General features: G+C 41.7%; 3 protein-coding genes across 3 annotated transcripts; 1 reads left to right on the top strand and 2 right to left on the bottom strand.

Moving 5' to 3' along the window:
• Window positions 1–38: 38 nt before the first annotated feature.
• LOC308382802 (claudin-18-like) lies at window positions 39–2,774 on the top strand (the record flags this gene model as incomplete). Its single annotated transcript, XM_080860324.1, has 5 exons — window positions 39–258; window positions 1,644–1,808; window positions 1,916–2,066; window positions 2,172–2,285; window positions 2,642–2,774. 5 exons carry the CDS (start codon window positions 39–41, stop codon window positions 2,772–2,774), a joined length of 783 nt encoding a protein of 260 aa, XP_080716450.1.
• Window positions 2,775–4,907: 2,133 nt separating this feature from the next.
• Window positions 4,908–20,203, bottom strand: dzip1l (DAZ interacting zinc finger protein 1-like; the record flags this gene model as incomplete). The annotated part of the gene is made up of 16 exons (XM_080833299.1): window positions 4,908–5,066; window positions 5,307–5,446; window positions 6,317–6,531; window positions 6,754–6,913; window positions 7,071–7,260; window positions 7,844–7,983; window positions 8,159–8,233; window positions 8,349–8,382; window positions 8,812–8,952; window positions 9,745–9,807; window positions 9,994–10,119; window positions 17,926–18,087; window positions 18,455–18,579; window positions 18,835–18,919; window positions 19,101–19,670; window positions 20,189–20,203. 16 exons carry the CDS (start codon window positions 20,201–20,203, stop codon window positions 4,908–4,910), a joined length of 2,400 nt encoding a protein of 799 aa, XP_080689425.1.
• A 7,970-nt stretch (window positions 20,204–28,173) lies between these two features.
• On the bottom strand, window positions 28,174–71,217 carry tsc22d2 (TSC22 domain family 2). Its single transcript, XM_080832499.1, has 3 exons — window positions 69,095–71,217; window positions 30,959–31,010; window positions 28,174–30,563 (listed from the first exon to the last, which is right to left on the bottom strand). The coding sequence occupies exons 1-3, from the start codon at window positions 70,603–70,605 to the stop codon at window positions 30,279–30,281; spliced, it is 1,848 nt and encodes a 615-aa protein (XP_080688625.1). The 5' UTR covers window positions 70,606–71,217; the 3' UTR covers window positions 28,174–30,278.
• Between the last annotated feature and the right edge of the window lie 872 nt (window positions 71,218–72,089).

Genomic DNA, 72,089 nt, shown 5'->3' with positions numbered 1-72,089 from the left:
GGCACGCGAGGAACGAAGGACAACAACCAAGACGCACCATGGCGGTCACCATGTGCCAGGTTATGGGCTTTGTGCTCGGAGTGCTAGGGACTGGCGGAATTATCGCCGCCACGGCAATGGACCCTTGGAGCACAGAGGACCTCTTTGACAACCCAGTGACAGCCATCTTCTCCTATTCAGGCCTGTGGAGGAACTGTGTGAGGCAGAGCTCGGGGTTCACAGAGTGTCGGCCATATTTCACCATTCTGGGTCTGCCAGGTAATGTGGAGCCAATACTACCCATTACTGCCCTGCTTGTTCTGCAAGAAATTCCAGGAGTTGGGTAGTTGAAGACAGAGAAAGATAAAGTGAGAAAGAGAGAGAAAGAGAATAAGACAGAGAGAATATGAGAGAAAGGGGAAGAGAAAGAATGGTTTTACAGAACTACTAAGCCATTATCAGGAATAGTTTAAGTGTTTACTTGTAAAGTATCAATTATGCTGTGGAAGAGCTAAGTTGATAAAAATTGATGAGTAAAGCTAGTAAACTGGTGATGTTTGAGCATATCGTAGAACCAGAGATGCTTGAGTTGAAAGTTCAAACTTGTGTAATTGTGAAAATGAGTCCACATAACTTTATATAAAATGGTAAAAAAAATATTGAAACAGGTATTTTTGTCCAAATATCTGGGGCCTGGAGGAGATAACACTGACATGCAGTCAGACCACACCCTGGACTGGCGATTACGTTAGCGGAAACATTTTCCCAAAAATGCAACTGCTGACCGAAACTGTGACAGAGACTAATTTAAATTTTGAGCAAACACAAGGCGTGCTTCCACTTTGTGATGAAGGACAGAAGGCATTTCATTTTAGGACTCTGACACAGTGAAGTTGGCTTGGATCTTGCCAAGACGAACACTTAAAATGGCTGCCACAATGTTTCAGCTCTTAGGATTCATGTTGTCGGGTATAGGTTTATTTCTAATATCGGCGGCCACCACCATGGATCTATGGTCCATGCAAGATCGCAGTTTTGTGGTGGTCACAAGCACATACAGTTATTATGGCTTATGGAGGTCCTGCGTTACGTCGGCATCTGGCTTAGATAGCTGCAGACCGTATTTTACTATTCTTGGACTACCAGGTAAGAGATCTCTATGATCTTGATAATGTACACTCCTTCAGGTTTTCTCAGATAAGGTTTTTTTTTCATCTTCCATAAGTGCTCTTTGTCTAATCTGGTGATTAAAAGCACTCATGGCTCCCTGCCAGTTAACAGTGCTGTATGGTCGGAACAGAAAGAATAAAAAGAAAGAAAGAAAAAAAGAGAAAAAGAAAAAAGAAAATAAATATGGAAGCCGCTTTTCTGTCGTCTTCTATAGGGAAGGCAAACGATTAGGATAAGACAAAAACCACAGGAGATTTTTTTTTTGTATTTGTTTGAAGCTAAATCAAAATTTGTTTTGTTTTTGGCTGAATTGAATTTGGAGAATAATCCCTCATAGTCTCCTACCTGTGTCATATCACTATTCAGATTTTACAGGTTGCTGCCATCCCTGGTCTCAATTTAACGATTGTTACTAGTCTAACTACTAGTCTAGCATGATATTAAATTCTTTTATTTGATTTTTTATGTCCTAATTCTGGTTTGCTGGTTCTCAGGTCTTTTCCAGGCGGTTCGAGCGTTAATGATTGTTGGGATTGTGCTGGGCGCGATCGGCTCCCTCATAGCCATTTTTGCGTTGAAGTGTATCAGGATGGGGAGCATGGAGGACAGTGTGAAAGCCACCATGACGTTAGCCTCTGGAGTCATGTTCATTCTAGGAGGTAAAGGCTTCCACAGTCCTATTTTTACTTGTGTATATTTCACAGCTTGTCTTTTTTCATTGAATTAAAGCATTTCAAAAGCTTCAACATCTGTTTCTCTCCTTTAGGAATCTGTGGCATCGCTGGAGTTTCGATCTTTGCCAATCTGATCGTGGTCAACTTCAATTTCACCACCTACTCCTCGGGGGTTGGGTTCGGGGGAGGAGGGGGCTTTGGCGGGGTTGGAGGAGGGGGCTTCGGAAACACTCTCGCCCCAAGGTGAGAACACAGAAAACAGAGGCACCCTCTTCTGCTAATGGCATATTTCTCCAAATGGTGGCTTATTTTCCACCTGCGCTAATGGACTCCTCCCCCTTGTTCTAGATACACATTTGGGTCGGCCCTCTTCGTGGGCTGGATAGGAGGCGCCGTGTTGGTGGTTGGCGGGATCATGATGTGCCTGGCCTGCAGAGGGATGATGCCACAGCGGGATGAACCGTACGTTCTTTTTTTTTTCTTACCACACTTTCACCGAGTATGCAATTTAAATCTAACCTACATATTAACTTTCACAAAACACAGGACAGGCATACTGGAAGGTCACTGGAGCATTACAGTTACCAGCTTCCAATATCATATATTAAAAGAGCATTAAATCAGTGGCAGTCAGACTGTACATACTATTCTTAAGTACCAAATACACTTCAGCACAGACAAGCACGAATACATAACAAACAGTAAATACGTGATACAGGCTATTTTGTGGCCTGGGTCCAAACAGGGCAGCTTGCTACAAACATAAAAGTGTGATCAACACCTCCTTCATTCTTACAATTACATTCTGACTCCTTCAGATACAAGGGCACTTCCTACAGACCACCAACACAGAGTGCGGTCTACAAGCCCGATGGAAAGCCTAGGACCAACTACGACGAGTCTTTCCGGGCACACAGCATGGATGGGAGACAACTACGTGACTACGTTTGAAACAACACTGGGAAGCATTTGTGCTTCACTGCCAGATGTAAATGCTGAAGAATGTCTGTGCATACATTAATCCACATATTGATCATCAAGGACGTGACAGTCAGTAGCACTCCTGTTGATAGCTACAATAGATAAGAATTTAGATTAGGTTAGTTACAAATGTTTTCGTTCTCATAGTTTTGTTTATTTGTTTACCTTTTTATATTTGTTGTGTATAAATGTTTTCTTGCGATATGTAACAATTTAACAATCTGGTAGTTTAGGTTGTACCAATATTCTGATACTGTATTGCTAACATGAAAATTCATGAATGTTTTTTTTTGTCCTATGTTTTCAAAAGATGTAAACATCACTTTTGTTTTTTGAAGAGGCCTATTTTCAGCATTGAAACGGTTTTGTTGTTTGCCTCTTGAATGAACGTCTTCAGGGTTGCACTAGAATTAATCATTATCTGTGGGCTGGACAAGGTTGTGAAAGTTTGGCAATATAGTTGGCGATAGAGCGCTGTGTTTTTTTTTTTTTACATTTTCGTGGGGTGGTCTGGCACTGCATTGTGCATATAGGTGACTAGTTGGAATGACAGATGTGTTTATCTGTCCTTCACATGGCCATACACAACATTTATTTGAAGATGGTACTAGTTGCTTATAACAACATGCTTCCAAAAGTGTCAAATTGTCTCTTTCAGATTGGTAACATAATTGTAGATTTGTATAACCAGCAATGCAATGTACTCAGTGGAAATGTAATAAAGTAGGATGTGCTAAAACACAAATGCCCTGTTAACAATTAAAAGTATAATAGTGCCTTTGCTGTCCTGTTACTGTGGCCTTTGCAAAATAAGTAACCTACAATGTCAGTGTATGCTGTCCAACACAGGTTTTGCAGTCAGGTACTAATGTTTATAATAAAACTTAATGTATGGATGACGCAATCATATTCTCACTTAGGTTCGTCCTGGTTGGTTAGTATTATAAACACCCCTTTTTACATTTATATTTGTGGATGTAAGTGTATCTGTATTCCATTAGCTAGCTTCTTAAAATGCTTCCCACAAATGACACATTCTGGGCGAGTCCTGTTCTCTCCTTCAATAAAACCCAAAGTTAAGGAAAGTCTCAAGATATAGCCTTAGTTTCTTTTTTAATATAGAGGAGTCCTCAGCACTTACATTTCTCAGACATGTTGTTTCATTCATAAGATAGTTATTCTCTGACTGCAGAAAAATGAGAATGAGGATGAGCCAGGAGGTGCTAGCTGATTAAGAGTGCGGGTCACAGAGGTTGAGAGGTCACAGAGGTGTTGCCTAAAAAGAAGCCTCCTAGTTTTGAGTGAGGATCAAAACTGTTATGTTTGTATATAGTTCTATATGCAAACTTTTGATTATGTGATTATTTTTGATTATTTTGATAATTGTGCGTGTTATTATGATTTTATTTGACAAGTGAAAATCTAATTTGCCAACCTCACAACCTCAAAGCAAACAAAGCCTCACACACCCCCCTGTGGATTTTGGTGCCCCCTTGAGGTTGAGACCCCAGGTTGGGAACCATGGCTCTAAGCACACCACTGGCAACCATTAAACAGACTAAAGGGACCAATATTTACCATATAAGTATGGGTTGGAGATAGAGCAGTGAGGAAAGTGTGGATGTAAGAAAAATGCTGATTTAATTAATATTTTTTATTCATTTGTAAATATATATACTGTATATGTAAATATTGTAATAATGTAAAAACAGCTGAATAAAAACGGAGTGCCATAATTATTGCTTTATAAATATCAAAATAATGTAGCTGAAGTACAAATTGTTCATATAAAATAAGATCACAGACAATCCTAGACAATGCATGCAAACATGAATAGAAATAGTAGCAAAATTCCCTGTGCTGAAAATCCCTTTACGGGGAACCGGAGACTAAATATATCTTTTTAACTTATTGCTCACCCCCTTTAAGCATACAGCCTACTTGTACAGACTACACATAATTTAGCAAAAATGTGAAATAATAAGTACCATCTTGTTTTCTTAACAGCGTGGGTTGGCATGTTCTTACGCCTGTCTGAGTAGGCATGTTGGTGTGCTACATGTTGCTATGAATGTGTGTACCTATGAACCTAAAGGAAAGGCTTCAGAGGCCGGCCCACCCTCCGGGGCGGCTGGCAGAGGAGGAGCTCCAGACGCTGGTGCCTGAGGTTCCCCCGATGTCCGAGCTCCTCCGCACCCCCACCGGGCCAGGAGACACCTCCTCTATGGAGGACAGCTCCAGATCACTCTCTTCATCTGACATCTGAGAAACACACATTCACAAACACATACACACGGACATACAGAGACACAAGCACACACATGCATATTAAACATACATACACATCACAAATACTGCAAATGTATAGATGAATTGTCAAATATACAGAATGAGTGCACGAGTAATGAGTAATAATCTGGTACACAAAATGTTCACAGCATATTACATTCCAAAGCCGATATTGAATTTCTGCTGCCCAGTCTGGGATCCATATGGTTTTACCTGGAGTTTTTTCACCACACTCTTTGACTTGGGCGTGGCATTGGTGGCTGGTGGCATGACTCTAATCCCACCCACAGGTTTGCTCAGCGGAGAGATAAGCTGTCTCTCCAGGCTCCTTGTCAGCGTTTGGACAATCGACCCTACAAAGAAACAAATCACAAGAACTTTTCTGTGAGTACACATACAAGTGTGTACATAGTGTTGTCAAAATTAACAAATTCATTTAAAATATTTAACGCATCACAAAATAATTAACGCAGCTGCCCGGGTTTTGTTATTATGTCTGTGAGTGCATGGTTCAAATATCTGGGGCATCCAACGTACGCCTGACATGGAGTTTAGTTGAATTCACAAGCTTGCAAGTTTATTGAGCACTTAACCTTACATCTAGTAACTGGCTGACCTCGTCGCTAGCTCCCTCCAAAGTACCTCCAAACTCCAAACTCAAAACATTGCTCACTCCCTCCAAATTTCCCCATATCTTCATCAATCCCCATTTAAAAATACACGTCCCTTCACACTTTACGTGCAACACATACAACAAATACGGATACAGAATCTATGTTCAAAGTTCAAGAACAATCATGGTATCTGAATTGAAGTACACTTAATTTGTGCTGATTCCACATTCATTCTGTAAATTAACATTTAAATATAAATTTTTACAAACTTCAGCCTTAGATAAATGAAGATAAAAAGCGATTCAATGTGATTAAGCACAGCAAATTGTGTCATTAATTATTTATCTTTTTATTTATTGACAGCACTAGCAGGAAATGACTGTGTAGAATAGATTTTTTTTTTGTTGGTACCATCCTACGAACACTTTCATGTTTCTTTAGTAAATATCCTTTGTATGCAAATTGGTTGAACAACATTGGCCAATAACAGTATGCTTTTATTGTAACCTGCTTGTCGGCATCTGCCTCAGGCCCATTGCCACCAAGCTTAAATGGCAGTTGACTACTTTTCTACCAGAAAGCCTAATTTCTATGTTGTCAGTAGCCCACCTTGGGTGCTCAGGCCCCGCTGCGTGCTGGTCCCAGCTACTTCTTCTGAGAGGTCTGAGTCTGACCAGTCATCTGTGGGAGCACTGGGAGGGCCCTGCGGGACGCTCTGCTGCGGGCCGGACTGCACCAGCCGAACTGAGGCAGTGGGCTTACTGGCGCTGGTGATGTAGGCACTGTCCCCTATTGAGTCCTCCTCTGAACTGAAGGGTGGGGTGCTAAGGGAGACAGACACAAAAAGGGGAAGAGATATAAGAACAGCTTTTTCAGCAGGACATTCCGCATATGTATCGACATTCATCAGTTAGCAAGCTTTTATCAGTGCAAACTGTGTTGTTTTTTGGTCATTGTTAGCCAAGTGTGTTGGCAGTTGTCTGGTTTGTTTGCTAGTTTTAAACAAAAACTCTTGTCATCAGTCAATATGAGGTAGTAGTATTTACCTGCCCTTCTTAACTTGAGAGTGTGGGGTCTGAAGTACTGTGGAGCGTGGGGTAGGTTGAGGAGCAGGACTCTTCCGTCGTTTTGGAACAGATTTCACAATGGTTTGTTTCGGCTTCACATTCTTCTCCTTTGAACTGCCATAAGAATTTAACTTTGCTTCTGAAAACAACAATTACATGTGTGGGTGTGACTCAGAGTATTAGAGTGTGTTTGTGAATACATATATCAAACATACACATGTGCTTTGTGGAGGCTGTGGCATACACAGATTGACATATCAGCATTAAACTTGAGCTGAGGAAGAGTCTGGTCTTACTCAGTTTCTGAGAGGTGCCTTTGGAAGTGCTCTGGCTGTTCTGTTCACGGCTCACACGGCGGTTCACCTCTGCCTGGACCTTCTCTCTGACGCCCTGCAGGGTAGGGTCCTTCCTGGCCTTCTGCTGTCTCTGCCCAGCCAACAGCGAGGTCAGATTCTTAAGTGTCTGCTTGGAGATGCCCTTGGTTCCCTGCAATTTCAGCCAACATCAATGATGGATAAGTGATGTGGTCAAGCAGTTAGAGTGGCTAGTCTAAGCATCATTGAGCCTGGCCATACAGTGTGGCACAGATACTCCCATGCATACTGCTCACATAGCCAGTAACCGTGTGGGAATCCACTCTCACTCTCAACTGATGTTAACAATATCAGTGTCTGTAGTGTGTGCTCTTCCAAAATACATGCATGAACATTAGTGCACCAGGAAGCAATATTTTGTTGATCAACCTAGTAACTATTTAAAAAGTTATCCAACAACAGATACGTATCATTTAATTTCAGTGTATCATTATGCAAAGGCAACTGTCACTGGTTGTTTGCTTAACTGAGCAACAGGCCAAAAAGGCCACTTAAATGCAATAGGAGTTTCTTAGCAAAGTTATGACCTTATTTCAGCAGTCGGACTTGCGTGTTTGTGTGTCTGTGTGTGTGTGTGTGTGTGTGTGTGTGTGTTTACGTGAATGTTTCAGCATAATTTACACTTTTAATGTCTATGCATTTCTGAAACAATACACAGGAATGTGGGTGTGTGTGTGCTCAGGTGTAAAGTACACCTTTCTCAACCCCATGCTTTCCAGTTTGGCCTCCAGGCTGTCCTGCAGGATGGGCCTGAACTCTCTTAGCATGTCAGGGTTCTTCTTCAGGGACTCTCGATGCAGGCGCCTGGCCTCCATCAGCTCCATCTCTTCCAGCTCTGGGGAAGGAACATACAGTATATGGGGGATAGGGTATATGGTCACAGGTGGCAAGGAATTAAAATTATTTTGAAGGGGTGATCCTATGATAAGGGTTGACAAAGAAGACTCTAAGGGTAGGGTAATTTAGGCATCAAACATCAAAACCTCATCCAGTATGACTGAGAAACATACCCTCATCTTCCTCTTCCTCATCTTCATCTTCTTCCGATGATTCTAGAGCATCCTGTCTAACAGGTGGTGCTGGACCTATTTGGGGAAAGGATCATGTTCAGGCACTGACTAGATGTATAGCCAGTGAATAGCTGTATGAAAACAGGAAGTCTATTCAAGAGTGTTAGAAAACAGTAGTTGATTCGATTACCTGTTGGTTTTGGTTTTGAAGATAGCTTCTTAATCTGCAACAGATGTGAAACTGAATCAGATTGCATTGAATGAATGGATTGTCACACATCAAGCTGGTTAAATGTTAAGGAATAGATTTCAGAACATTTACTGTACTATAAACGTGCGCTGTAAAAAGCTTATCTTCATGTACCAGGACAACATTTAGAGATCAACTAAGTATATGAAATATAAACTACACGTATGATGCTGTGAGTATTTGACTAATGTGACTAAATGACTAATGAGAGATCTCTATGCCAGCTATGTAACAGCAGCTTTTTCACATAGCTTAAGTTTTGCCAACATCCGACACTGACCTTGAAAATATCATTACGATTTATGAAGACACATAAACATATTATGATACTACAGTTAATTACTGATTAAGGACCCTATGCTATTTTTTTTTAAGTTATATTTTCATTTCCCTCAGGTTTCACCTTGTCTTCCTGGGCGTGGATGAGGCGGTCCTTGTTGCGGAGCTGGGAGGAGAGGGAGTTGACCTGCTGCTGAAGCTCCTGCAGGCCTGAGCTCTGGTCCTCTGATGCAGACCGTAGAAGCCTCTCATTCTGTCTTTGCAGCTATGGGATGAACACACACTTCCTGCCGTTAGCATAGGATAACATTATGGGTTTCATGAGTGTGGCATGCGTGTTTGGTTCATTCAAACAAAATACAAAAAAATAAAAGGGAATTATAATGAGTTGTGAATACCTTCTATAAGAAATAACAGGCAATGTGCAGATCTAACAACACCAGGGAATAGGCCTAATCATTGTTTTACAAACTGTTAACTGATGGAGCTAACGTTAATTGGCTAACCAGCTAACTTAAACACAGGCAGAGATACATTTTTTATGCCATTATGCTTAACATCTAAAATAAGGTTACATTTATAACGTCAGCTTGATTCTTAAGATATCCAATCTGACTCAAATGTGCCTGCGTGAATTTGCCCACTGTTACTCCCTAGTACACCAACTGACTTTGCAGCAAAGGTTTTAGTTATGGTTCCTAACCAGGAGCTTCCAGAAATTAATATTAATAAAAATGTATAAATATAAAAAGGAAAGAGTCACATTTCTTTTGTAGAGTGAAGTGTTAGCAACCACGTACTTGCATAGGCAACTGTATGCAACGGCCGTGCTGCTTCAGGGCAATAACATTGGTATTTTCTGGCTTAATGCATCCCTAGTTTAACATCTAGGCCTACAGTATATAGACTCAGGGATAATGGGAAAGAATCCCAGGTGACCAATACTGTGGAATGTGTTTTCTAATTCTTTGTTTGTTAGAGTGTGCTTCTGACACTGAATCATGTTCATTCTGGAATTGAATAACTCAGAAAGACAAAAGTGTGAAGATGGCCTCACCTCCACCTTCTCTAGCTGATGCCGGTTCTGAAGCTCCTTTATTCTCTTCTTCCATTCACTCTTCTGAATAAAAAAAAAAAGGGAGAAAGACTTGACTTGAAATGTACCAACATAATCAATCAAGCACACATATGCACATTTAGGCTATCAGACCTGACTGGCGCACACAGGTGCTCTGGTCTCGGGCTATGACATCAGAAGCACTCTTTCCTCAGTGAGATGCACAGCATTGTCCTCGCCATCTCTCACCTGGTGCACCATCTTCTCCTTCAGCTCCTTCTCTCGAGCCTCCTTCCTTTCCAGCACATCATCTTCCTCTCTTGACACACGTATATCTGGCATGGGCACCTCCCTTCTCTGCAGTGCATCCAGCTTCTGCAAAGATGATTATCAGCTTCAAACACAGGCTTTATAGTCTTCAGATATAGTTCAGAAGACATGTTGTGTACACAAGGATAGAGATAGATTCTTATAATGGTTTCTGATGGGAATGTGCTTTGTAGGATGGAGGTGGATGGATGCGCTAGCAATTGCAAATCCATATTTTTAAAAGTATGCCTCCCTCTAGTGGTTAAACTATTAAGCAATTTGGCATTTACCTGCCTTTCTTACTTCTACAGCCCACACCTAGACAGACAGACAGACACGCACATCACCACATCATTACAAGCCCAACTGTGGGATATTTCACAAAGAAGTAGAGTGAAGAGGGTAAATTACCCTACTACATGCTGTCAACGGAGCACACATGCTTTACTAAAGACTACAGCATATAACAGGCTTCCCACTCTTTTCTGGAGATAATTTTCCAGGACATTTTCAGTGATGATCTAGCTGGTATGACAAACAGGTATCGCGCCATACACTAATATGTTCCACTCTGTGGAAGTCTGGTTCAAGAGACATGCAGTCTGTGGCTATAACTTATCAATGACAATGACATCATCTCTTACATGTTAAGAAATTAAGCCAAATTATGATTACAAATCTATAATAGAATAGCGCAAGCAATAACGTAAGCAACCTTATTTAATGGTTTTCCAGGACAAATGGGAACCCTATATAGTACATTGGTACATTTCTCTATCAAACTTTTTTTAGGACATGCACCTGATAGCATGATTGAGATTGACACTGTTCAGAAGATACAATAGCTAGGGCTTTGCCTTATTGTTCACAAAACCCAGTGTAAGATTCATGATCAAGCAGCTGCTGTGACCACCAGCGGAATACCCAAAATGGTTATCTTATCATGGTCACAAAGGAAAAGTCCCCACACTGGTATTGCTCAGACACCTGGGGTCAGGAAGCAAACTGAGGTGTGAGTGACTGCAATTAATCATAGTATGGGAATGGGGGAGGCCATTGAGAACCATCTCAGACTCAGACAGAGAAACCAGATTATCAGATACAACAACAAAAGGTTGCCAGACCTGTTTGCATTACAAGCCTAGGTAATTTACATTAGAAGCCTAGGACTAGGAGTGGTCTTAAAAACAGTATATATGGCTTGAATTGTGGATGCTTGTGATTCAGTCCTACACCGCTGAATCCGGAGTAAGGCTGCTTCGTCACTGCACATTATTGGAATAAAGATTGCTGCATCAGAAACAAAGAAACCTCTATCATTTCTTACAATTGGCGAGCCAGCCCATCTTGCAATTTCAAAAAAAAAAGAAGAAGAGGGGAATTGGTAAGTATTCTACTAAAAAAACTTTTTTTTCAGGAAATTTGCACGTTTAAAACTACCTAGAAAGGAGGTTTAAGAATAGAAATAATCTGTTTCATGTCTTTATTCCATTAATAAGCAGGAGGTGTCTGGCTGTGGGTTAGCTCTGTGCAATTTTTCTAAAGATTCTAAAGTAACTGAATCAGCCCGAAGTAGTGTGGTAATAGAATTGTATCAGAAAACCTAAAGTAATTGAAACAAAGGCCAGACTGTGAAAACGTTTTTGAAGTAACTGAAACAAGTAGCTGAAAAGTAGTGTGGTTTAGGCACTAAGTCCTGTTGCCTAAGGCAATTTCAAGAACACATACTGTTGTGCCCGACGGACAGAGGCATAATTATTAACCGGTGTATTGGTGAGTGTGAGAAACTAGTGTAGTAGTCAGCCCGGCGAATTGTGGCATAAATTGTCTGGATAATAGCCAGTAGTTGAACATGAAGCATCATAGACATACATTCAGATTTTACGGCACAAATCCATAAGCTTGTGATAGGATCCGACTTAACGGGAAAGATAAATCATTTGAATTTCAATTGTGCGGTTGACTGTTGAAAGGCGCTATTTCATTGTTTAGGACGGATACGTCATAGCCTAGCCAATAGGTGACATACGAGGCATCATACCAAGATTGACTGACAAAGAGATTGTTGTTGGTAGGTTTTTGTTTTTGTTTTGTTTTAACTTTAGAATGGAAGATATTATTGCTCAATACATCACAAAACACGGTTCGCATGGAATATTTGACGGAATAGAGAACGCAGAGGATAAGCCCTACGAGTGGGCAGGGTCCCGGTTCGAAAATTATTCCAAGATACCAAAACACAAAAAAGGGAAAGTTGCAAATGCCCTTCAAGGACTCCTTGCCACATACAAAGTGACCAAGAAAAGATTAGACGAGGTAGAAGCAGAAAGAGACCTACTGAAAGAAGAGAATAATTCACTCTTATCACGTCTTAATGACAGGCTGACACACATAGATAATCTTCAGATTACTGAAACACTTGGAAAATGGAAAATGTGCAGTTTAAGAAAGAAATGGAAACTCTCATGGCTAAAAACAACTTCTTGAAATCAACAGTGGAAGTGTTGTCAGGTGAGCTAGATTTGGTGGTACATAGGGTTAGCCAGTTCTCCATTAGCACATCTGATATTGTGAACAGCAATGCCAGCAATGAGGAGTGTTGGAAGAAACAGTCAGATTCGCAGGATAGTCAGTGCCAATATTCAGGTGTCACGGTAAGGTACCCAATGGCACCAATTAACTCCACCATTGTGGGGAATGGAGCAAGTGGAGAGGAGGTTATGTCACACACCATCAAATGCCTTACACCCTCAGAGTTGGAAGTAGTGGTAAAGAATGTTGGAAAATTTGAACATGGCAGACAGGATCCCGTAGAATTCCTCACCCATCTGGAGACCTGCGTTGACATTTACAGATTGACAGATTTTGATGCTTGTGTTGTGTTAAGCCTGTGCCTTCCATCTACATTATCTAGAGCCTTAACAGATAAAGTAAAGAATAGGATGGGAAATAATCAGGACCGGAAAAAAGCACTACTGGAGGTCTTGGGGATTGCATCTGTCGATCCAGAAAAGTTAACAGAGGTGTCAATGAGGAAAGGGGAACATCCAGCATCGTTTGCAGATAGGTTACTGGAAGCTTTCAGAACATACAGTGGTAACTCTGACATCATTACTGAGAATATTGCCTATAAATTTGCTTTGATTAACAAAAGTGATCCCAAGACTCGCTCTGCCATAGAAATGTTTGTGACTCATCTCTCAGACTATGGTGAAATTATTGCTAAAATGACACAATTTTACAATAATCAGGCCACTTCTAAGAAATCACACCCCACTGCAGCTATAGGATGTAAGCTTTCCCAGCAGAACAGGAGACAAAGAGGGCCAGAAACCAGTTCTTCCAGTTGGCAACACAGAGGTAATGGCTTCAGGAGAAGCAATCCAGTGGGTGCTATATGCTATTCATGTGGAGAAGATGGGCACATTGCAAGACACTGCCCTGGTAGTGGGGGAAGGTATGAACATTTTGTTTGCTATACATGTGGAAAACAGGGTCACATTGCAAGACATTGCCAAGACAGAGTGGGAAGACATCAAGGCATTATCTGTCATTCATGTGGAACAGAGGGACACATAGCAAGGAACTGCAGAGATCACAACAGATCAGAAAAGCAGAACGTTGTTTGTTTTTCTTGTGGAAAGAGGGGACACATAGCCAGAAGGTGTAACTCTTCACAGACAAGAAGGGAAAACTATCAAGAACTGATTCAGAAAGTATATAGTCTACAGACTCAATTGACATTGCATCAAGACAAAAGACCCCAAGAGGAACCTATTAACACCAGGCCAGTAGAGATGCGCGGATGGGCTATTATTTCATCCGCAACCGCATCACAAAACGCATGATCCGTCCGCTATCCATCTGCACCAATTTTTTTGACCAATTTTCAAAACCGCACCCGCCCGCCATCCGCCTGTTGTTTTTAGGTATAGGCGCTGTGACGCGAGGATAGAAAGTTCTTGCCTGTTCTTGAAAGGAGACTGATCCAATGCCGCAAAGATATTTAAAGGATAAAGCCCCTAGTATGAAAGCCTATTGGCTATGTTGTAGCCTATCCCCAGAATATTATCAGTGAAGTGACGTCTGTCTCCGATCGATGCACAGGGAGAAACTTTTAAATAGCCAAGCACATCGGCAAACCTGACCTTACCATAGGCTAGTAGGCCTACACTTTTTTATCATTGTAATAAAACGCAATTTTGTACACCATTTTAATATGGTAATATAGCCTACTGTTTTTAGTTTAGAAGGAAACGCCGAGTCTATTAATTCCGAAATTTCACCGCATTGTAGGCTTTATACTGTAACAACCCCAACACTTGCCTGCTTGCCTTGCAAATCAAAGTTTTCCGACTATTTTTCTTACCTTCTTTCTTAGCTGGTGATGTTACTGAGCTAGAAGTTTATCTTGTTCATCTCGCGCTGCCAATGCCCAATGTCACTTCTGAGTCAAATCACTCCATCATCTCTTTGAAATTCCTTATTCCACGAGTGGTAGGCTACAATGACTGGCTGTTTTAAAATATAACTAATAGCCTAACGAAACAAAATAACCCAGGCAGTTTCATCTACGACACGTTAAGGCTTAATCCAAAAATGACAGCTGACTCATAGCTTGCAGGTTTGCGGCGTTGCAAAGAGACGCGACATGATAGGGATCGTCACTTAATTTAAACTTTTTTGCTTCCTTTGTTTGCTTTGTATGCATACACGGAACAAGGTCAATTTACTGCCTGATGAAAATTTGATTATTTCAAAATGTGCTTGGATGTAGGTAACGACATTTAACAATGTGTATATATTTTGAATTTCGTTGGGTAAACCGCCACCCGCCCGAATTTAATTAAAATATTATTTTTTGTCACGTCATCCGCCCGATCCGTGGTTTAACCGCGGAGTCCGCGGGTGCAACCGCCAACCGCGCATCTCTACTGGCCAGTAGGGCTGTAACAATATTGGATCGAACCGAGAAATTGCGACACTCTGGGCCACGAACCTGCAGAACCGCGACATGCCCTCAGCTGTCACGTGATACAAAAAGTTTGGTTCGCTAGTAAGCCTACACGTGTGCTGTGTAGATTAATTACTAGGAACATTACTAGGAGAGGGGCAAAAAAATGCCCCCATAATTTTCTGTAATAATGAACGTGTCAAAAACATCGTAGCCTATGACCCGGTCAGTTGCCATTTAATGTTTTGATTTTCGCCTTGACTTGACTGATTGTTGCGTGAAGAAACGAACGTTCTAACAAAAAATATTTGGAGCGCTTTCTAATCAGACCTGTGACTTCGAGAGTGAGGAGAAATACGGATCAGCGCAGTCTCTGTCACCATCTCAGGTTCTAAAACATAAAATTCACACACCCAGCGACTGTCAAAAAAGAAAGCTAGATTGGCTTTGGGTGGAGGAGGACGTCGACGAAGAGAAAAAGACCCGGTTTTGTTTTCAAGGCATGTCGGAATTGTGGACAACGAGTTGCCCAAATCGTTGTCAAACCAGCACAGGCAAATTCTTCTGCTGACTCCATCAAGGGGAGCGAAAACATTTACGGTGCAGATCCATACAAGCGATCTGGGCGACGCGATCTGGGCGACCCCATGCATTTCAACGGGAGCCAGCTCCATTGTGACGTAGACCAGCGATCTGAGCGACGCGCCTGATGAAAATTCGAACATGCTCAAACTTATGCAAATGAGGAGCGATTTGATGACAATTGTTCTGTAAGCCTAAATAAGTGTGTCTAAATGATTCACAAGACGGTCCAGGGGGTAAACTTTCATTTGAGACCAAGATTATGCTTCTACCAGTTTGGGTTCATGTGTAGTAAACCTTTTGATTACAGTATACATTTTATACTACCTCACTCCTTTTTGACCATGGTTGTGTTTGCACCCCTGATACTTATTCTAGGGTAAAATATATTTTAAAAATCGCGAGGTAAAAAATAAAAAATAATAATAATAATATCGTGGGGTGTATCAAACCGTGGGTCAAGAATCGTGATACGAATCGAATCGTGAGGTAGGTGTATCGTTACAGCCCTACTGGCCAGACAAATCACTGCTTGAAGAGAATGGCTGTAACTCAGACACAAGCAGCCAAAACATTGGGATTCCAAATGATGCTGATAGTAGCACACTTTGAAAATGTGTGCTGTATCAAAAAGGGGGGAGTTTATATTTGTAATCCTGTTTTAATGTTGTGTTTTGATTAAGTTTGTGTTGTAATGCGGTGTTTTGATTATGTTTGTGTTGTTGATACCTGTTGGATGTGTGGACATTCTTGTGGGGAAAGGGGGGGGCAACGTTATTTATTTTCTTTTATATAAAATTTCAGACACCAGATGACCAATCAAATGCAAAGGGATACCACTTGTGGAAATGGAACCTGTGGGGCCGGAGTCCACTTGGGTGACCAGAGCGCCAAGGGTCAAGAGGCTTGAGGTGTGGAAAAGGGCCACCACAAAGCAGAACTGGGACCAACAAGAAAAATCCAGACGGCCACCACACAACAGATTTCTACAGACCAGGAATCCAAAGGACCTGAGACCATACATGGATCTGAGATCCACAAGCCCAGAGATTCACCTTAAGATTGACTGATGGAATGAAATGGACCACAACTGATGAAGACAATAAAGAAAACAACACTTTTCAGAGCTTCATCTGCTGAAAGGTGAAAGGCACACTCAATAGAGTGCATGGACAAGAAAGACAATGCGAGAATCAGAGTGTCTTCTCTGAAATTTGATAAAGTGATTTCCCCAGGACAAATATGCATATCCACCACTGGTGTGCATATCCTTACCCGAACGAACCCACAAAACACAGACACACAAAAAGAAGATGTATGCTTTGATGTTTGATAACAATTGGGACCATTTACATTTATATTTACTTGTGTTTAGGATGTCAGATGCCTTTGTGTTTTGCTCAATTATCTTAGACTGTCTCCTTGGCTGTGGTGGTTCTCAAATGCTTCTCCAAACCCGATAAAAGATATTTATCTTATAGTATCAAATTACAGAATGACCCCCTGATAAGTTACCTATAGGGGCTGGGAGATGACCAGTGTATGCGAGGGTGATGAGTCCAATGACGGGTAAGACTCCCTAATGGCCACAGAGGGGGCAACCTAAAGCAGGACATCACCCGCCACTGGACAACTCTGTGAAAGATGTGACTCTGAGAAAGAAAGTTGATTTGATGCTATGTATGGCTTCATAGCATCAAGGGGTGGACTGTAAGATTCATGATCAAGCAGCTGCTGTGACCACCAGCGGAATACCCAAAATGGTTATCTTATCATGGTCACAAAGGAAAAGTCCCCACACTGGTATTGCTCAGACACCTGGGGTCAGGAAGCAAACTGATGTGTGAGTGACTGCAATTAATCATAGTATGGGAATGAGGGAGGCCATTGAGAACCATCTCAGACTCAGACAGAGAAACCAGATTATCAGATACAACAACAAAAGGTTGCCAGACCTGTTTGCATTACAAGCCTAGGTCATTTACATTAGAAGCCTAGGACTAGGAGTGGTCTTAAAAACAGTATATATGGCTTGAATTGTGGATGCTTGTGATTCAGTCCTACACCACTGAATCCGGAGTAAGGCTGCTTCGTCACTGCACATTATTGGAATAAAGATTGCTGCATCAGAAACAAAGAAACCTCTATCATTTCTTACACCAGGTATACTTAATACTAATTCCTTAGCATGCGAAACCTGTCAGAGGAGACGAGTACTTCAGCTGCCATCAAGACAAAAAAACTGCCCTACTCACAAAGGAAGCACAAAACTCTCTGTAAGGTATAAAATAAACCAAGCCCAAAATGGACAAATGCATTTGGATTCTGGCACTCACAGCCTCAATGCTTGAGTTCTTGTTGGCAATGTCTCTCAGCTCCTGCATGAAAAGCTGCTTGAGGTCGCCCATCTCCTGATAGACCTTCCTCCTCTCCTCATCCTTCCATCGGTCCAGCTCCTGGCGCTCTGTGGCCTCTTTCCTCCTCTGCTCCTCCAGCTCCTGTGGGGTATAATCGTTACAGTGGAAGGAAGTAAAAGTAAAAAGCATGATGAATAATGCTATTACTAAATCTAAAATCCAGCAACACATCCACAAACATTGGTTGGAACTGCATGACATAAAATTTAATTTGAAGCTTTACTTGTAAGGTAGATTACGTATGACTCCAGAGGTCAACTTAAGCAGAAGTTGCACAGGTTACTGGGTATCCTGAGATTAAGAAAATTCGATGGTACTCCTATTACTATAGACCGAGACCAACACCATGTGACTTGTGGTTATACAGTAGGTGGCCACTCGCTTCATCAGTCCGGGAGCAAGAACCGACACACCCACTTTTTCAGACGGGAAAGAGTTCAGGTCCTACCTGGTTCTTCCTCAGGGCCTCTGCCTCCCTATCTGCATCGAGGGCAGCCTGGCTGAGTCTCAGCCTCTCCCTCAGCTCCTCCATGCCATCCTCCACCTGCTCCATCTGCCTCTTCTTCTGCTTCTCTGAGAATGCACATAACACACAGTACACAGTCACACTTACAACATATAATGTGCCCTGTGGCAGAAAAATCAAGAGCTAACAAGATCAATTTAATCATACTAGGTAACAGAAACTCAATTTTCACTCTCGTATGGAACTAACAGAGCCTTGTTCTTATGATTCCTTCACGTAACACAAATTAATTAATAAAAAATGTTGAACTACACGAAAACCGTGGTGTCATACACTATTTGAATCAAACTGCCCGGTCCCACCTGTTTCTGTGGCCTCCGGATGCCTCCGCTGTTGATGAGCTTGAAGGTAGGAGTAGTTTACGAAGGACTTCTCACATAGCTGGCACTACAAGGGGAGAAATCCAAGTTTGTGACTTATCTAATCAAAGGGTAAAACTTTCAATACTGTGATTAGCATGCAAAAACTAATAGTTCAACAGTGGCACAGTGGAAAACATAAGTCTAGAAAAGGCTGGGTCTATTTACTATATAACAGGATCATCTATGAACCCCGTGGAGTGTCTGACCTTGTGGTAGTTGTTGGCGGCGGCCTGCAGGAGGAGCTGTTGGGTGGAGATTATCTTCTTCCTGCGCTTGCTCTCAAGCCTCTCAGCCTGCAGCTCCGTGTCCAGCTTGGCCTTCTCCTCAGCCTCCCGCTCCACAGCGGAGAGTGCCCCCAAAAGTTTCTCCTCCAGGCTGCTAAGCTGGGCGCTCAGATAGTCCTGGCAGTGCAACAGGTACTCTGTGCTGAGCTGCGACATGCGCAGGACCTTCACCAGGGCGGGATCGATAGAGCCCCGACAGTGGGGGCACCTCTCGCCACTCACATCGCAAAAGGTCACGGCAGTGATGTGCTCCTGGAGGAGCCTGATGTCCATCTCCCTGGCAACACGGTCCACATCCAGAGCCCCGATCCGGCGCCAGTCAACGGGTTCAATGCGCGCCCGGAAGTGAAAGGGGTGAACATGGCCCGGGCCCCAGGTGGGAGAAGGAAGCAGTCCTGACAGGGGGGCCTCACTGCTGGAGAACTGCCCAGGCATGGTAATATGTTTCAGGGGGAATGGGGAGACTGGGTACCCTCTGCCTGTGTAGAGGAGCTAGATAGAGTAACGGATAAACTTTATTGTCAAGCAAGAAGAGGGGTTGCCGAGGACATTAGTGTTACACAGATGCCACAGACATAATACTGACCTACTGACAAGTCTAACAACAGAATTATACTTCAGGTAAGATCATTTGTTCATGACATTTGCCATTCTACTTCACATGACCAGTTACAAAAAGTTATGGCAATTAAGTCAACATCTATTATATTCTAGTAATGATGAAACAGGCAGACAAAATGTATTAAGACATGGAGGATTCCAGCTAGGTGTCCATTCTGTAAAATGAGCTATTTTACAGCAGCTGGCAAGACTAACAATAAAAAAAACTGTGTACAGAAGACCAGCTAGCAGTTTGAACAGCTAGGAATGAAACAGATCAACATCTAAATTCCCTCTGGATAACCAGGCAAACAATACAAATCAATGTGGTTATGCGATTGTATTGAAAGACACTAGTTAAAAGCTATTTGTGACCATTTGTCAAATAAGATCCTTGAGGTAAACGGTACCTGGTAATGGTTCATCCTGCCTAGAGATATATGTAAATTCTTGAACGCTGAGATTAACCAGCTTGTCTCCTTGGAGCTCGGATGTAAACATTAGCTTTAGAAGAATGCATTGTTGCCATAAAACAGCGTTCTACTATTCCTGTCAGCCCTCTCTGTTGCCTATCAACAAAATCTAAACAATAGCCTGTGTTTGTGTACTCAAATTTCTGATAGCATTTCCTAAATAAAATGTTAGCTTACAAACATAACATTGGCACTCCTCTGATGCCCAAAACGTCTCTCGTAATCTCTCTTTAATGCGGTACGTTAAGTGTGATAAATGTTCAACCAACGATGGTCAGTTAATGGAAACTCCTAGATTATGACTTTCCTTCAGAGGTGAAAACAAATACACCATTTAACCTAATCGCTTCAGTCCCATAATGTAGTCCCCGATAGCTATGGAGACCGCTGGAAAATGACTCGCTGATTATCATGCCAACCCAATATGACTTCCAATGCCCATAATACAATTCAGCAGATTTTACAACAGCGTATTGGATATTTTAATCCTAACTTGTATGGTAGATATTAAAGGTACTTTCCGCGCCTGCTGAAACACTACTTGTTTAACCCACCGCTTGTTTAAAAACGACGGTAATTTTCAGACAACTTCTTGCATGCCATTACAGAAAAAGACCTAACGTTAGCCTCTTTCATCATGCATAATGCACGTTAATGAACGTAACGTTACGTTACAGTCAGCATAGCTTAGTTAAACGTATGCGTATTAAGTTTTGTTAAGAAATGTTGTGCTCCAGCGGGGCTGAGGGATTTCTACTTTACCCAGCAAAAACGTATAGTCCAAAAACTACTTGAAACTTGGAGTTGTTTAGTTCACCAATATTTATGTAATGGAGAAGTTGAGGCATCGGCACAGTCTGAAAGTTAGGCTAGGATAAAAGCAACTTTCGAATAGCTAACGGTCAGTGTAGCTAGCACGCAAGCTACTGTGCTTTCTTTGACCAAACACTAGGATAGCTTTATAACGTTATCTATCTATCAAACATTGCATTTGTTTCCTGTGTTAACATTATGGTCGATAGTAAAGGTTAACATTAACAAGCTACCTAGCTGCTGCCCAAATGTATCCCATGTTCAATGGCAACGCAACATAAAACCTGCTTAATGTTAAATATTTCAGTATCTGTTTTGTTCATACAGTAAAAAGAGGTTTGTCATAAACTGACGTTAGGGTAACGTTTTACACCAGCATGCTGTATCCGACTGTGCTTAGACAACATCTGATCTTTAATGTTAGGTAAGATATGAATTGCTAAGGGTATCGGCAAGCAATTAGATAATTGTCTATCATTCTTATCTGCCTTTACCACCTGATCAACACCTATAGTATTTCGCTGTTTGCCTGTGCTAGCTAGCTAACCACTCGCTGACGTAACGTTAGCGTACCTGCACTGGGCTTGATCGTTTTCAAAATTCTTCATGAAAAAAAAGAAAAATGACAATCGAATTATCTTCTCCCGCAATACACATTCTATTCCGTCATGCTTTGATTCTTTGTTTTGTTAGTGAGCGAAAACCGCCGTCTTGCAGAAACGCATCTGCAGTTAACAGCTGCAAAGGCCATGGACAGACCAAAGCGAAGCATAAACGGTTACCAAGGAGACACAGATGGGTGCAGATGTCGGAAACGTTTGGCTAATAGCCCTCTAATCAGTCAGTGTTGTCTCTTATTGCCTGAAAAAAATAAACAAGGAGAGAAGGCAGTTATTTACTATTTTATCTTGTGCTGCCCAGCCCATACTGTGGTCGTGTTTTTCATAATTATTCTCTTAACGAAGAGTTAAATTAAAGGCTAGTCTATGCAAATATGTAACCTATGGCAATGATTAATAGGCTGTTTTCACAAGTAGCCTTGGTAACGTAAGGCTACCGACTGTCCCTACGTTCTGGTTTAATTTCCAGTACAGCCAGAAATGTTGGAATAATGTAAACTAATAATGCATGCATGAGGTACAATATGAGACATGTGATGAACAATCAACAATTTAAAAAATATATCGTCAATCATTTCGCAGCAAACTGTAATTTTTGAAAAATATGCACACAAAAAGAGATACTTAATAGTGTGTACAATCGGCCATGTATCAGACAGAAAGGGATTGTACCTACCTATGATGACTGGTTGTGTTCCTTTTCATGAACGTGAGAAATCTTCACAATGAGCAAAGGCTGCCTTAGCAGGAAAGATGTGACGGTAGAGTTTCAGGATTGTCTATCCTAAGGATAAGCGAATGACATGATACATGGATATGTATGGATATGGTTACAATTAACATTCAGCGCAATCCTTATTGCTTATAGCTATTGCATGCAGAATGTTCTGTGGTCAGTTGTAAAATGTTCTCCATAACAGGTTTTCAGTCAGTAGCCTAATCCCAACTGTGTTAAACAGACAACTTTCTCTCATTTAGTGTCCGTGTCCTACACTAGATGGCGACAGCAAACTACGCTCAACAAATACAAACTTGCTATGAAAGTGAAGGTTGTCATAGCAATGTTGGTTGAGTCTGACGCTGACTGCAAACCGAATACTCAGTGGATACTTGAAGGGTTACTTTCTTCAGCAGCTGAGCAAACAGCTGAATGTCTATGTGGGTCAGAGAGGTTTCCTATGGCCTGAGCTCTATGAGGTAGGCCATATAACTGGATAGGCCCATATAACTGGATAGCCCATAATTGGCCTTTTTTCTGGTTTGATATAAAATGAGGCAGAAGTATGGATAAATATCTATCACACCATCTTTATGTTGGTGGATAGTTATGCAATTCATAGATATGAGGCATTTCACAGTCATAGCAGAGACTGAAATCAGGATAGGTCATTATACATGCAATATTCCTATTTCCAAAACATGTGTTTTAGTGCAGGGGGTTTCTCTGCAGGGGACATCTTAGCAATACTAAATTAAATGAATGGGACTATATGAGTTACTAGATCATATTTAGCTTTCCTGTGATTTACCTCAAATCTGCTATGGCTATCTGGAGGTTATGATTGAAAATATTTGAATTAACGGAACTCTATTTATTCTTACCTCCTGAATCAAATGGAATGTTTTAATGAAAGTTATTCTCCTTAATTTTTGTGTCGTTTGCATAAATAGTTAAATAACTATCTTAGCATAAATAATTACTGATGGAGGTAATTATGGGGCCGTTTGTTTACTGAGGGGTCCCTGTTCACTCCCCCCCCCTCTCTCTCACACACACACACACACACACACACACACACCACTTGAACCATATGTTAATGTCCAACATAAGCCCCCAACACACACACACACACACACACACACACACACACACACACACAAGCACGGACACTTTCCCTTTCTCTAATTCCCCATTCTCTCTCACATACACATGAACACACACACGCACACACACAGACACAAACATACAAACACTCTTATCAGGGGACTGATGACTGACTGCATTCCTCATCTGTGGGGGGCCTCTCACCACTGCCCACCCCAAGCTCCCTCCCTCCCCAAATAATCCTGTGTTGTTCTGAAACACACACTCCTCATGTCCACCCACTCACCAAAATCCCCCACCCAACCCGTCCAGATGCAGCTCCTCTCGCTAGGGCCTAACACAAGACTAAGCCCTGACGTCTCCTAGCTGAGAAATACTGTAATAAAGAAACAGAATTGAAAGGTTCACATAACTAGTCACAGCAGTCCCCTAACCAATGTGTGTGTGTGTGTGTGTGTGTGTGTGTGTGTGTGTGTGTGTGTGTGAATTTAACGCTTGAAACAAAGGACCTGGTGCATGAATTTTATTTATGAACGTGAGTGTGTTTGTAGGTATTTTTGATAGCTCATACTGCCTTCCACATCAAGTTTTCAAATTCTTGTGCAGTGATAACGTGTTGCACACGGCTATGTTCCACTCTGTTGCTCTGTTCTTATTAACTGAACGAAATAGTCCCAACTGCCCTACACAGAATGTCCACATGGTGGTGGATGTACTTGTGTGTGTCTGATAATGTGTCTCTATGTGAGTAGTACATTACTTTATGTAAAATACACAAAATTACATCAAGTACAAGTTAGTGAGAAGAAACCTGGGAAAGGTTTTAAAATACTGTTTTTAATTTATATGTTTGACAAAAACATCCCCATTAACATGTATTTACTTTTTTGTTGGTACTGCATTCTTTATTTACTTTGTTAAAAAACTATACATCAAGCAATGCCCATATAATATTACAATATTTGTTACATTATCCTTATTTAAGTCAGGTATATCAAAAATATAAATGTGTTATTTCAAACATACTGGTACAACACGGTTTACATGTGGGAAACAATTAACGAAAAGTTAACAAAATATTTGTTGATAATTACAGTTGACCATTTTACCAAAAGATTTGTCTTGCTTTTTTCGAAAAGAACTTGGCCTGTCTGTCTGTATGAAGACAACCTATGACCCAATTACAGTATTGCACAATGACAGCGTCATGCAGAGAATGTGGAGTGGATGTAAAAGCCCAAGCCAGGGCCAGGATATGAGTCATGAGATGAGTGGTTCCAGCCAAAACAGATACAAGCTGGGAGCACGATCCATTAACTGCTGCATCACAAGGGTCTACCTAACTATGGAATGGAACTGATGTATTGCAAAATTATTTTGATTGCTCTTTTCACATGGCATATTGTGAGCATTATTTCAAGCCCCATCGACCACATTTGAACAAGCTGAAGAAAAAAAGAGAATGTTATTTAATATGGCATAACAATAAATAAAATCAGCAATATGGTCAGAATATGGTCAGAAGGGCAAGCTGCTGTTGAGATCATCAGTGTTCTGAACATTATCATACCCATATACAGTGCATTTGGAAAGATTCAGTCATCTTAAAATGGATTTAACTTTTTCTCATCAACTTACACACAATAATACAATGCCAATGCAAAAACAAGTTTTTGGAGTTTTTTGTTATTTTATAAAAAATAAAAGATTTCAGTATTCAAAACATTAACTTACTACGTGCTTTGAGCAACTTTGGCTGCAATGACAGCCTCTAGCCTTCATGGGAATGATCCTACAAACATGACACACTTTCTTTTGGAAGTTTTCCCGAAGACACTCCTGTGTTTTCTTGGCGGTTTGCTTTGGTTTGTTGTCTTGGTAAAATGCAAAATTTCGCCCCAGCCTGAGGCACTCTGGTTTTCACTCAAAGATGCTCTTTCATTTCCATCTATCGTCCTTCATCCCTCTTTCCCTCTATCATGACTCGTCTCCCAATCCCTATGGCAGAAAAACATCCCCACAGCATGATGCAAACACCACCGTGTTTAACTATAGGGAAGGTATTAATGAGGTGATGCTCAGTGCCTGGTACTCATTTTAAGATGAGTCTAAAACATAACGGAATGTGGAAACTTGAAAGGGTCTGAAACCCTTCTGAATGCACTGTGTGTCTACTGACCAAGGTTGAAATTCTTCATTCAAAGGCCAGGAGATAAAACTATCACTTTCCGGTAGATAGAAGATGATAAAGTGTAGCCATTTTATGTTTGTTTTCTATCCCTGGCTGTACAATGTAGAGGAGTCTTCAAAATCATAAAAATTTAAAGTAGCATATAAAGCCTAGTCTCAAAACAGATAATGACATTTAATAGAAAGTCAGGAAAAACTATTGTTGATCTTTTATCTGACTTTTCTGTTTGTTCAAAATGTTTTGAAACTTAGTTAAGGCTTTTTTAAGACGCAGAACCGTAAGCACGTAATTTACACAAGGGACTTGTTTTAGACAAGTTTTGATTTACGGTTCTTTAAGGTTCCTAAGGTTCCCTAAGGACTGTGCGTGTTGCAAAGCAAATCAACGCCAGAACTGTAGGTTTTATTTTGAGTGAAGTAAGCGTATTTATTGCAGAAGGACAAAGGAAAACAACTTACCGGAGCATGAAAGTGTAGTGGGCGAAAGGCTTGATGTTATGAATACATGTGTTACACAAAATACAAAGGTTGGCAATTCAGTACCAGTGGCGAAAAAGACAGATCACATGATGCAGAAGTTCGTTTATTGACACATCTTTTAATGACGGCCAAAACGATGTGTTTATGAGTTACATTATTCAAAGATGAGAGGTTAACGGCTAGAGAATCGCCAGGTATACCTCCTCATCATGAGTGTAGCCTATGTTGTCAGCGCTTGTAAATACAACGGTGTTCATATCAAACTCGCGGGTGCAATTGATTGATTCACGTCAATATGAACTCAATGAATGATATCACCATGACTCACAAGTGGTGGAAAATGAATATGAAAGTATTTGTTCGGTGAATTAGCACATTCTCTCCAAACAATCTCGGGTGAGAATGGGATATTCTCTCCATAAATTTGCGGTTATTTGAGCGTCCTTATAAGTGTTTAAAGAGGGTTTGTAAAGGAGTTCATGTCTTCGGACCTCTTCTGTTATGTTTGTTCATAATCCACAAGAAAAGGCTTGTGAGACGGTCTGCAGGGTATTCATGATTAAAAAACGGAAACGTGAGACTCTGTGAAAGCCAGCCAATCACCGGAGGCCGGAGTGTCTTTGTCGGATAGTCAGAAATTTTGGGCGACGCACTTAAGCACGTAAGGGGGGGTATTTTACTGCGCAAGGGGCTCTTGTGTATCTTACGTGCTTACGCGTTGCGTCTAAAACGGAGCATATATCACCTTTTACATTACATGATAAAATTGTACTTATTATAGTTTGTAAATTTAAAATGTAGTAAGGTTAAGAACTCTGATCAAATAAAATAAATAAAGTGTTTTACTGATAAAATATTTAAGTTTAACTGATTGATGAAACAAATTGAAAATCTTTAACTCTTCACTTCTAACGAAGTTTTGTCTTCTCAGGAAGTCTTGTATGAGAATATCCCATTCTCACCCGCGTTGTAGAAAATGTGTTAAAGAAAAGCTATGCAACAGCTGAAGGGCATCTGCTTTTAAATTAAAAACAGGTAATAGGTTTGTTTTAGAAAAAAAAAAACCTGGGAAAAACACACATAAATACAGTGTGTAGTGTCCTCAGAGGACCTTAAAGCCTGAGGATCGTCACGTTGTCACTCTCTCAAGCTGTTTTAACGATGAGATTCTGATTCTTTTTCAGTGACTCACGCAACTGGTGCATTCTAACAGAAAGACTGTGAACATGAAGCTGCTTGTATAATAGCGAGTAAGATGATAAAACGGATACCTGTTCAAGCAAGCCTGTTTTGACACATGGAAACTGGGCCATTCGTGCATCACGTGCAAAACCATGGATATCATTCAATATTTAATTCAAACACGTGTGTAAAAGAGTGGATTTTATTGCATGACTAACATGGCTAAATCAATGTGGTAATCTCCACAGGTCGGGGGATGCTGTGGTGTTTATTGTAAACCTCTTGAACATTGCTCAGATTTGACTGTTTGCTCATTGAAAAGTTAACCACTTCACCAAGGGCGTGGTTCAGACATGACATGGCCAAACTCGTCACCGACCAGTTATTCATCTGTGCTATGATACTATGGTAAGCCACTGATTGCCCTAAGGCAAAATTCACTTGAAATCAGATGCCGTGCATGATGTTGGATTCAGCAGAGCCCTGATATTACAAAACTTCCTGAGAAGACAAAACTTCGTTCTTCCTTAGAAGTTTATGAATATTTCCAAATATTGATACTCGGCACAATCCACTCACTTAAGACTCAGAGCATTGCTCGATTTTTTAGTCATAGTAAAAACAACAATATGGTTGTCAAACATTTAAGTCATTTTCCTTTTCTTGGAAATGTGAGTGTAACCCATTTCTTTAAAAAAAGTTTCCCTCTTGATTCACTGAAGAAATCCGTTCAAAACACAGTAAACAAGCAGGCTACCTGCATGTGAATGTTTCAAAAGGGAAGAAAAAAAACACAAAGCATTTGGCATGATCAGGTTGTTCTGAATAGAACAGTAATTTATTTTTGATGGAGAAAAAAAAAAAAAAGTCAGAAATAGCACATTACAAGGGTATTTCTTTTTTTTTTTTAAAGATCTCTCAAAGGCTCAGTGATCAAGTTCATACAATACAATTTGCTTGTTTACTACAATTCCTTCAGACAAAAACAGAACGCCAGTGGAGAATGGAAACAAAGATCTGGTAGAGGAGACAAGACTGTACAGGTAAACCATATGCGTTTGGTATGGATTCGTTCTGAGCTACAAACTATGAACCAGGTTGTGTACAAAAGCAATAGTACAAGAGGCACAGAAAACATTTAGAAAACACAGGACATACCATATGCTCCTCACAGATCTGGCGGTTTCAAATGGGATTGCTTAAAAAAAAAATAAACATACAACTGCTCATCTTTTGTGGGTGTTTTTTTATTTTGGTTTTCAATTGGTATCGTTTTAAGAGTTTCAGTACTCAAGGTACACAGTTTTGAATCTAAATGCGTGCATTTGCCAGACACATTAGAATTTGCCAAACCAATTTTTTTTATTCTGCATATGAAGTATATCACTCAACATTGACAATATGATGGCTCACTTCATTTTTGTACTAGCAGATTTGAAATACCTCCAAGCAAATACTCCAGCAAAACACCATCTATAATACCCCTCCACCTCTCTAAACATCACCACTTGCTCCATCCTTTCCAAGATGACAGTTCACAGACTACTATGTTACAATAAAGAGTGCTGAGTACAAACATGAGGTAAGAAAGTGGTTGGATTATAAATCATGCAGAACATGCTAAACAGACCCTCCAAAACAAAATTGATGAAGGTTTATTTATAAAAAAAAATAAAAAAAAAAAAAAAAAAACATAAGTGTGCATTAAAAAAAAAAAATAGACTTACACAGCTTTGCTTCTTTGGTTACAAACAGGTTGTTGAACAATTTCACAGCTTTCTGCCCCCAACTCCCAAAATAAACTATGCGCCTTTTGAATTCTCAACTAGTCTGGGGATGTATGGCAATCACCTCACCATTCTCAAAGAAAAACAAATGAACAAGTTTCTTCATCAAAATATCTCACCATAGATTTGTTAAAATTTGTCATTTCAAAAGAATTGGTGTCACCTGTACAAACTTGCTATGCTCTTAATACTTTACTCTTTACAAATGTACATTCATTGTAGACTTTACCTACCATTTGTTAGCAATGCCAGTTATATAATTGCCATTAGTGTTGAGTTATCATAGGGATTTCTATGGTCTTTATGGAGTCTAATTTATGTGGTAGAACATTCAAATGTGTGATTTGAAATTTCATAAACCAAGATTTGTCTTCAACATTAAACCATCTGTGGCATTGTTCATTTATGTTATGAAAATAGCAGCCCAGTAATAAATAAAACAGCAAAACAGTAAAATCTGAACTTGTCTTTACCTGTCATTAACATGTTGAATAATAAAGTCAGGAAACAGATAAATGGGGGGGGGGGGGGGGGGGGAACGACACACGACTGAATGCACAGTTCTTGCAACATAAAAACAGGATTTTTAAAATCAAAATGTTAAAAACAAGGCTGACCATCCAACCCGAGACACCCCACTTTCCTAAATGAAGAATTCATTCTCCCTCAGAAATGTCCAATTACCTGTCAAACTCATTTCACAGAACCAACGCCACCAAACCCCCTAAACAGGTCTCGCTGCAGCTGGAAGAGGCCTTCAGAGGCCTTCTCCCCAGAGCCGCCTCCTGCCACCCATCCAGCCTTCCACCCTTCTCTGGGCTCCACACGCCCTCCTCACCCCTATGAGGCCCCTGGGCCAGCCCCTGCTGTGGATGCTGCGGATGCTTGGTAAGCGGCCAGAGAACAGGAAAGCGCTCACATGATGATTGTCTAGTACTGGGAAGGCCACACGACACAGCACACTGAAGCATGGCTCTTCACAAGTTAAAAGACGTTGGTGGCAAAAAAAACAAACAAGGCTGATTTTTTTTTCTCTCTTCTTGACAAGAAAAACTGCAAAGATGTTTGCTCTTTTTGTGATTCTTAAATGTTTCTTCAGATCCCGTGCTGGGAGACACAGAGAAAGCACTTCAGGCAGAGGAAACATTGTGGGGTTGGGGAGGGGGAGCTGTGGGTTCGGCACTGGTGAGGGGGTGCTGCTGGGGCTGATAAGGCTGCTGAGGGGGCGACGTGCTGCCCGTGGGAGGACTGATCTGGACCGGGAGTTGAGAGAGCTGATCGCTGTTGGCCAAAGACTTGAGCACGGCGTTCTCTCGTTCGAGCACAGAGTTCCTCTCATACAGCTCTTTAATCTGTTCCTTCAGGACCTCCACCTCCTCACGTACAGCATACATTAGATGGCTTTTTACCAGATCCTAAGAGACAGATAAAAGTACAAACATGTAAGAATACAAAATATGCCTACAGGCCAGTGATGGCCAGATTTAAACATTACTTCCATACAAGTGAACAGCTTTAAATAGTATAACACTGATCAAAACTTTACTCAAACATGGTCAGTTCTGTCAGTTAAACTACTTCAGATATGTTTTAAAGTTGTATTTAATTTCACTTCAGTTCAGCTATTGCTACTAATGTTTAACAACAAGAATGTTCAAATTAGTATTTTACAGTGTCGCCATGGTTATGGAATGGACTTGATCTTGATATACAGTCTCACTCCCCCCCTCCTGTCCACTGCACAATGAGAGCTACTCTGCATGCCGTTTTAAGAAGGAATACAAGCTAGACTGAAAAACGCCACACTCACCATTGCCTGCTCGATTTTATTATCAATGGCTACAACACTGGCTCCAGATGCACTGCAAAGAAACAGAAAAAAATGTTAGGGGATCCATTCCAATCTAGTGAGTGCTTCCTGGTAAAGAAAAGAAAGTGATTAAAGCAGACTCAATTTCGAACAGGTTCAAGCTAGTGAAATTATGGCATCAGATCAAGGAATCACTTCTTAGAAATCCTTTTAGCCACCTACATGGCCTCATCTGATCATATTCAGTAAACAGTTTTTCGCAGTCTTCTAATCGGAGCAATAATCGTACTACGACATAGTCTGCACCTATACTGTCCTGGGATTAGATCTGTAGTTTACACGTCAACAATCACGGTGGCGCTGCAGTCGTAAAGGGCGGGGTGTGAAAGCGGATACCCCCTTAATGTCCACGCGCAAACACAGGCAATCAAAAAAAACATTATTTCCCGGAAGACCACATTAGCTGGCAACACAATGGCACGTCTCAATAGGTAAAACAAAGCCAGCTGCAGAGTGCACAGGCCCCACGTGACAAGGTTTGGCGTGTGGTTTTTAGGCACCCCGTTACCATTTCTGTCAAGAGTGTACCGTTTCCCAAAGTTTGTGACGTTCAGAGCAGTAGTCTCCAGACCGTTGACGTAAGCTTTTAACTCTAACACTTCCAGACAGAAATTGTTAAGGAGTTTAAGAGTAAAACATACACGAACTCAGACTTTCTGCATCAACAAAAAGTTCACGATAAGCAACAAGTCGACACAAATCAACCCACACAACCGTTATATTAAACAATTCTGCTCTGGTTTGGCACAGATTAGATTGCATTCTGTTTTACAGGGTACACGCTGTGCTAACACGACAGAACATAGCCTACCCTTCGCTGGAAGACCGCAGACATTAAGGTTACACATAAAAGTACACAGACTTACTTAGTTCTGCTCAAAAACGGCCACCGCTGCTGAAATGTCTCTGTTGGGATGCTATAATCTATCAATGTATCAATTCAATCCCATGCGCCCTCCGAGCTGCGTCACTTCTGATGAACAAAGAGTCCGCCCCGCAATGCATTACTACACCGCGAGCAGGCGCTCCAGTGGACCCAATGAGCAGGCGGTCAGGTAGACACCACTGGCGTCTCTCTGGTAGTGCATGTTGCAGCCGAGCCTACGTTGCAAGTTTATAGTGTTGGTAAAATGCACAAGGCTCCATGTAATTGTTCCACCTGAACCACTTGCGTTATTTCTTCTAGATGATCCGATTTATCATAATTCAACAACATAGTATATTACTAGAACGTAGATGTTCTATAAACAACATTTAATTACACAGTAACAACAAGTTGGTCAATATCGCACCAACGTGGTCAGCAACACAAAAGTCATCACTACAAATATACAACACGAACATATCCAACTCATATATATTGGATATGTTCATGTATACGTGTGTGTGGTAAGCTGCACAAACGTCCCATACGTGCAGTTCAGCATGGCAATGCAAACTGTACACGCGCCTCGACAGTGAACCCTCGGTCCATCTTAACACAACGGCGTTTCTGGCGAAAACTAAGCATGATCTACATAAAGTACATAATAACATATCCGCTCCCGTGGACTATACAAACGGCCAATTCACCTTATTCCCCCATCTACCACACCCGGACAGATTCCGTCGGAACGACTTAAACCTATAGGTTACATTGCTTGTATTCCAACATTGCGACGGATTCTCGGTACCATACACTTAATTACCACCTGGCAAACCTGACAATATGCTTTTACTCCAACACCTGTGTTCCACCATATAATCAATGTTCCAAAATGCCAAACCCAAGAGGTGATATTTTTACCTGCTGCATCGCGCTCGGTAGCACATCAGTGGCCGCGAATACGTTGGCGATGAACCAGGTGAGTAGGGAAGACTGTAACTTATTTGGCACCTCATGTCGAATGTTGTATGAATCACTTTCTCCCTCAAAACCCAGAGAAACACTTGCAAGCATCCACAATCAGACTGACTTCCTATGAACCTCTGCACTTTTAAAGAGTCCAGGAGGGAGGACGCAGCTTATTAGGGGGAGGAGTTGCGCCACGGCTCCGTTTGGCGACGTGAGTTATCTGCCTCGCTCCATCTTTACTTATCTAAGCATATCAAAAGTTCCCCTTTGTGTTATTCCTCAACCCCTAACAAAAAAAAAACATATTTGACGCACTACGCATATCAAGGAGTGACACGTTTCTCATACATGGTCAAGAACCAACAGCCTAATCGAAACGATTGTCTTAGAAGCCTTCATTTTATGGTCATACATGAAACATTTGTGTTGTGTCTACTTCACAGTATACAACTTCAAACTGACAGCCTCTTTAGGTCAGGAAAGATTACGTTTTTCCTTGGGTGTATAACAGTCTGTGTGTAAGCATTAAATAAAAGGTTGCTCCATTGGTCAACTCAAAAAACTGCAATAGGTTTTATTGCTAACTTTCCCTCACTCTCTGGTTGCCACATTTCCCCAGTGTTGCTAATGACCAACTTTCTATGAGATCTTTGATTAGGTGGATGCCTTGGCTATTGTCCTGGGTGTTTTGTGTTTTTTGCTGGGAGGGGAGCAAATTCTGCATGTGCCTGGCAAGGCAGCTGACATAATTCCTCCCAATCCCCTCTGCTATCTCTGGATTGCCATCTAATTGTTTATCCAAACAGTTAGCGGAAAAGACATTCTTGGCTCTGAACACTGATTAGCATGGAAGAGACAAGAGCAGAGATAGCAGCTCACCAGCTAGTCCTGGAATGTGTTTATCAATGCCGGAGCCGTGACAACATTGTCAACATTAAATTTTAATTCATGACGGTGTGTTTGTCTTGGAGACTCATGCAAAACGGTGTCCCCCTGAAAGCCCCCCAAAACAATGCAGTCGGTACATGTTCTTCTAAAAGGCAAATGGACTGCTTATGTAAGGACAACTCGCTGTGTGTCACCACCAACAAAGCCTTGCTGGACCAAAACATGTCAAGCATTGACCCTGTAACAAGACACATACACGTGCAGCAAAGAATGCGGAGACTATCATATCACATGTTTTTTTAAACACCAACCCAAAATCTGTTCTTGATTAAGACCAACACATACACAGTTTATTTTTCCAAAACAAAAAGTACAAACAGGGGGAGCTTTGAAACAAAAAAGACCAGGTCTAATCTGAATCATCCCTTTCTACTTGTTGTTACCAAGTCCTGATCTTCCAAAAGGCTTAGCCGGCTGTCGATCACATTCATGTGCAAATGCATAAGCAAGGCTCTTCTTTATGCCAATGACGCAATCCAATTATCTCAATGGGCTCATCAGCCTCCTTGATGAACATGTGTCAGAGGTCAGCTGGGTTGCTGATCTTTCATGGCACTACCAAATGGGTATGCACTGTTGCTTAAAAAGGAAAAAAAAAAAAAAAACCCTCTTCTCCCCAGGTTATGCTAGAAATGGTCTTCAGTCTAACTGGTGAGGAGGGACATTTGTTCACTTCTCAAACTGCAGGTTATTTAAGGCTATGCTTGCTGAATGTGGTCTGAGGGATGACAGTAGTCGCGTATGTGGCCAAGGATGGGGCCGTAATGATAGCCTCTTGCCTGGAATTCTGAGAAATGTGGGGGCACATGGAAGCACACGTTCCAATGCTAACCCTAGAACTATGGGGCCACAGCCAGGTGACCTGGTACCAGGACATCTCACTCTCTCTCACACACACACACACACACACACACACACACACACACACACACCAGATGAATCATGCTGCGTTCGCTCTAGGGACAATTCCACAAATAACCAAACATTTAATCACCAACGTATTCTCAAGACATCAAAGCAATTCACAATTCAATTCACAAACTCCCTGATTTCTTGAGTAAAGCTGTACCAGTGCCAAACCACACATGAAGCTGTTGATTTTTTGTGAGATCCCCCCCCCCCCTCTTCTAACAAAACCTGAAAAGGATGGGATGACAGAGGAGGGTTGGGCCAAGCATGTGGGCTGCAGTAGAAGCTGCTGGCCTCAGATGCCCTGCTGCTCTGGAAGCTCGAGTTCTCCTTCCAGCCTTTAAATCAGAGTCATGGGTAGGGAGACCTTTATCCGCTCCAGTCCGTTGCTGTAAACAGAACTAGAGGTTTCGTAAATACGGACGGAGCGCTAATTTGCTCGCGCGCTTTGCTCTTGTTGCATAATCCTTCATGGACAGCTGGGCTTGGGCACAGGTGGGGAGGCCGGGGCAGGAATGGACATCCCGTGGCTGGTCAGATCGCCTGAGGCCAGACAGGGTAGAGCTCCTGAGGGGTGTTTTGATATGAATAGAACACAGGCCTTGTTTCTTTGATAAACAATAGTAGACACACACGCTTGCAAACACCATTTGCTGTTATGGGTAACAGTAGGATGGGGGACTGGGTGTGTGGTTGAGTATGTGGGTAGGGGTGGCACATCACCCTTGCGTGGCTGAAGCGGCTTAGAGCTTGGACACCTTTAAATTACTTGAGCACATTATCCAGAAGGAACATTAACCTACAGCTCACAGGGTAATACTAGGTTCAAAACATCGCCTGAATGCAATTTGACTATAACATTCCTTACACGGAGATAGCCGAATTTCTAGGAACAGCAATACCAGCATGAATGGTTATTTTTATAAGATTAACCTTACGACAAGAACATTTGATTGCACAAGGTCCAACTTTGAACACACGCAGCCAAGAAGTCTAAATTGAGTTATCACAAGCTGATGATTTCTACGGTCTGCTTTCTTTCTCAATGCAGAATGCCTTAATCCTGATAAATGTACTTTCCTACAAGTCCACAAAAACTTTGCTAGATAAATAAGAGGACTGGTTTTAGTGGAGAATACAGCCCCATCTGGTGGAGCACTGGGTCTTTAAAAAGGCAGCTGACTGCTTCAAGGGCAACACTCAACTATCCCAGCTGGACAGGCCTTTGTATTTTGAATTGTCTGGTTTTGGGAGAAAAAATAACAAACAAAAAACAACATTTGCTGACCAAGTGCTATCCCAAATGTGTAGCCCAAAATTTGCAATCACTGGTGAAGTAGGTCTATACACTGAAAAAATAAATAGATAATTTGAGGTTTCGGATCTCTCTCCTCTTCCGTGTCTTGCGTTCTTCATCCTTGCCCAGTAAAAGGTCAAGTTTTTTTTTTGTAAGTGAACCACGTGACCACCCACCCCCCTCCTGTCAAGAAAAGCAGAGGTCTCTTGCATAACCTGTTGGCAATCAAGAGTAAATCTACCCTCTCTGACATCCCCAATACATTTCTTGGCCTAGGTACTTACAAGAGGCTTTCTGTATTTAGCAAGGGGCTGATGTGCTGCAGGAGCTGCTGTTTAACCCAAATTTCAAAGGTAGTCTGCCCTTTCCGTGGCCCTTCCCATATGGTAGAGTGAAGGTGTTTGCACCATAGCAGAAAGTGGCTGCTAGGGACAACTAGCTTTCTAATACTAGGCTGGCGTGTGAGAGTCTGACACCTTTTGAAAGGTTACTGAGGTGTGGGCAGTTAGGTGAAATACAGGAACAGGAAACAGTTTATGGAGTCAGCATCTAAAAAACGGATTGCCCAATTTGGTACCCCAAATAGTTTTATATCTTACTGCTTTCATTGGCTTTGCAATTGCATTCCTTTTAATTATATTATATATATGATTTCATAACAGTAGTTACTAAAAGCCTATATAAGATACTCAATCAGGAAAACTTTTTCGGGAGTTTGAAAACACAATTTGGTAGAATAATTTCTGAAATGTTAACTTTTGACCCTGAAGGTGGACATTGAGTAATGTCGGACCTTAATTGTGGCATTTAATTAGAGGCTGGCTTTTAAAACCCCTCACCAGTTACCCCACACCATACTGCATCACGCTAGCAATGCCCTGCACATGTACAACTAATGGCAACCCACCCCCCCCCCCCCCCCCTCAACAGCAAATCACTGAGCCACAGAAACTAGTCTGGAGAAAATGACTGACCCCTCACTAAATGGGAACTTACTCAGGTACATTTAGCAGACACTTAAATCTTTCCCCTTCTTTATGACCCATAATCATGAAATCTTTTATTTGGGCGACAGGGTTGTAAAAACCACTGGCTCTGGTCCTCTTTACAGCCAGCGTAAAGAGGACCAGGTCTTTTTTCCTTCCAGTCTCCACGATAGGCTCCCTTCAGCCAGACATCGCTGTAGCCTTCCTGGAATGTTTACAGAGAGGCTCAACATGGTCGTGTCCAATTAAACTATCAAAAATGAACTCATCCTTGGGTAGATGATGCCAGAAAGAACCACTATCTAGGGAGATCAGGCACATTAGGCCACTGGCCTCATGGCACCCCTGTAGGGCCAATGATCAACTTGACTAAACAAGTCCCCCCCTCACCTCACAAAGTCAGGGATATGCAAAACTTCTTTCAAAGAAAACCAGGCAAGTGACTCACAGCCTGCCAGGCATATTGTGAGTTTTTTTTATAATAACAAACTCATGGTTAAACGCAAAACTGCTTCAGTTCAAATTAAAAAACAGCTTTTAAGATGTCTTTACAAGACTTAAGCTGAAAACTCATACCATTAAGATTACTACCGTGACTTTCCCTCAGGGGAATGCAGTGGTGAACAAACAGTAAATCCGTTGCAAGCCAAGAGGGTGTGGGCAAGGTTTGGGAAGCTATTTAAAAACGTTTTTTTTTTAATAAATAAAAAAAAAAGCGGAGAAAGGCATTTTCAGATAAGGAACTTTGACCTCACAGGGTCCCAGGGACGAGCCCTTGTGCACGTCTCCTGAGGATCTGAGGGGTGCCACACATTGAAAAGTGTCTTGGATAAGAAAGGTGAAGGGGTGACATAAGGACTCTATTTAAAAAGTATTTAGGATTAAACAGAGAAGGGCTACCACTCTGGATGTCTGGATCTGAATTTTCACACATCCATGATTGGCATGTTGGGCTTGCATTTACAATTCAATAGTGCACTATACATGTACAAGTCTATGGTGTTACATGCATCACGGACTCAGTAGCCATTTTATTACACAGAGAGCTTGAAAGACAGGCAGTTAAAGTATTTTGTTTACCTTTGAGGGTTGGGTGTTTGCACAATCCTGAAGTAGCTGAGGTCTACCATTTTAATGTGCAAGTTCAGAGTTATTAAACTTCCATCTGCCACATTGACTGTGTACTGTCCCTTACCAAAGACTATAACTGACTGACTCATATCTATGTTATAACATTTTGTTTTTAGCCAAATGTCAACAACCAGACACGTACCATTTTGTTATATACTTGTAACATATATTTATATACTTGTCATTTATTTGTAAACCAAAAGCATTACTGGCATAATGGATTATACGGCGCTTATAACTTTTGAGGAAGTTTGTTTTAAAATAAGACACAAATATGAATATTTGTCAATATGAACCGTCTACCCCCATTAAGAGGTTGAAATACCTGTTCCTTGTATTGAAAATAGTTGTTTTTTCTTGTTCTGTCGAAATTATTCTCTGATAACTGATAGTTCAGTATTTATGTAGTATTAAAATAAATTAAACCACCAAAAGAGGTAATAGTAGCTTCCCAAAAAAGACTGGCGGGGCACAAAACAAAATAAGAACAAAATCCGACATGACACTAGGCAACAATTCTAATAGTCTTACATGTAAACAAGTGCTGGCATAAAACGGAAAGCTCAAGTAAAATATCACACGCACACAATTCATAAATTTGCGTATGGCAAGCTACTCATCCAATACTAACCAGATCAAACAAGCAAGCCTTTCGGAAAGGCTTTCATCTCACCCCACTGATTCATAAAGAGGCAGTAAATCATAACTTCCCAACCAATCACACCACATCAGAGCCAACAAAAACACACTTCTGTACATGCACCCATTCCATTAATCAAGCCACTGTATGCACCACAATGTGAGTCTCGTCACACCATCAAAGATGACACAAAATGTTAATTAAAAAAATAACAACTTGTGTTGTAATTATAAGGCAGATGAAAAGATGGGCTGTACGGTACATGGACATTTCAAACAGTGTTGTTAACGTTGTTAGGAATCAGAATCCTTTAGTAGACCAGTGGTTTGAGTCTCCTCAACCAAATTAAAAGAAAATTGCAGATGTCTATCCATAGTCAACCTTCATTTGTGTTACTCTGTACCCAACTGAAGTCTTAAGTGAAACAGGACTCAGGAGATGGCAATGGAGGGGCCAGTTAAGGTGAACCACCTCGCAGCTCATAAAACTGGGTCCCGACTTGGGTCTTCACAGAGCTTACAAAAACGATGCAAGGTTTCTCAGGTTTCTTCCACAATTTCATACGTCAGATTTGCTATTTATGGACCTCAACTCTGGCATCAGCCCACAGAACTTATACTGGTCCAAGCTGGCAGCAGGAAACCTGAGTGCCTGTGTCTTATGATCAGCAGATTACCGCATCTAAAATGTCAACAACCTTGAAAAAAAAAAAAAAATCTCTGCTACTGTCTTAGTGAGAGAGAACCATGATGGCATGCTTCACACCATTCCCATCGCACTTAACATCAATATATTCAAAAAGGCAAAACACAGACAGAGCCATACCTATCACCCAAAGGCTTTGCCTCCCGCAACTTGCTAGTTGGGAAGGCTTGGAAGAAAGCCGTAGATGGATTCCTGTTTGACAGTGGGGAATCAGACATGAGGAAAGAATTACCAGAACAGAAAGGAAGTCAGGAGAAAAATGTCAGAAGAAAAACAAAATTACAAAAAAGGCGGGGAAAAAAACATAGACTGGATAGGACATACAGAAAGTGTGCACCAATGCATTATAAGCCAGGTCTGTTGCAAAAGATATTTTAGCAGAAGACTTTTTTTATTTACCAAAAAGGTTAGTCAGATCGAAGATTTTCTAAATACCTGCAACCTTTATGAGTATCATAATACAAAACTTAAATCTCATTTTGGGTTGAAGTATTCATGTTAAAAAGTGGATTATGTTTTAAATTTGGCTTGGCTGTTACTATCCTGTCATCTTAAAGGGGTTATATAAACGTGTCAGAAAAAGTTTGGAAATTTGTGTTTGGTTGATTATTTCTCATTGTTTGTAATTATAATTGGCATTGTATTTTATATAGTTGGAAAGCCTGTTTATTTACCTTTACAATGATGTCCAATTTGTTACGATCATGCATTTGTTAGATGAGCAGCCAAGCTGATTCTGTGGGTAGTGCTCAAGTCAAATTCTCTATTCTCCTGTTGGTAATAACTCTTGTTTTGAGTTGTTTGGTGGATTGGATGATTGTTCCATGTTACTGATCGAGAGTTCAAACAAGACATATTGGCAATTGTACACTTTATTAATTTAATACACCGTCAGGGAGAGAATGGAATGGCCTGCTATGAGTCCAGACCTCAACCCAAGTTAACACTTGTGGGATGAGCTTGGGCGTGATGTTCGTGTGACCAACACCAATCAACAGGAGAATACACTGTTAAGCATTGGCAGAAAATGTTGGCACATTTCACTTGGGCGCTACCCACATAATCAGCTGTGCTGCTTATCCCAAAAAATACATGATCCTTACAAGTTGGACATCATTGAAAAGGTAAATAAACAGGCTTTTCAACAATATAAAATACAATGCGAATTAACATTGTAACAATATATAAATAATCGTCCAAACACAAGTTTCCAAACTTTTTTGGACGAGTTTATATGACTAACTGTTGGCTAGTGAGCTACAGGATTTCATAACTGCCAGCCCAAGCTGATTGGGTGCAGTATTACTACATTTGTACACACCTACCTCCTGTCCCCAAAAAGTTTGGCCAAGATGGGAGGCTGAAGGCTACATCTAGTATGAAAACATTTATATGATTTAAAAACATCTAGGCTACGATTACTGTCAACATCATTTGATATTGATATGTTACATTAAGTTAGTCAAGGCAAACAGACCCCTTTAGGTCTTCAATTAAACACACAATTTTTTGAGCTAGCTGATAGCCTAACCATTAAATGTTAACCATCAGGCTTACTACTGAACCGATACCAACTATGGGACAGCCAAGCCTACTTGGGTCCGTTCATAAATTCAATCCAGCACTCTGAACAATTTCAAAGTGATTTTGACATTTCATCAAAAAGGTAATTTCTTCGTTGGTATTTCTGGTTAACTTTTTAAATATTTTTAGCAAAGGTCACAGCGATTTCTCCATTTACTCTCAAGTTGTTTTGTGTTAAAAGTAAAATGTTTCAGGTTTAATGAGCAAAAGTAAAGTGACAGGTATGACAGTGCCACAGGCTGCTACTACTACCTCACTGTTACGCATTCTTACAGCACGTTTCACAGCACGTTGTATCATTTTAGTGCATGTGCATTTTTGCTGCAGGTGTATTAGTCACATGTTTAAAAAAATGGTCTGCAACTGCCTCCATGCCGCATTTACTTGGACACTTCAAGTGAAAAAACATAGCATTTCTGGGGGCCAAATAACTTTTACAGAAAACTGGCATCACTCATTACAAAGGAATTCAGACTAGATGCAGTTCTCCTACACATAGTGGGACATTAGAGCAAATTGGGCCATGTGCATATGTTTCAACTACAGAGAACTTGTTCTTCAAAGTTGATAGACACTTGCTCGATTATGGGAAAAATCATAATCACGATTATTTTGGTCAATATTGAAATCACGATTATTCAAACGATTAATTCTGAGTTTGAAAACATGATGCATTTATTTACTGAGAACTTTGAAATTTCCATTAAAAATTGTATTTGTTGTGTACACGGTATATGCGTCGGAATGCGTTGAACCGTCAAGGTTGACGGATCCCCATTGAAAGTGAATGATAGGTAGCTCAGTCACCTCGTAAATCCTCTCAGACATATTTTTGAGTTACAATAATGAGGGTTTGACATTGTGCAGTGCTTATTTCTCGGTAACTTTATAAAAATACAAGGTAAAAACAACCAACTTTTAGGTGCAAATGAGACCATCTACGGAGTTGTCACCCATCTTTAGTTTTTTTTGCTTCGCTGAGACGTGACCATAATCGTGACCTGATTGGCTAGAGCCTGTGCTGTCATGAACATCTGTCAACGGTCGATGCTGCTGATTGGCAGCTCACTGGCATGTCCCGCCTCCGGCTAGTGGCATATAACTTTGTGATGTCACACGCCAGTTTAAGATTTAACTCCCTCTCGCCGCGTTGAATGCTTTTGGAGGAAAGACTGAATTACGGAAATGAATCGTTTCAAGTCAATTATATGAGTTTGGAGATCGTTTGGCCCAAAAATTGATATCGCGATCAAAATTCGATTAATTGCACAGCCCTAGGCCTTTATAAAAGAAACCATCAACAGTGCAGCTTCTCTTGGCATGGTTGACAAACAGACAGCTTATTGGTTAGCAGAGCAACAGCTTCGCTCAATGCCTCCTCAAGCAGAAGTGTCTGAATCAGAGAACAGTGTACATCTTTCTAACAGGTAGGCAAAAAAAAAAAACACACATGAAATGGCTAACGGTGAGCTAAGAGACGGGCCCAGAGGGACCATCTGGCATCATGTTCCTCCAGCAGAGGGCCCTGATGCTGGCACAGTATGGCTGACCCACAGGTTGGTATGTGTGGTTGAAGCACAGGTGAGGAGTTGGAGGGGTCAATTGAAGTCAGTTGTTTAATGTGCATTCAGGACATTGCTGCATTTTGAAAAACCAGGAGAGTGATCAGACAAGGGCTGGGCTAGGCTAGAGGGGAAGAGGCAAGAGGAACACAGGGGGCATGCAGAGAAAGACTGGGCCATCCATTCAGTCCAAGACCCAGGGAGTCAGCTCAGCGCCTTTCTTTGAGGAGTAACTGAGAAATGGGCCAATGTGAATGTTGAGTTTAACTTACCACAAACTTATTTTCTACATATTTTCTTGACCAAGGTGTTAAGATAAATGAGGAGCAGGACAGATATTTTCATCATCTGGTTGACATCAACAGAATATGAGACAATGAGGAGTAACTGAGAAGTAGGCCAACGTGAATGTTGAGTTTAACCTACCACAAACTAATTCTCTACATATTTTCTTGACCAAGGTGTTAGCAAGATAAATGAGTAGGACGGATATTCGTCATCTGGTTGTCATCAATAGAATATGAGACTAACATAGATTGAACGACATATGCACATACAAGGAATCCCTTTATTAAACAATGATTTATAAAGGAGCAAAAGACCAGGATGAAATGTAATGCCGATTTAGCAGTAAAATGTCTTAACATGCAATAGACAGAGAAGTTGATAGACACTTTTCCAATTTCATACAATACAAGTTTACAATACAATAACTCAAAAGATTAGTGTCCGCCAACATATTTAACCACTGCGTGACTGTCTCCAATTGTTGTCTTTCTAGACATTAGTCATCTATGACCCCATCGAAAACATGTGCTTGGAATTTTTTACTTATGGAGGTGTGCAAGGCTTACAGTCAGTGGCGGTGCGTCAATACAAGGCGCTGGGGCGCCGCCCACCCTACAATTTTGAGATGAAAAAAAAAAAAAAAAAAGAAATGTCATAAAACATTATACATCAAATAATTTTATAAGAAATGTACCGTTTTAAAGCGTTAAATGTGTGCCGGAGACCGTAAGCCCCTGTCAAAAAACACTTAAATATGACCAAATATAATATATTGCCATTCGTTATCATTGAGAGAGAAGCCACTCCTCCCTGTGGGCGCCGACCAAGTGGAAGTCTATCCCCCCATTCCAAAGGTCTTAAAATGCCTCCTTCCTTCCTTCCTTCCTTCCTTCCTTCCTATCAAGAGAGCAAGGAGTGTCCCATTGCTCTTAAACCTTCATAGGGCCAATAGTTTTCCGCGAAAACGGAAAACGGACGGAATACGCGGAATGGACCATCTGAAACGGAATGGACCACTGAAAACGGAATTGCAACTTTTCAAACGTAAACATAATTTTGTGCATCAAAATCGCCCAAAACCACCTGTATTTTACCCTGTAAGACTGAATTTCTTTCAAATAAGCACAACAACGATCGCAACAATGAACAAACATTAATTAAAGAACAAAAGCAGTCAGAAAATGTCACGTCTGCGCTGAACTCTGCTCCGGCCACGCCCCCCTTTTCAAAGGTAGTCACGCACTCACGTTCATTTGCTCATCTTCCCAATCGCATTAAAAACTAAAAATGTTAAGTCTTCTGTTGTGTTGATGGCTGTCAAACAACAATCTAAGAAGGGCACGTATTATTCACTGAGTTACCAAGCAGTCTAATTTATGGGGACTAATTAGCACTGCACTGAATTACATTGCCATGAGTTATTGACAATAACAATTACACAACTAATATTACTAGATACATATAAAAGTGGACATTACACTAGGCAACATGGATCTCATTCATATCTCATCCAGTCGAAATCTTAACAGGATTGAACCCATCTTTATTACAGCGTATCAGCATAAGAACAGAACATAGCTAAATCTCCGCTTAGCATCATGCTAATCACTACTAATAGCACGAGCAGGTAGCCCAAAATTTGGTATTTAATACACGATATATCACAGAAGCAACTTCATGAAAACCCTTACTTTCATTAAGTATGCACATAATGCCTCACATACAGGTCGAACAATGATGATTTACGCATTGGAAATGTATAAGGCACAGTATGGTCAACTACTTAGCGACAAACTGAACTCACAGTATCTTAACTGAGGGTGCTGCACACGCACGCACACAGCGTTGCTAGGCAACATCACTATCAACAGAGTTTTTCATACAGTTAACGTGCGGAAAGGCATTATACGGCTGTTTTTATTTTTTTGACGCGGAATCACGGAATTACCAAAAACATGACACGGAATTTGCTTTTTTTTGACGCGGAAAACTATTGGCCCTACCTTCAGTTCCGCTTTTGTCCGACTCCTTGAAATACGTCACATAACGGTCGTTTATCAAGAGAGGATCTGAGCTTCCTTGATGCCCTAATGGCGGCATTTATTACCCATAACTCTGTGCGCCATTCCCAACCGGAGATTTTCGTTTTATTTCGAAAACAATGGCGGACATAATGGTTAAGGTGGCTATGATAGCAGAGTCAGAAGACCACAAGGCTACAGACCTTAAATGTACATATCAGCAGTAATTAAACAACTGTACTGATATTAAATGTACTAATAACATGCCATTCTCAAATTAAAGCCAGTGACATGAGTATTTTGGTGGTTATTCACGATGTATACCGACAGTTAGCATACCTAGCTAGCCTAGCTTGGTAGCATTACCATTGGTTCTGAATGGCAGTTATGCTAAGCAGCTGGCTATCCCCCCACCTGGGACTGTACAAAGGGCTATTTTACCACCCGGGAATAGCCCGTTAGTGCACTTTTAATCAGACACTTTTCGCTTGACTAGCGGGGGCAATTATGCCGTGATTGATTAACAAAGAATTGTCTGAATTCGTTGGGGAGGTATACGTTAGCCATGTCGATGTCAGTAGCTTATTATGATTGCTCGCTTGCTAACAACGTGCTTGCTAACGCACAGAGTGACGGCACCACATACTGCAGTCTGACAGAGCGCGCTAGTGCGAGCAGATACATACACACAGTGTGATGATGCCACATCCTCTCTGATTAGAGTGTCCCGAATGTTGAAAATGAACGGTCTCTTGATCTCTCGTCACTGACTGGGCATCGAGGAGTCGAGGAGTCAAGAGGAGGAGTCAAGAGAGCTCTCTTAGGTTCGGAACGCACGGTATGGGAGCCAAAAAAAGGGGCAGGAACATTTGAGCAAGGACAGCTTCTCATTGGCGGATGACAGGTCGAGCCCGGGGCGCACATCAAGTGCGCCCACAGCCAATGACAGGGCTTCTTATATATCATCCTGACAGGACTGTCCAATCAGAGACCTTTTGTTATTCCCTCACATCTCATTTAAATATCACATATCTACCGGAGCACCATAGCTAGGCTAGCAGAGAATTGGAATCTGAGAGTATGGCGACTGAAAACTCCTTAGTATCTATTCGTGGAATACCTTTTAAATCGACGATCAGATGTCGATAAGAAGAGACTAAAAGACATGGGACCAGAATGTATGGATTTAAGCACTGACCGCGGGAGGACGTACCTCGACCGGAGCTGGGCTGTTCAGTGAGTAATGCTTGTAGCGACGCTAGTAGCTTGGTTGGCAGTAACGTTGATATTTACAAAACCAAGTAACTTTTCAGTAGCTAAGCTCTTTTATTTATCAAGTAGCGCAGTAGTGTCCTCGAAAGAATGTATCCTGGACCTTTCTAATGTTCATACATTCCCTGTATCCATCAAACAGACAAATTAAGCAGGACGTCACTTTAGTGGAGACTAGTGAAAAGCTGGGTATCGTAATTTCAAGTACATCAGACGCTGCTCATACATTTAGAATTAATTAATTTTAAATGGGTAGTTTGCATGCACATTCTAGACAACCGGATAACTAGAATGCTGTGGATATTCAGATACAGCTAGAGATGATGAAAGTTAAAATAAAATAAAGTAGAAATAAAGGTTCCTGTCTGCTCAGGGAGTCGAATTGGGAAAATGCCAAAGAAAAGTTCCTGTCAACATAATGACATCCAACACAAACATACGAACACACGTACAGGTGATTGAATTTAATTTACCGTTTTTATCTGACTGACAGTTGTGTTGATCACTACAATTGCATTGACTTGGCATGCAGTTTGTTTAACTGAAAGTAGCTACTAAGTTATCAAACTACTTTTGACAGGTTTTTGTAACTTAGCTTGCTACTTCTTTATGAGGTGTATCTTCTGTGTAGTGAAGCTGAATGTATTGTAGAGTAGCTGATAGCTTCACTCACTACAAATATCAAGAAGCTTGCCCATCACTGCAAATATTCTACTCAAAACCTGTTTTCTACTCACTGTGGAGAGCTATTTAAACCGCGCCGCCAAACTGCGCCCCCCCTCAAAAAAATGTCACCAGCCGCCACTGCTTACAGTAATTTACGACTGAGCGATGACCCAAATACCTGTGATCTGTGGAGCAAAACACAGGAAAATTCCTTGCAAGTGCTGATTTGTTAGTCACTTTAATTGACTCCAGACTGTGCCCAGGTAAGGCCCAACCTCAGAATCATTCCTTGCTTCAGAAGTGCAAGAACTGTTGGGGCATTAACATAGGGAATGACTCCTGTTCACGTGTGATTCTAACAGCACATGTGCCTTAAGGGTAAGTAAGGATAGAGAAGAACAGAGAGGGGAAGGGATGAAAGAGAAAGATGGATCCTTCAGAAGAGAGAATGATGTAGATAGGAGTATTTTGATATTGATTCACCCCATCATGAAACTAAAGTGACATTTATTTCAGATGGAGTGGGATGATGAAGCATGAACAGGCTGACCTGCAAAGACTGACAACTTGGACTAAATGTCTTCAAATTAGTTAAAAGGGGTTAAGATTAAGTATAGCGAAGAGAAGATGAACAGACAGTGTGACGGTGCAAACCCATGACACCGTTATGAGCGACGCGATTTCTACACCCCATGCATTTCAATGGGAGCCAATCCATTATGACGTAGACCACTGTTTTGGGCGACGTGACCGATAAAAGTTCGAACATGTTGAAACTTATGCAAATGAGGAGCGATCTCTCCCGGCAGCGGCCAATGAGATTGTTTGGTGTCGTCTCTGACGGTTTGAAAATTGTAGGACTGTGGCATCGTTTGGTCGTTTCATTTTCTAAAAAGAAAGGCTTGGATGGCATTGTAAGGGCTTGTTGTTGCTCCTGGTATGTTATATATTTAATGCTGGGCTTATTTGAACACAATGACAGTTTTGATATAAAGACAAGTGACTAGATAGCTTCTAACTGACTAGCCTGCTCACTAGTCCAGTCTGTTATGCTATTTCCACACGCTACACCATGCCCACTCAAAGCGATGGAAGCATATTGCGTCGCTGTCATGGGTTGACTTTGCACAGTGAGAGAAAGACACTGTACACTAAGAGAGCTAAGAGAAAAGTAACAACAGAGGTGAAAATGGATGACGAGCAGGAGGTAAGGAAAAAAGAGAAGAAAAACAGAAGTGGGCTTGGGGTACAGTAAGTAAGATATTTAGAGTTGCCTTGGGACAGGGACGTGACTGGGGATTAGAGAGGAACAGGTTTTGTAAATATAGAAGCCCCATTCCACAATGACTCTTTAGAAAGCAAGGGCAGAGGGAACTGAAAGAACCGGAGCAGAACTGTTCTTAGATTAAATCCCCTGCACAAAAAGAGACTTTTGGCTGCCCTTTCATATGCCCATTACATAACATGCCCTCCTGTTAGCCTTTTAGCTTGTTTTCATGGCAGGAGTGTATGTAGGGTGCCCATAAAATCACTAAGCAGGATGAAATTAGAGTATCAACTACTTAAGAAAAAAAGAAAAAAAGGAAACGCCATCAATTGACAAGTACAGTGCTGTAAAGTGCTGTGAAGGTGAGAAGACGACCTACGGCAGTGAGGCTTAGGGAGGGCGTACAAAAACTAGAATTAGCTATTTAAGGGATTTATGGGGAGTAAGCAGGCTGCATGCGATGTGGTCTTCAAGGAACCACAGCTCAAGTTTAAACCTTTTTAGCTTTTTAAGGCATGGTAAAAGACAAAGATTAAGGCAGGACACTAGGGCTAGTTAGCCCAAAGTGACATGCTACAGATCATAATGATGGAAAACCAGCAGTAATTTTGCAGCCAAATGTTATGGTCATCCTTCAGGCTCGAGGGTTGGCATTTAGTAGCTGGATAAGACATGCCAAGGGCCTAAAGCTTTATGGACTAAAGGGCACAGGCTTAAAAGTGAACACTTCAATAAGTATTATGGGTGCAGGAAAGTGTGATTATGGGTCTGGGTTAAGTCTCCCTCCCAGGTGCACAACTAACCAGTCATGTGGAAGTCAAGTGCTTAAGATTATAAGTGTCTATACATGTTGCGACCTTACTCTTCCAAAGATGGGGCATTAGGCCAACATCACAAACAGAATAATCCTCTTCCTCCTAAGTCACATGATATCACAGTGGTTGGATGGGCACAAACACCTGGTGCTAAATTTACAGTAACCACCTGCTGGTTAGTCACGGTTAAGGCCAAACACTGATTTAGAGACACTCACAATTCTCAGGACAATGCTCAAAGACGTCACTCAAGATTAAACCTGCCATGGCAACCCTTAGTTACTCAGAAGTCGAGCCTAACATTGATTCCTCTTCATTTACAGACCAATTCTCAAGTTCAACCACTAAAGCCCCATTTACACAAAGTCTAGTTTGTCTGCGTCCGAAATGAAACTTCTTAAGATAGCCCTATCGTAAGGACGAACACACTCGGTCTCTGCAACGATTCGAATCGGGGGTCGAAAGTGAGTAAATCTGTTCGGGGACTGGTGTTCCTGTGCACCGATTCCCGCAATTCATTCTAATCTGACGATGTCATTGCCCCACGTTGCCCCATCGCAACCTCAGGCTGAACACCTATTCACCCCACTGCTTCACTTAATAACATCAACAACAATTTAAATGTATTACGTGGCTCCTTTTTCGTGACTTACCTTTTTCTACTGTGCTTAGTTGTTTCTATTGGGATAGTGTGCTGCTCTACCTACATGTGGATAGTTTTTCGTGGTCTTACTTAGCCACGTAATTATTTAGACCAGCCAGAACACCTGACACAACCGGCATTATTTAATAACTGAATGGGTTGCCATGGAGCAGAGAGTGAGGCAGCCGAGTGCAGCAGCTCTCCAGATAAAAAAAAAAGAAAGATTTTCTTCCTTTTACCTTGCTGCTATTACAAGTGAATTTTGCTAACGGGATTAATACAAGTGTATCTCCCTCCCAACTACCTAAATCGATGTGGTTAGGAAAGGGATAACATTGACAAGCCACACTTTAATCTATCTGTTTAATCTATTTGCATTAGACCATTGTACAAAACCGCTTTTTGAAAGTGTCAGCAATAGCCTATAGGAGCAAATCTTGACGTATAAATATTTTTATTATAGACAAAAGGTTTCAAAACGTTCTTTATTTAAGATGAATGCTAAGTTAGCTCTTGTCCTTTCAGACAAATGATAGCTAGCATTAACTTCAGATGTACAGTACGTGAATGACAAAGCCATCATGAATAGCATACATTTGTTGTTAGTAATGAAACCATGAAATAGGAAGCAATTGTAAACCTTGAAACATCAAGGATCCACACCACTTGCATGGTCTCTCGTACTCAAACAGACTTTCCATAAGACAACTCACAGACATGTCATGTTGCACATTGCTTTGTTGCACTGTTCCAAACTCTTTATTATCAGTACAAAATAGAATTCATTTTCGCATAACCTACAGTCTGCTCTGACTAGGGATGCAAATGATTAATCGACTTTAGATTAATTGTCGATTAAGAGGTTGCTCGATCAAAATGTATTAATCACGATTAATCGCTAGAGGGCGCTAGCGCGAGAGACCGGTTGAAAACAAATGTTCTCTGTGTAATGCGGTATTGAAATACAATAGTTCCACTAGCTCACTCAGTTATCATTTGAACACCGTGCATGCTGCTGTCCTGCATGGCACCACCAGTTCATCTGGTCAACCTAAAATCACAGCTACACTGTATTATACCTTCTCTCGCTTACTGCCGCGAGTTATGGCTTATAGTCTTAAAACTCAGGTTAGCTAATAGCTCGTTAGCGGGCTAGCTCACTGAGACTTCATAGAGTTAGCTACCTAGCTCGTTAGCGGGCTAGCTCACCTTGCTATGAATGTGAATATCTCTGTCTACTCCCGCGCTAACGTGTGCCCGCGAGTTTGGCTCATGAGAGTTAGTAAGTAAGTAAGAGTTGAGTTGGCTATTTAGCTTGATAGCGGACTAGCTCACTCAGGCTTAATGATTAGATACCTAGCTCGTTAGCGGGCTAGCTTACCTTTGCCTGATGGCTTGTCATTAACTCTTTGGTGACTGCCCCAAAATTGACAATTTTTAGTGACTTTTTGTAAATCTTGGATATCTTTGCAAATATTGCACATAACACCATATATTATGATTCATTTTAAACGGTGATGGATGTAGAATCAATGTAGAATAGATTTAAAAAAAAAATTCTCTCAATTTAAATTATTAAACCATAATTTATGCTAATTTATGCGGCGATATTTCTGAAATAAAACACAAAATGTAGGTGTAATCTGCTGTGGTTGCCATCATGTTTAAATTACTGCAATTGTGCAAACGCTAAGTTTTAGTATATATTGTAAGGAATCTTCCTGCCAAGTTTGGAGTCAATTTGACAAAATCTTCATCTCCTTTCATGCATCTATAGGTCGCTGAAAAAACCGGAAAAACATAATTATTTGGAAAAAAAACATATTTTTTTCCCCAAAAAAATATATTTTCTGTATCTTGTTGAAACACCAATGTATTTGCCTAAATAGATATAAAACATGTCACTATAGAACATTTGAACAACATGAACAACAGTTATTTGATCAGGTTACTTCAATAAACAAACATGGCATGGAAGGTCAAGAGTGACCTATTTGTGGTAGCCCATACTGTGCCAAACTTGAAAACTACAAAGCTATTACGAGGAATAACAACACAAATGCAAGTATAGAAATATCTAATCATTTATTTTGGTTGATCAAGATACAAAACAAAAGAACTATGAGACAGAAGTGATAGCATTGTATAAAATAATTTGTATCGCGATCTAAATGTGGGACATATGGCACGAACGTATGCATGAATGACACGTCATTCCACGTGGACCCAAAACACTGGAAACACATCGGTTATTTTCAAGAAAACGTCTAATAACTTCCAATTACCCCTTCCAAATAATAATATAATGGTCAAACGTTTAGTGTTACTAAAAAGTATGTATATATTGATGCCGCAAAAAAGCGGAAATTGTAATGTAAGGATAAACAGCGTGTCATTCAGGAGTCAACATAGACGCATCTCACCTCAATTCTTGATCAGATCACAATCATTAATTTACAGATTGTCAAGTTCTTACTCTTCTCCACTGCTCATCCTACCAGTTGAACTATCTGCATCGTTATCCTCTTCATTGTCCGTTTGTAAACAAAGCTGAACAGCTTGATCGAGCGTATACACTTTGCTTGAAAACGCCATATTTGAAATGAAGCGCCGTCAATTATTTTTTCCGGTAAAACGTCTCTAAACCAATGGTATTTGAGATTGGGTACTCAAATAAAATACATCCTTGTGATTGGACAACTGTAAACAACATTTTCAGTACCATGGGAACGAAGATTGAGTGAAATAGAACAAGAATGTAACCAGATACGTGACCAGTCATGAGTGACCGAAATTTGAATGGACAGTCACCAAAGAGTTAAGAATGTAACTACTCTATCCCTCACTACCGTGAGCGCGAGTTAAACTTCAGAGAGTTGTGTTGGCTATTTAGCTTGTAATAGCCTAGATGCAGTTTCTTCATAATCTATAGGCTCAATAATATTCTGTTTGGCTCTCTTTAATTTCTTCTATTCTTTTTTGTTTTATGTGTGTTTCAAATGCAAGAACTGAGCCAGTCCATAATTATTATTTTTCTTTTTTAATTAATGAATGGATTTTGTTATACCATAAAAAAAACTTTTCTGCTTTCTTTTCCTAATGCATAATTACTTGAGGAATGTATAATAGAATAGAATAGAATTATCATAATGTAATGTAATATAATAATAATAGGGCCTATTTTTAAAGGCCCTATTGAAGCACTGAAACTCAGGTGAAAAACGCCGCTTATCAATTAATCGAAAGTCGATCGATAAGATTATCAACTAATGATTAATGAATTAATCGATAATTTGCATCCCTAGCTCTGACCACTGATTGTATTAACCACCATAATGTGTTACTGTGCAGATTAAATGTAGGCTATGCGGCTAGGCTAAACTTTGCTAATTGGAGCTTGACTACTGCAGGGTTTCCCCCAGGATTTCCTGTAAGGTGCGGTGGCACCTCAGCGGGGGGTCTGGGGGCCCCCCCCCCAGAAAATTTTGTATTTCTTAGACGCAATTTCCTGCATTTTAACCGAATTGTGGGCCCAGTTTCAGCTCAATACAGAACTGTACTTTTGTTTCTAAATACGGGACAATGTCATTATTTCAGGTCCTTAAAGGTGTACAAAGTATGGGTCCTCATGAGCTACCTATTTGGCAAAACATGATCGGTGTTATACAGCCACGGTTTAAACCTAGGCTTTTCAACCCATGTTGGGTCCCAACCTGAAGCCCTGTGTTTGCCAGGTTTTTTATTGTTGTTGGTTGGCTGGCTCTTCTCACTGTCTTCCCTCACATCTGACTCTCTTGGTTCTAGGCAGCATTCTCCAGCTCCACTACTACTACCTGCCTATATTTCATTTCAAAACATTACATGTTGAAATATGATGACAAAATATTACTGTTTACAGTAGCCTACTTCACATACATTGTGTGACTACTATGACTATTGTTACTGACTACTGATACTGTCATCATAAGAAGATTTAGCAAAAGGGGCAGGTGTTTATTTTGGGGATATTTACACTGCACGCATAGTAGCCTGCTTGCTGAAGCCTAATGATGCTGTACAGCGCTTGCTACAACTACGTCATTAAGCAGGGTGCCGCAAAGTGGTCAACAAGTCAAACAAGAGAAGGCGGTGATGAAAGGCAAAACACACACACACACACGAACGCATGTCCAAGTGGGGTTATGAATTCACAGGATATCTCGAGGTTAATTTGAGAAATGGCTCTTTCCTTTTTTTAGTGAAGTATTTCAGCAAACTCATCTGAAAAAGAGGACAGAGTGAGACGATCTAAATGCATTAGAATTATTATCTTTGAAGAGGACGCGTTGACATTTTGGATTCGAAAACTCCGGCGGGAATTACTAGCTATTAGGCTACTTGTTTAACTGTTCTTGTATTTATTACGAACGAAATCGCTAAGTTGGTCGGCTTGTCCTTAGCCTAACTAATAGATCTATGAGCTCTGCGAAGGTGTCCGTCTATTTTAAAACCACGCAGGCCTCGGACTTGCTACCTTTAACAAACTTTGCTCTGTTGTCATCCGCTACAAGTGCAGGGCTCATTGAGGGACCACACACAGCTGTGCGTTTAGAAATGACCGTTACTGAAGCTTATTTACATTTAGCCTCCCGAAATAGACGCAATGTGAGAAACCAGCCGTCTACGTCTACAACATATTAGGCCTACGATGTAACCCCTGCACAATGTTCAACAACTTGTTCTCACATGTAAAATAAAATTAATTCAACGTCACGTACCTCTGATCCAGTTGTTCGGTTTCTAGTTTGAGGGCCAGTGTGTCAGAAACGAGAGAGGGGGCGGGGGGAGTATGTAAACCGGCTGTGGTAAGCCGTGGATGCCGTGGAACGCTGATCAAGTGCGGGAAAGGCAGACGAATCCTTTGATGTGGCAAATAACACACCAAAAAAACAGGGCTCCGATTTTTTCCGATGCGTGGCGGGGAATGACGAAGGTGCGGCGGCCCGCCACGCTGAAATGAACGTAGCGGAAACCCTGTACTGTCTTGTTTATCCGTGTGCTTCTGTCTTCTTCTAAGTTTTTTCAGTTGTCTGTAGCAGCGCTAAACCGCCACCAACAGGCGTGGGGGATGTACTACAGCCGGTTCAACCCAATCGGCTGGGTTCGTCTTTTACGCAAATTTCTCTTTACCAGGCTCCATTCGCACGCAATTAAAGATTCGATCCATGTGAAAAATGAACCCTAATTAAGTTAATCTAGACTTTGTGTAAACGGGGCTTAAACTTTGAAAAAATTCAAATGGGAGCTCAATATCGACTTAACCGGCTAAATGTAGTTGAAATGTAAGGGGTCACACTAGGTACCAAACCATCCCTGTTCCTTTTCAAAGGTTTGATATACAACACAAAATATCAGGACCTTTTAAAAACACACCCCAACTTGACCGACTCACAAGGGAACAGAGTGAAGCTTTGTATGCAAGTGTGGCCTACAACATGTATAAGAATAATATACCTCAGTTATGACTCATGAGTACCAGGTCGTGATACTTCAAGCTTTGCCATTCAACTAGAGATGCCAAATATTTGGGGTCAATCACAAGCAGGCTTTTAGCTAGTATTTTTTAGGGGGGTTCCATTTTGTAATGAACCTAAAGCGGCAAAGCCCCAGTGATTTTTTTTTAAAATAACCTTTTAAATAGTGTCCTCTAGTGGGTTTTAGGAAGCGTAATTAACAAATTTAGATTTATTATATGGCATAAACATATTAAAGACATCGGCTGAGATTTTGTTTTGGATATGTGTGAAGCAGGAGCACCCTGACCTGGGAGACTACTACCCTTTGCCTCCACATATTTATGGTGAGGACTCATTATGGTGAGGACAATCTGCAATGACTGATCAAAACAAAGCAGAGAAACACACTGTGCCTGAAGAGCCTAATCACAGCAGTTGCCTCCTTTTTTTTTAAAATAACCTTTTAAATAGTGTCCTCTAGTGGGTTTTAGAAAGAGAAATTAACAAATGTAGATTTAAAATATGGCACAAAAATAAACATATTGAAGACATCTGCTGAGATAGGTGCTAATTATAGTTAATGTCAGATATCCTCTGTTTAATTTTCAAACTCTCCCTCACTACATGACTTTTTTGCTTGAGCAATATTCCATAACAAATGATACGATGCCAACGTGACCGTTTCAGTACTTCGCAAATTTCCCAAAAAGCAGAGTCTGTTTCTCTGACTGACGTTACAATTCAAAGTATGTACCTTGTGCTTGCCCAGCTTTGTGCCTTTAGGAACTCCTGGGCTATGTTAGCATTGTGTGTGGAGAGTAGTGGTGGTTGAATCTGAGTCAATCGGATTCAAAGATCCGAATCCTTACATTCACCCATGAGTCACGAGTCCTTGGTCTCAATTAACCCGAATCTTTCGGTTCTGGCTGCTACGGGCGACATTATTAAAACAATGCACGAATGTCATCAAACTGTAGGTCTATAACAACATTAACACATCCATTTTTCATCTGCATAGTAGGCCTAACTTAGATTAAGCATAGCTATTGATATACGGACCCGGAGCTGCCAGCTGCGTGGTTGAATAAGACAGAGCTCGCTGTACACAGATCCAGATTCATAGACTGAACGAATTCATGGGTCGGATTCGTATTGCGTGCAAAATATGCATTTTAGATGTTTATTTTACAATATGAAAATTCTGTACACCAAGAGAAAAGTCAGTGAGCACTCGAGCTTCGTCTGCCTAAAAGAAGTGCGTCCAATTTCTTATTATTTTAGAACAGTGCGTCCAAAAGACGCATGCCCGGCTAAAAGCCTGATCACAAGCCATGTGCATTTGAGCTCACCAAATACTTTTGCACATGACAAACTGAGTGGGGAGCTGCATGGTATTCAAAATGGATTTCTATACCACCGAAACCGTAAGGAAAATCTTTTCAAGAGGGTAAATTGAGTGAGTTAACCACTAAAGTCATCTAAACTCATTCACTCCATTTTGATACCATGGAACAATTCAAAGCCGTCTGAGGTACCGATTAGGTTTATGGACTTGTGTTAAAACGTCCCTGTTATCCTTGCACATAGGGTAATCCTAAAAGGGGGTTTTCTCAAATGCTCATGTCCTTTCTAAAGGCCTCGATATACTTCTGCATCCCTCTCCGTCCTCGAAAAAAAAATGGGCAGGCGGGGGCAGGCGGTTGATTCAGAAAAATTTGAACGTACTGGTCGGGCTTACATACTACTCCGACGGCTATGCGTCCTAAAGCCTATTCAACGCCGGATCGCTGGGTGGGGTAACGACTGTTTGTCGATCCCGTAGCTACCCCATTACCTCTTTATTGGAAGTCATTGATTGTTTTTCCTCCCAACTGTCACTGACGCTGCTTCTGGACCTGTCGGGCAGGTGTCGTCACATGGGCCTTGGAGACATGAAGCTCAGTCAATTTTAGCATGTCTAATGCTATATATTCACTTGAGAAGGCAAATGTATCTCCATCGTGGTGGTCATTTTTTTGTGAAAAACATAGTAGCGATTTATAACAAAACGATATGCTTATCTTACATACAATACAGAAACTATTATAAAACGATCCAATAAAATGAATATGTTCTTATTTTCTTTGGTATTTTTGTCACATTCATATTGGCAATGATCGCTGGGTAACCTTTGTATAACTACAACGCTATGACAATGCACTCATTGGCCACGAGACGATTGCCCTTGTCAAAAAGTGGTAACGTGAATGTGTCACTATGAAACAAAGCATGCACACTTCAAACAAAATTATCCCCCAAACTCTGAGGACAGGGCCAGAAAAATAAACCCACGGTATTCATCATACCAATCAACATGCAGTGTAATAGTTATATCAGACACACAGCAAGAACATGCATACCTCAACATACAGTTGTGGGACTGCGATTTCAACCATGAATATGTTGAAAAACACATACAGGAGCACACTTACTAATGATCCTCTGCCAGGCTCTCACACCTCACACACGAAAAGTTGATTCCAAAAATCTCGAATTTAAGACAGAGTGGACTGACAAGTAGGCTATGCATTGGTGCTGCTTGTGGGCAGGACAAAACCGATGTGTTTAATCTGCAACGAGACGGTTGCCCTTGTCAAAAGTGTTAGCGTGAAACGTCACTATACAACAAAGCATGCACACTTCGAACAGAAAAATAAACCCACTGCAATCTTCATACCAATCCACATGCAGTGTTATAGTTATATCAGAAACACAACAAGAGAATGCATACACATACATGCCAATAATTGTATAAATACCTCCTCCCGGGAATCCTCACAACAGAGAATGATGGCAACTAACAGACAATGGTTGATGGTGGAGCTGGACTAGTTTGAGTTATAAGCAGAGGACGTGCTTGGAGCGATTTGAGCGACAACTACAACAACAACAACAGAACAGGAGGCAGGTGGTACGTACGTTTACTAGATTTTCCGCTAAATCAAGCGTTAGCGTATTCCCAATAACTCTCAAAAGTGTGCTGCTAATGTAGCTAGCCTCGCTGCTAATAAGTACAACGTTATCGTGCTGATTATGCTCTCACACGCCACCCTCATTGAGGCAAAAGAAATGTTTAACTCAAATGTCTTTTACTGCCGTTTTATGTAAAGTCAGTCATTCTAAATAGGTTCTACACATACATGAAATACATTTCCTATTTAATAGATGCAAAGTAATGCTGCCAGCATTACTCCGTAGCAAATTACGTTAGATGTCAGTTGAAGCTGGTTAGAGAAGGCACTTTCAACACCGAGCCACCAGCCAAGAGACCAACAGTGGTCGGGAGAAATGTACTTTTCGAGGGTTTATATAAAATACGGTAGCCTAATGCTGCATGCTGTGCAGCTTTGTAGTTTACCAAAGTCGTACTAAAACATTTTGACAGAAAACAGGAAATGTGAGGTCCTGACATGTGTGATTCCGGAAATGATGTTGTTTGGAAATGATGCCGTAAGCTGGCCAATCACAGCCAAGGGGGTATCCGACTCTCTCAGACTCTTTAAGAAAAGTTAGAAAAAAGCGTTTGTCTCCGACCAGCTCTCCGACAGCTCTCCGACGGCTCGGATGGGCGTCAACACCTGGGTGAAGGTGTTACCAAGGCGTGCCAAGGCGTGCCAAAGTGTCCCTCTATGACCAAATCGGAGAGAATCGTAGAAGTGTAAAAAGGCCTTTTACCCCCTTCACCCAAACACATTTTAGGTACCTCTATCTGAAAGCCTGCAACACTCATGGACAGACAGTGCGGACACATGTGTCCAATTTCCGATTGCAGTCCGATTTAAATCAAAGATCCGATTCATGTGTCTCCCCAGATCTAGATTTCCTGTGTCCGACTGGAGTCCGATGTAGACCCCTGGATAAACGATCGGATTACGCTGAGAATCGGACTACGCGCGCATGTGTCTCTCGAATCTAGATTTCAACTGGACAACAACAACTTTTGCACGTGCTTGAGATCCTGCCAATAGACATATACATGCATCATATACGTCTATGATATGATAATCGCTGCTAGACGCTCAGTTCTTGTGCTCCCTCTCATTCACGTTGAAATACTGAAACCGAAACTGAAACTTTGAAACTGAAACGCAACTGTTTTGGACAAACGTGCTAATTCAGTGAACAAATATTTTCCTATTACTTTTCCACCACTTGTTAGTCATGCAATCCATCCTTATCGATGTGAATCAATCAATACTAATACAACTTTAACTGTATTTACTGTACAATCAATGGTAGCAGATGCCCGCTTGTAAACCTTCCACATTTGATTTGAACTGACGCGGCCAAGATCTGGATTCGTCACTGCCATGTCCGGTGAGATAACGCAGTTAACCCTCCATGGAGACCCCATGGAGAGAGAAATCGGGGCTTGGCCAAAATCGGCGTACTGCCATCATGTGCACGCACTGAATGACTTCAGTCCTCTATTCTGTTAGTGATCAGACCGCAGGATCAAGGCATCAAGCAATGCAGCTGTCATGGGACCAGTCATTGGCCGACAAGAGATTACTTCATGTTACATAAGACTAACGAGAATTGACTCTTTTCCACATATGTCATGGTAAACATCATCATCTGTTGGTGCCAGCCACCACTGGTCCCTTAAGGCTCAGTTTCAGGCATTAACTGCCACAGAAATAAATAAAAAAAAAAACTGACTAATTAAAGCTAAACCAAGTCATACTTGAAAGTCATGATTTATTTCAGCCTGTTGTAAATACTTGTGGTTTCCCATCGGCAAGCAGCTGGGAGGAGAGTAATGAGTCAATACTTATGAAAATTATAACCAACATAAAAGTTAGGCCTACATTTAACCACAATCGTTTCAGAATGATTTGTTTGTCATGGACCTCATCGGACAATGAATTTGACAAATGCTATTATACATTTTAAGCCACCAAATAGCTAACAGTCAATGAAGAAGGAGCAGTTGAACTGCTGAGTAAATTTCAAGCCTCAGTGAAAAAGTTTGAGCAGAAGAGTTAGTCACTCCATATAGTTTAACACTGCCTTGTAAGTGCAGCTTACAATTCCCTTGTCTTTAGTCATCATAGGAGAGGCCCATTCAAAATAAAGACACAACATACTTCCCATAAAGATAGCATCTGCCCGTCACATTTGAAATCAGTGAATTAAACTCTGTATCTTGCCCAATCTCAAACCGTTGACTCACTTCCTTTTCCTGGCACAGCACAAGGGGGAACAGAAAGTGCAATCTGCTGACAGGCGGAAATATAGAGACTCAAGGGCCTAGTGACTTCCCTTCAGTGATAAATATGGTGAAGCATGTGGAGCCCTTTCATTTGCAGAGAGCAAAGGTAAAATGCACAGCGGGGGGGGGGGGGGGGGGGGGGGGGGGGGTGAGATGGGACATATTGAAGATGTAGGTGAAATGTCTTCTCTTGTGAACCTGTAAGAGTTCTCTGCCTTAGGGTAAAGATTTTAATGTCATCCTTCGGTGAGGAAACTATATTAGTCATAGAAGAGTCTGAAACTATGCATTGCTTCAGCGAGAGTAAAAACAAACCTTTTCCATATCAAAAGCCAGGGTATTTGGCTGAATCAATAGTCAGTCATCATACTTGTCGCTGTGCTCGGCAAAACAGCTTTTCATGTGAAACGGTTGTGCCTCAGTATTCAAAAAGAAAGGGCTTTAGAAAGCAAGAGAGCGGCAGAAACTCGGCGTGGCTGGTAAGTCCTCGGTGACTCAGAATAAACAGTCAACCTTGCGTTTCACACATCCTCATTGCCAACTGCTAGTCATTTCACTTCAGAGAGGGGGCCTCTATATGTTACTTGCTAAGTTCTTCTGAGTTCAGTCATAGAAGAGAGCAAAGTGTACATCATGTAATTCATCTCAAGGTTAGAAGTTCAAATTCCATCATGTGGCTTGGACAGAGAGGCTGGATGCATCTCCTATATGGTTGAGTTAATTTGATTTTGTACATTAATGATGATCCCATTAATTCATAAGGATAAACAGTACAACTTCAACTCTTCAGAGCTGATTTTATCAGAACTGTAATAAATCAGAGCAGATTGGATATAGGGCCAATAGTTTTCCGCGAAAACGGAAAACGGACGGAATACGCGGAATGGACCATCTGAAACGGAATGGACCACTGAAAACGGAATTGCAACTCTTCAAACGGAAACATAATTTTGTGCATCAAAATCGCCCAAAACCCCCTGTATTTTATCCTGTAAGACTGAATTTCTTTCAAATAAACACAACAACGATCGCAACAATGAACAAACATTAATTAAAGAACAAAAGCAGTCAGAAAATGTCACGTCTGCGCTGAACTCTGCTCCGGCCACGCCCCCCTTTTCAACGGTAGTCACAGTCACGTTCATTTGCTCATCTTCCCAATCGCATTAAAAACAAAAAATGTTAAGTCTTCTGTTGTGTTGATGGCTGGCAAACAACAATCTAAGAAGGGCACGTATTATTCACTGAGTTACCAAAGCAGTCTCATTTATGGGGACTAATTAGCACTGCATTGCTACACAATAACAATTACACAACTAACTACTATTACTAGATACATATAATAGTGGACATTACACTAGGCAACATGGATCTCATTCATATCTCATCCAGTCGAAATCTTAACGGATTGAACCCATCTTTATTACAGCGTATCAACATAAGAACAGAACATAGCTAAATCTCCGCTTAGCATCATGCTAATCACTACTAATAGCACGAGCAGGTAGCCCAAAATTTGGTATTAATACACGATCTATCACAGTAGCAACTTCATGAAAACCCTTACTTTCATTAAGTATGCACATAATGCCTCACATACAGGTCGAACAATGATGATTTAAGCATTGGAAATGTATAAGGCACAGTATGGTCAACTACTTTGCGACAAACTGAACTCGACAGTATCTTAACTGAGGGTGCTGCACGCACGGAAACAGCGTTGCTAGGCAACATCACTATCAACAGAGTTTTTCATACAGTTAACGTGCGGAAAGGCATTATACGGCTGTTACGACGCGGAATCACGGAATTACCAAAAACGTGACACGGAATTTGCTTTTTTTTGACGCGGAAAACTATTGGCCCTATGGATAGGGTATCTGTTGATCACAATGCGTATGGTTTGCTTGTTTTATTCCACTCTTACCCCGGCGGCTGTCACCACAAGCCTACATCTCTCCTCTCTACCCTCGTCAGTGGAGCAACAAAAAGGCGATAACCTTTTTTTGTTATCTTAGACAAGCGAACTAAAAAATGGGGCAAAACAGGCTTTGCATAGAGTACCCCACCCAAGACTTTGTTAAAGGAGGAGGGGAACAGACTCTTAACTTCTTAGATAAACACAAGGGCAGCTATATTCTTCCAAGAAATGCTTGTGACATACACTTCCACTGATTCAATACTGCGTGGCTTCATGTAAACCAGGTTACATTAGGAGCTCAAAGAGGCTTTGTTGGTTTGTGAGTCTGTTTGCTAGGCTAGTTGCAAAACCTTTTAATGTCAGATCCTCAAGAGCGGAAATATTTCCAAATGCCCTGATTTTACAGGAAAGCCCAGACTTATACTTAAGTGTTCAAATTCAAGGACACATCTAATATCTCAAATTAAGGAAATAAATATTTCATAGGACAGCTTTGTACTAACATCACAGACGAAAGCAGGGCCAGTGGTAATGGAGATAGACATTTCCTAATATCACACAAGGATGTTGGAGGGGCAGACGGGTGTGTGTTTGTGTGTGTGTGTGTGTGTGTGTGGTGGGGGAGGTGCACTAATTGAGACCTAGCGATTAACCCCCTGGCGATGTGGAGTGGACCAGCAGACAGAGGGCTGGGGTCTTTGTGAATGGAGTGTTGGGTACGAGTGCCTGCCATTGGACCAGTGGACCACTGACAATCAGTCATTCAGAGAGCCCCAGGAATGCAGCTTTGGAGGTCTGGGGAGGTCAGCTATCTCTGGAAAATGAGCTACTCCCTTGTCTCGTTCCCAAAGCACCCTGGCAACTGCACGCTGTCTCTCTGACTGGGTGTGTGTGTTGCAAGAGCCAAAAGGGGGTCGTAAGCTGTGCGAGTGAGCGATAGTGTTAGAGTGTAGATTTCTTACATTGCCCATCCTGTGTAGCAGGAAGGGAAACCAACCCTTACTCCCCTTCACACAGAATCCCCCCCCCCCCCCCCAAACCTATAGGCCTACTTTTAAACAAGCATGCCCATCATGCCTTTCCATTGTACTGCCACAGCAGAATGGCATTTTACAAGCACAGTTTGCAGTGCAACATCTCATTAACACTCATCCACACAAACTGCTTGTTGCCCTAACCACTGACCCTGTGCCTGAAAAGGTCAGGAAAACAAACACTAAAAACTTTCCTCCTACTACAAACCTCCGGGGGAGAGGGGAAAATAAATAAAACAGAAGCAGCTTTCTACACTCTGACAGACCTGAAGCCACAAAAGAAAACCAAGAACAAATGCAATAAAGCTTTAGTGCTGCCAATAGGACCATTTTGTCAAAAATAACACACTGGTCAAAAAGGATAAAGGTGATAGGTGTAGCTATCCACGGTGTGTTGAATCTAAACACATCCACACCTTACCAAAACCACACGCAATACAATCACTCTTCAAAAAAGATGAACAAATATTGCATACGACAAAGAACAACATCGGTAGGCGGACCTGCATGCTGCCTAATCAAGACCTCGTCAGTTTGGGCAGTGACCTGTGAGTGGTTGTTTTATGCACGCTCACTTTTGTCCGAAACAATTCTGAAACAAAATAATTTTTGTTTAAATCAATGCTCTGAACATTTGGGGGGGGGACAAAAAAAAGAGAGAACAGTGGACCAGTCATTATACATCAAGTTCAGAAGCTGACATAGCCAGGACTCACACTGACTGGATAACATCTCTCCACACTAACATCAAGGGCTCCTTCAACACCCTCACCTTAAGCCTACCTGACGGACGCTGTACAGGTAATTCCTCGAATGTTCTTCCGGGAACAGAATGTACACATTCCTTTTCGTCATAACTACCCGCCTACAAACCGCCACCAAAGGAAGAGAAAGACACATTGTTGCAGCACTCGGCAGGAGATGAGCGAAGCAAGCCTACCACCATAGGGGGCACGTGTCAAGTGTGCCGAATCAACAAACTTTTAAATGACAATTGATTTCATCAGCAAGAGAAGAGGAACCACTAATGCTCAATGAGGGACCTACAATCATCAGGGAATGTGCCCCTCTGAGATTCAGTTAGAAAGTTAGAGTTCTTTTACACTGACCATGCCCCCCCCTCCCCCACCCTGGTCTTCTCCTTTCTTCTTCTTCTTATCATTATTATAGTTATCCACTATACAGGTTGGTCAGAGACCATGAGCTATCAGCAACAATCAACTCAAAAATCTTTTGACTATCCCCAATACCACACAGAAGGTTGTGTGTTTCTTCACCGTGTGCCAACTAGTGAGAGCAAATCCCTGGAGATGGTTGTTTTCACTCTAAACACTGACCTTTTCAGATAAAATGAGGGGCCAGTCAAGTCAACCATTTAGTGGCTATATGTCAGGGCATGATAATGGCATTTAGTAGCAAACTGCCTTGATCCTATAACAACCACAGGCTTAGTCAGATAGCTAACTGACCCACCCACACCCACCCCCCAAACATACATGCATGCACACATATATCACTCTCAAATTAAAAAGGTGGGTCAAACAACAAATAACAAACAACAAATAACCATCCGAGAGGCGGTTTCAGTCAAAGGCAGCCATTCTTCTCTCCGAGGCAGAGTAACCCAGAGGGCTGGCAGAGTCTGGTTTGTTTATCAGAGGAGACTCGACTGAGCCCTGGTGCTAACCACTCCATGCTGAGGAACTGAGCCCTCTCTTAGGCTATGTGCACACGAAGTCTAGTTTGTCTTCTTTCGCAACGTGCAGAATACCGATAGCCCTATCATAAATACGAACACTCTCTATCCGCACACGGTTTCCGCAACGATCGAAGTCTGGGGTAGAAAGTGAGTAGATTTGAATCGGTACGGAGGCTGGTGTTCGTCTGCACGGTTTCACGCAACCTGATGACGTCATTGCCCCACGTGATCGTTTTGCGATCTCCAACCAGCATATATACAGCCGCGGAAAAAATTAAGAGACCACTTCAAAATTATCAGTTTCTCTGGTTTTACTATTTATTGGTATGTGTTAAAGTAAAATGTACATTTTAGTTTTATTCTATAACCTACTGGCAACATTCCTACCAAATTTCAAATAAAAATATTGTCATTTAGATCATTTATTTGCAGAAAAATGACAATTGGTCAAAATAGCAAAATTGATGCAGTGTCTTCAGATCTCGAATAATGCAAAGAAAACAAGCTCATATTCATTTTTAAACTACACAATACTAATGCTTACACTTAGGAAGAGTTCAGAAATCAATATTTGGTGGAATAACCTTGATTTAAAATCACAACTTTCATGTGTCTTGGCATGCTCTCCACCAGTCTTTCACATTGCCTTTGGGTGACTTTATGCTACTCCTGGCGCAAGAATTCAAGCAGCTCGGCTTCTTTTCATGGCTTGTGACCATCCATCTTCCTCTTGATCACATTTCAGAGGTTTTTGATGGGATTCAGGTCTCGAAATTGGGCTGGCCATGACAGGGTCCTGATCTGGTGGTACTCCATCCACACCTTTACTGGCCTGGCTGTGTGGCATGGAGCATTGCCCTGCTGGAAAAAACACTTCTCAGAGTTGGGGAACATTGTCAGAGCAAAAGGAAGCAAGTTTTTCTTCCGGGACAACGTTGTACTTTGCCTGGCTGAGGTTTGTAAAAGACCATAAGGATTGAAAAAGCGGACTGGAGGTTCTTCTAAGTTCGTCTTCTCTGATGAGTCCGATTTCACAGTAGGTGCAAGACTCTCTGGCTTGTAGGCCTCTCCAGGTCTCCGTCTAACCATCAGACGACCATGTGTTGGGCAAAGCTGAAAATTGGACTCATCAGAGAAGACGAACTAGGAGACCCTCCAGTCCGCTTTTTTCAATCCTTATGGTCTTTTACAAACCTCAGCCAGGCAAAGTACAACGTTGTCCCGGAAGAAAAACTTGCTTCCTTTAGCTGTGACAATGTCCCCCAACTCTGAGAAATGTTTTTTCCAGCAGGGCAATGCTCCATCGATCGTGAAAGAATGAGTAATTCATATGATTCGGAAATAAGAACATTGATTGAGAAGTATGACCAACATAAATATATTTAATTATAAAGCTGTAGATTTATGCACGCCGATCATGTCCCCCATGGTGAATTGCGCCGTTTGGATAAAACCTCAGTGCAATTAAAAGCTGTAACGTTGGCGTCAGGGCAGCATTTCGGTCTGACTGAAATCGCAAATCGTCTGACCCTTTGAATTAACTCCTCATCATTGTATATCCAGTGGCTTAGTTATGTTGCACTACTCTCTCACGTCTTAAAGCACGTTCATTATACAGTCTATAAATTAGACGCGCCATGGTTGTATTTTCGTTTTAGCTGCACTCAACGGTTTTGTGAAAATTACTATAGAAACCAACACAGAAAACGTTCTCTGTCTTAACATAAGTCTCCTCTCCACAAGGCGTAACATTTAGGACTAGACCTAGAGAGAGAGCAGCCTAAGTAAGCGTGGTGCAACAGGCGCAACATCATTTTAGACATAGAACGTCGAGTTACGCCAGTCTTCGCTTCAATTTTTCAAAAGTAACCGAGAAATAGACACTGTACTATCCAATAACACAGTTCCTGTAACCGGCAATAATGTTTGAAGTGATTTCCGAGGTGGCAATCTGCCAAACTGCCAACTTTCTAACGTTAGCACGTTAGCCTACGTTAGATAGCCTGAACGTTGTGTGTGGAACCAGTTGCCATGGAAAATACGTCACACTTTGCCACTCTATTTGCTAGCTAGATGGGGGGGACCGCGATATTGTGCCCCCTGTCTCACCGCAGGGAAAATTTCTCAACCGTGACAGCCCTACTTGAATGTTTTGTGTAATGTGTTTATCCTCGTGCTGTATAGTCTCTAGGCTTTTCACGTTTTTTCAGTTGTGTAAATAAAGCGCTAAAGCGCCACCCACAGGTGTGAGGTATGTACTACAGCCCTTTAAACACAATCGGGTGGCTCCGTTTTTACGCAAATCTCTTGTTGCCAGCCTCCGTATTTACGAAATTAAAAGATTCGATTGGTGTGAAAAGTAAATCCGATTCGGAGGCCCTAGACTTCGTGTGCATATGACCTTACTTCCATCATCCTCTACTACTTGCATTTTCTGACCACTTTCTCACTCTACCACTTTCTCCCTCCTTTCTTCCTCTCCCTTTCCCATTCTGTGTTCTCCTTATACCTCTCACATCCCCCAACCCCCTTGACACCCATCTTTTGTTCCTACTCGTCATGCTGCCTAGACTAATGCATGCCAAAACCAAATAACAAGCTTGGCAAACATTTGGAGGCCGTGTTTGGTGCAATCTGTCTTTCATAATAGTGAGCATCGTGAGTCTCCCATCTCTGGTTGCAGCAGAGGAGGGGGTAGAGTGTTGAAAGGGTAGAAGGGGGCTTGGAGGCTTTCCATGTTACTGACCGAGTGCTAGGGACCACACATGACTTAACCAAAAAAAGCCACCAAATACTCCTCCTTTACAAACATTAATGAGGACAACTGCCTTCTGACACTATGGAAGTTGCGTGTGTGGGGGAAAGAGTGTGTCCATTCATAAGACACCAAACCGAATGTGAGCCTCTTCAGTGGATCTCTATGGACATAACACAGACTTTAAACACACACACACAAACACACACACACACTTTTGGAAACTATCAATCTGTTGTAGGCAAGTCCCAAATTTCAACACAAAGTCATCTGTTAATCAGCACAGGGACAGATCTGAGGGTGTGACTAGGCAGCCAGTCTGGTGACACGCTGTTCTGTGGGGCCGGCCACTGAAATCACGTCACTCAACCACATGTGTGACTGATTAGGACACGGGCACGAATTGTTCCACAGGGGTCTACATACACACAAACACACACACACACACACACACACACACACACACACACACACACACACACACACACACAAACAACCCATTTCCATCGAGTCAACAACCTCTGGTACAAGAGGAATATGCCTGAATAAACAATGATTGGAGGGTTCTGAAGTTGCAGGAGAACAATTCAGTTAAACTTCACATAACCCCCAAACACCCCAACACGTACACATACAGACATGCGCTCAACATCCTCTCCCCAGACCGTCTCCCCGAGGCCTTCTCCATTCCAATCCCACACACTGACCAAGAAAAACTCTGACAGCATGCATGAATGTAGTTTTGAGACTCAAGGATTGTGAAAGATGCATAAACAAAAACAGTACTCCAAATGGCCAGACCTCTTATTCAGTTCTACCATTACCCAAAACAAGCATTCCACACCACCATCACACACATACGTTCCTTGCTACATGTTACGGAAATACACGTCAAGATAAAAGCTGCCTCTCACTGTCAAGTCATAGAAAATGCTTTGATCTGACAGGTATGAGATGGCACACGCACAGAAATCCAGCATTGTGAAACTGTGGTGACTAATCATCATAATCATGTAAGCCTGTCTCATGACTGCAAGCCTGACATTGCTTGGCTGTAAAACAAATTCAGATGTGGCAGTGTGGTCTTAACCATACATTTCTGGCTTTATTTCCTCCACTCCTTAAGTGATACCTTATCCTCCCACTTCTACTTACACACCGTGCACAAAACAGAAATGCACAGTTTCACAAATCAACACAAACCTATCCTCTGTGCCAAAGCAGAGTGAGCAAAAACACACACACACACACACACACACACACACACACACACACACACACACACACACACACACACACACACACAAAGATAATCAGACATCATTCCCACAGTTTCATTAACCGTCTTACCTGTCCTCATCCCCATCAAAGGGAATGGGGATTCCAAACAAACTGTTGACAGCTGGTCCTCCTAGCATCAGGCTGTCTGGAATGACTGACTTTCCCAGCATGCCGGAAGGCTGAGGTAGGGCATCGGACTTCCTGCGGGTCTCATCACTCTGTGGGGCCCCTGACCGTGAGGTCTGGGGCTGGCTCTGGATCGACCCCCCACCAGCCAGGGCCTGACTTGGCATGGTCTGGGGGGCACTGGGGTTGCCAGATAGGATGCCAAGGATCACTGCTGTAGGGGCTGCCTGTCCACTGGGATGAGCTGGCTGCTGCGGATGCACACCACCTGCAGCCCCCCCACCGCCTGCTGATTGCTGAAGCGGGAGACCCTGAGCTGATGCTGGCTGTCCACTGGAAAGAGACCCTCCAGCAGGTCCTGCCGCATCTCCAATATGGGTCACTAGCCCCACCATATGGACAGGGACACCACCTTGAGTCATGACTGGGGAGGGACCCTGGCTCAGGGGGGCTCCCACAGGGAGCGAGGCCACAGGAAGAGTGTGTGTGGAGGTGCCTGGAGGCTGGGGTGCCACAGTCGGCTGTTGCTGTTGCTGTCTGTAGTCCGGCTGGGTGGGAGGCATCACTGATGAGAGGTTATGGCTGGGGGGGTGCTGCTGCTGCTGGGGGGAGTAAGGAAACTGTTGAGGCTGAGTGGAAGGGGGCATGCCAGGGGAAGTGGCAAGACCATTATGTCCTGGGGCAGTGAGGCTTTGAGAAGCCCCTCCGAAAGTCTGATGCGAGACCCCATGACTCTGTGCCTGCATCTCACACTGGGGTGCAGACACGTAGCCGCTCTCCGACACAGGCTCTGAATGGGTTGCCACTGAACCACCTGTGTCCCTGTCAACACTGTGATCTAGGGTGAACACATGCTTACTGCCATCCATAGTCCTACTGGCTGAATAACTTTCACTATCTTTGTCATAGAACTCTGTGCACATCCATCTGCCCCGTTTGAAAGGCTCTCCTGTACCATGATCAAGTTTAATGACCCTGAAACGTGAACTGCAGCTAGTTGTTGTTGAACTAGAGGCAGCAGGGGCGACCTGTGGAGTAGTGTATGACTGACTGGCAAACGCTGTTGTTGACTGCTGGGTGGACGCCGCGTTCCCTCCTACAACATGCGCGTTGGTATGAACAGCGCCAGTGTTTCGATAAGCAAACCCACCGTTAGGTGGACCTGACACTGCCGCTATATGCACATCCTGAGGTATATGACACTTCAAGGCAGAGGTTGCTTCTGTCTCTGACACGTTGTTAAGAGTTTCCTCTGATGAACTAATATCACACACCTCCGGGTCGTAGTCGGCCCTGGACACGTCAAAGATTTCCGATGACACGTCTTCGGTTCTTGATTCGTCTGGGTCGTCCAGACTCTCGGTGTCGTCAGTGTTGCTGCTAGCCGCCACTTGAGCCTGTGTCACACTTGTTATCTGAAAACAGCTTTTCTTCTTTGCCGGCATTTTCGACATTTTGTACACTAATGTGTGCTCCACTCTCCGTCAGTAAGAAGAAAGTGTGTCGAGGTTTGAGTCTTAACTCAGTAACACAATGTCGAGATATGTCAAATAGCTAGCTGGTTAGCTTAGCTAGCAAACTCAGTAACAAGTTCACTGTTGGTAACTGATAGAGTGACGATTGCAGGTCATCTTCATGGCTCTCCACTCCTGTTGCATTATAATGACAAAAAAGAAATGCTCGAAAGTTTTAAACCAGCTTCCCCGTTACCCACACTAATACCAACTTCACCAATATCACAGACTCAGTGCAAGCGGTCTGTAAGAGTCGGCCCGTTCCGTAAAGTCGCTAACGTTGGTGTCCCGGCTCCGGAGTTGCCAGAAGGCCGCTGTCGCAGATACAGCTAACGAGCTGCCAGCGATACTACGGTCTGAGGCGGGCCCGTTTGTCACCACAATCCTCTTCAAAAGCACTTTCCTACTTGGGAACTAGAATGTAAGACATCGTGGGGATAAGTTAATCTCCATCCTAGTGTCTTGACGAGAAAATGCCAACTTAAGACGCCGATATCTACCGGAAAGGAAGTAAATTTAGCCTCCCCGTAGCACAGCCCGTCCCATCTACAGGCTGCTGTTGCTGAATTTCACAAGCTAACGGCGTTCCTCTTCCTCTCACTCGACAAGATGGCTAGAAAAACGCAAAGCACCTTGGGAGCGGGCCATACGTAGTAGGCTAATGAAGAATACGCAATCATACGCCGCATAGTAGTGCGTTAAAATGACCGCCCCATAAAGTGAGAGAAAAGGCAAGAATGAAGTGAAACAAGAAAATACAATCATACAAAAACATAAAATCATCTATACGTGTAATTTAACCCTGTAATGACTGACACACTATTGTTAGACAGAGTGTTTATTGGACCTTTTGACACCCCCCCCCCCCCCAAACGAAATAGCTATATTTTATGGATTAGTTATATTTATATAGCCTAAGATGTTTTATCTGGTGTCATATCTGATACATCGGGCCTTTGTGGAAATGTATTGATCACCATACACCATTTTTCTAAAGTATTGTTCATTGCATCTGGAACCATTTGGAATATGTTATGGGAGTTGGTTCTTTTAGTTATTCATTTATTTAAATAGGAACATTTTTAAAACCAGCAAGACATAAACACAAAAGACACACACACAAAACATAATAACGATATTTAAAAATATAAAATGGCTAAGCCATGTTTAATTTTTCTGTGAAGACACAATAAATACTAATTTTAATGTGCACTTACTTACCTTTGTGACATCTTAAGGATGATTTGTAGAGTTTTCATTTTTTTTTTAAATGCAAAATTCCATTAAGATTGGCCATTCACATGTACAAGCATGTATTAGCTGCTGAATTTGGATTGGCCATAAGTAACCCTTTTTTTGGAGCAACCCAAGTGGATTAAGCCGTTCTTGAGTTATTTAAAAATGTGAGTTGCAGCGCCCCCTAT

This window comes from Sprattus sprattus, assembly GCF_963457725.1.
Source record: "Sprattus sprattus genome assembly, chromosome: 2".
NCBI lineage: Eukaryota > Metazoa > Chordata > Actinopteri > Clupeiformes > Clupeidae > Sprattus > Sprattus sprattus.
The sequence above is the reverse complement of the archived record's forward strand: the minus strand, read 5'-3'. Positions and strand labels throughout refer to the sequence as shown.

What these genes read in the sequence shown, in the direction of transcription:
- tsc22d2 (XM_080832499.1), bottom strand. Translation starts at nt 70,605, where the DNA reads ATGTCGAAAATGCCGGCAAAGAAGAAAAGCTGTTTTCAGATAACAAGT. An exon ending in TTTGATGGGGATGAGGACAG is followed by an intron (nt 31,011 to 69,094) that starts GTAAGACGGTTA and finishes GTTTCTTTGCAG; the next exon opens with TGCATCTGGAGCCAGTGTTG. An exon ending in ATAAAATCGAGCAGGCAATG is followed by an intron (nt 30,564 to 30,958) that starts GTGAGTGTGGCG and finishes TCTGTCTCTTAG; the next exon opens with GATCTGGTAAAAAGCCATCT.